Genomic DNA, 72,089 nt, shown 5'->3' with positions numbered 1-72,089 from the left:
TTACTTCCAGGCCATGATACCCTTGTGTTTAGGTCACATGAGCTGACTGGTGCGTCTCCTTGCACCATGGTCGATCCTAAGGATCATATCCAGGATCAGGGACATGACAAGTCTCCCCCACTTAGAATGGATTCGTCCTCGAATCCAGTGGTGCTTACATCCCATATAATGACAAAGGTTCCAACTGAACTCTTTGCATCATCATCCTTGTTCATTTTCACTGATCACCTTTTTGATCAATGTATGAACAAGTCTCCCCCACTTGGATGGAACTCACCTGATTCCGAACCAAGTGGTCTTCTCTTTTACCATAACAGACTTGTGTCACTGAACTCAACTTTCCAAGTTGCAGTCTAGTATACACCAAGTCAATTATTCTCTGAGCCTAGTCCATGACTAGATCATTTTCAGTCCTTATGAACTTACTGCATACTCGAGTCTTAGTAGATTTACCCAATCTCCAAGACACTCGATGTATCAGTCAAGTCTTTAAAGAACTCGATCACATTCTGGTCCTGTCCACTCCGGGACTCCACCATTTCATTCCAACCATAGGTCAATCTCCGACTTGGTTGTTCTGCGACCCTCGTCCCTCACTGGACTTAGTCGACCTCATCTCAGCCATCTAGGCTGGTGCCATACGATACGGACTTTTGGACATTGGGACCGTTCCCGGTTCTAGTTCGATCATGCTCGGGTCAGCCCCTGCAAGAGGCACACCCTGCAGCGCCCGAAACACATCCTTGAACTCTTGAACCAACCGAATCCTCGTCCGGGCTACCACCCCCTACAACCTCCTTAGTGTTAATGGTCGCCAACCAGGCCTCATGACCACCTCTCAGCATATTTTCCACCTGGACCGCTGAGATCACTAAGCATCCAGAGGTTGGTCGGATCCTTGGAATCTGATCGGGGGTCCACACCCACTCTCAAACTGCACCATTCCCCGGTGACAGTCTAAGGTGGCCCGATTCTTTCCAAGACCAATCCATCCCTAAGATCACTTTATGATTCTTAAGGCTAAACACAATCAGATCCACGGGCATCGCCCTTCCTCGGATCATCACTGGGATGTCCCTAACAAGGCCTAGTGAATGCATCCTTTGGCCTCCGGCCGCACTCACTATCCCGGGATCATCCCCTATACAATACAAGCAACCCCTTTCCGATCATATCTGGACTCACAAACGGTGTGTAGCTCCAGTATCGAAAGGTATGTTGTTTCCACACCACTGATCATTAAGTACCTAGATGAGTAAGACATCGGTTTGATCACACATTTGGAAAATGTCCCATACCATTCTCCAAAGTGTCACACTTCTGTGAATGTCCCATACCATTCACAAGAGTGTTTATAATATACCTCAATCCCCATCACACTAAGCCACTTAAGATCGTATACCCAATCCATTCAAATTGATCTAAGGAATCATACCTTGGCTTATACTGAGTCCCAGCTGATCCATCTGATCCCAAGCCACTCGTATACTAGCCATGTAGCATATCCCTTAAACCAACTTGAACCTCGCAAATGCTCACTTGTTTTGAACGGCCACCAAGGATAACACTTACCCCCAAAGAGTGCTGCACGTTTCTTTCAACCTAAGCCACTCTCAGGTTCATGTTATTTCCCTGGTCCAGTCGTCCATCAAAGATCTTGCATTGCATCGATCCGTCCAACCCGTCTATTATTTCCAGATAACTAGATCAACCAACCTTCTGTTTCAGGATCTTGCCCTTGGGGAGTGCATCTTGGCCAAGTCGGTTCACCTTGGAACTTTCCCGTTCCCAAGCATGATACCCTATCTTGCCTCAGCTCCCTCTTGGCTCACCTAGTAAGGTTCCATGGTCATCTCAGTTTCCAAAAATAATTTTTGGTTTGGAACATACTACCTTTGAGCAGTGAGTTTAGCTGAAGTTACAACCCAATCAGAACCTCCACTCATCTGCCTCAAAAGATCCATACTACCTGAGAAATACTTAGTTCTCATCTGAGCTATATGCTCCAGCACCCTCAGGTAGTCCACTAACCAAGCTGTCCTAGCTGGTGGATCAATCTAGACCACCTCAGCTACTGGCCCAGCTTGATCATTAGCTGTCGAAACAGCTGCCCAATCAACCGGTTAGTCCTCTCACTGTTTGCAACAATTGATTGGATCAGCCCGGTTCACATCACAAGAGGATTCAACTTCCCCCTTCCAGCTGCAGCTCAGCTCTCCCCCACTAGAACCTCAGTAGGGTTGAGCTGACTTACAGTCAATCCAGCTTCATTGTTAACTTCCTCTAGCTGAGTTAACAATAAAACTGGTGGATTAATCACATCAGCATCTACTTGTCCGGATGCATGGGTGAACAACCACAACCCAACGATCTTAGAATCAAGCATGCTCTGATACCAACTTGTAAGACCCGAACCCGGCCGGCTAGGCCGCGGCCGATGGCTCACGTCGCTCGATCCATACCTGACCGAACCACTCATTTTTTCGATCTTTATCTGTACTTTCGCCTAAGGGCGAAGTCTATCTTAGACCTTAGCTTAAGACTACCTTAGTCATTCCCTAGCTTAGATCCTTTCAACTTATGCACAGCGGAATATTCTCTACTTAACCATTGGTCTAAAACCAATCTAACACTGGTCAGATCGAATCACCTTAGCCATGGTCAGTATAAACAACTACTACCAGCTCCAAGGTTGATCCTGAACCTAATCCAGGTCATACAATAACTGAGGTTCCGTTCCCCTAACCATTCTATCTAGATCTATGCAATTTTGCTAGATCATACCTTTGCCACATCCACGGAGCTTGATAGCTCTTTGTCTCAGCTGCCTTAGCTGTCTAGCTAGCTCATTCAGCTAGCTGAACTGAACCACTTCACTTGAGGTTCCCAACTCTCTTCCAGCTGATCGAGCTGCGAGGTAGCTATGCCTAGCTCCCCATCCACTCGTCCAACTCCTCATTATACCTGTATAAACTCTCCCCTTAGGTACTTAGTCATTCAACCAACCATCCCCACAAACCAAGTACCTTTGGAAGTCTTCAGCTGCAAAATCAACCTCAAGCAAACATGCTCCAAAAACTAATTAAAATTCATGATAAATCATGATAATTCATAACTAAGAGAATGGTCAAGTCAGATTTCTCAGAACTGGCCTCGATCATACTGATCTCGCCCATGAACAGCCCATATGGACATAACTGACCACCTCTAAATCAATGAGATAAAACTAATCTCTCACCGTGATAATTCATGATAAATACCCATTAAGAGATATTTGAAGTCGGATCCTAACAATTCCCTCAGGAACTATCAGATCTCCACTTACCTGCCCAACCAAGGCCATGGAGAGATTTCTCTGAACCGGCCACTCCATGGTTCAGTACCTCCACGTCTGATCATCATAGAATAAGATTAACAATGCCCACCAGTTCCTGAGTCAATCAACCAACCACCCCACATGACTCAGAACTGATGAGTCTTCACACATACCTAACGCCATGGAACCATGTCCCAATGAACCTGGTCAGTCTTGCTCTTCTTCATGGCTCTCAGCCAATCCTGTACCAACCCAAGGTTGATACCTATCATACCATATGATTCCATTACCTCATTGCCACGGCCTGAAGCCATTGGTAATGCAAAACCATAGATCAGGTTCACTCATGAACCACCATGAATCACTAGTTGTTGTATAGCATCTAATTACCATCCCATATGGATGAATTAGTTCAACTATGATCCGCCCCTTTCTCCAGGGTCCTGTATCCCTACAATACATCACAATATATGGTCTCCAAGGGCGTGCCATACTTGGCCTCATATGCACCTCAAGAGACACCAACATAAACCACAAAGTAATCATAAGTACATGTTACCTTAGACTTGATCTTACTAGATCTTGTGCTTCCTGTATCATGTCTGGCCATGCTCCTCCATTGCACGCCTCTATCAAGTCTTATCATACACTTCCAGTATTGATAAGAACCAATCATGGGTCGCACCCATCATCCATTCCATGGAACTTCCATGAAAACAGTTTCTGCACTGCATCCACCTTCAAGGCTGTACATGCCTTTGGGAGTGGAGTCCGGCCTTCTCCATTCAATTCTGACCATTTGCGTGTGTCCCTAAGACACAGAGGAAGCCTAGGGTGTGTTCATCCATGATCCAACACCACCCAAGGGTCGTGCATCACTTCCCACTTCAATGCCCATGAAACTGCCTTTCTACACACCACTGCTTTCAAGGCTGCTCTTGGACTTTGAGAGTGAATCCGGTCATCTCCCTTCTTCCCTGGCTATTTGGATGTGTAGTAAGGATGTAGAGGAAGCCTATGGCGTGGCAAACCACAATCAAAACACACCAGAGGGTCGTTCTCAACTCCCCTCTTGATTGCCATCAAAACTGCCTCTTTGCTGCCTTCAAGCCTCTCTTGGTCTTGGATTGTGTAATCCGACCATCTCTCTGTTTTTCTCTATTTTTCTTTGTGTTTCAGGAAGAAGAATGAAGTCCTGGCGTGCCTGCAAAGGCACGGACTTGCCTTCCTTATATAGAAGAAGGGGTGGTTACTTCTTAACCATTGCATCCCTTCATTAACATTTCTGGCCATTGATTTAATCAATGGTCCAGATCACACCTGTTCGCCTAGGGCAGTTACCAGACGTCCTTGACAGCAATAACTACCTCTAGACACGTCACACACAAGCCTAGGCTGGTTGCCCAAGCCCCTGGTTCAACCACAAGTGCCCACCGGCTCACCGGCACACCCGGGTGGTCCACATGGTCCGACCACTGTCCGGACCTGGCCCAACTGCCCAAGACTTGAACACTCAGTCTAGCTGAGTTGAGCTGATCCCCAGCTGACCCAGCTGAGTGAGCTAGTTCATCCAGCTCAGGGAGCTGACACACTCTTCAGTGAGCTACACTGAGCTGCACTACACTTCATCTAGCTGGTCGAGCTTGCTCACTGCATCTCCCAGCTGCCATACACTTTGTACAGCTCCTTTATACTTGTCTCCTTCTTGGTTTAGCTATATCTTAGCTTCCTGATGCCCTTAACCTTACTTCCAGGCCATGATACCCTTGTGTTTAGGTCACATGAGCTGACTGGTGCGTCTCCTTGCACCATGGTCGATCCTAAGGATCATATCCAGGATCAGGGACATGACACTATCAACCAATCAATCTCAACTATAAACTAATCAAACTGTTACTCAGTTTAGACCTGGCCTCCTGCCATGATCCAACCTCCAAGTAACAGGAACCTGCATGAAAACAGCTTAGGAAAACAATTGACTATAACTCACAGTTTTCGGTTGACCGTGGCCTCGACCCCAAACCCGACTTCAGCGATCCGAACCCTTTCTCCCTAACCTTCACAAGTAGACCCACGTCTGGACTGATCTTCACTTAAGCAGAGCTTCTGTAGTAGCTGACTCAAATCGCGCAGAGTAACTTTTCTCGATAACTCTCAAAAACTGCCGAAAAAGACTCAAAAATGATCGAACTCGAACTTTCTCTCTCTAGCTTTCTCTCTCACGTTTTTCTCTGAGTTTAAACTTGTCTGAATATTTTGAAATGGCTGAGGGTCGTGGGGTATATATAGGTTGCAGCAACCAATCACAAACAGGCCGTGTGGCAGCCCGTGTGTCGCTTCGCATGCCTCCGGACGCATGCGTCGCGGCACCTCGTGCTCCACATGTCTGATGGCACGACCATAGCTTCCTGCAGGGTGACACCACACCTTCCATGTGTCTGATCCACGTTCTGACCTCATCCAGATTGACACTCAGCGCACACATGTCGCTCAGCATGCTCCGATTGCAGGTATCGCGGCACCTCGTGCTTCTGGGTGTCACTCAGCATGCTGTACTCTCCTGGGCTTCAACACCTCCTGCTTCCCTTGCCACATACCATGCCAGGCAGGTTACATCACGTCCTTATCACTCAGATAAGGCCACCTCGAGCTTCTCGGTCAATTCGACCGGTTTCGATCTTTTCGGTGAATTTTCGTCCCGCGATGATTCCCGAATATTTTTCTATGCCCGTTCTGATGCGCTGAATATTTTTAAAATACTCCATAATAATTCTGACCTTGATGGAAAATATTTCCCGAGTCTCCGGCTTCCTCGAAAAATTTCGATAATACCGAAATCAGTGGTCGATTTCGGGTTTTCCCGTCATGCTTCGATCCCGTCCTGCTTACTTCCCGTCCTGCTTAATTCCCGTCCTGCCTCAATATGTCTCCAGAGTGATAATTTATCGATACGAAGATTTCCCGGGAAAACTTAGTGGTTAAGAAACGTCGGCTTCAAAAACGTCGTGCTTCTAAAACGTCGTGCTTCCAAAAATGTTATGCTCCCAAAACATCCATCTGATCAATCTAAGAAACTTCTATCAATGGTAGAGCAGCTTATCTGTCTCATGTCTTCTCCCACGATCAATTCTTCACCACTTGTACTTCAGAACTTGCCGATCAATCCTTATCGCCCGCGGCTCGACCTCAAAACAGATGCTCGACCAATCTTCTACTTTCTCTGAACCATGTTAAGTTTGAAATGATCAAAACTTAACATTCTTCAACATTCTTTGATTCCCAAAAGCTTGAACTCAAACTCCAATCTTTATTATAATTTTTTTTTTTTTTACACGGGTTTCTACATTCTCCCCCCCTTAATAGAATTCGTCCTCGAATTCTAAGGATGTGAGGGGCCTCCTTCCTCCATCACAACATCCTCTCGGAAAAACTCCGGGTGATCAGCCTTGAATCTTGCTTCATCTTCCCAAGTGACATGAATCCTGTTTTGTCTTCCCCAGAATACTTGTACTTGGGCAATCTCACGATTCTTCAGCTTTCGAATACGCCTTTCTCCAAGTCGGATTGGTCCTTCTGGGTATGTAAGGTTCGTCCTTAGCTCTTCAATTCTCTCGGGTTCAACAGCACTTGGATCCCGTATATGTTTCCGAAGCATGGAAACATGGAACATCGGATATAGATGCATATCCTCTGGTAGATCCAATCGGTAAGCTACCTCACCAACTTTCCCGATGATCTTGTATGGACCAATGAATCTGACTGCGAGCTTCCCGACCTTACCAAATCTGTCCTTCCCTTTCTGTGCTGTAACCTTCAAGTAGACCCAATCTCCTATCTCAAAAATTACCTCTCTTCTTGACTGGTCAGCGTACTTCTTCTGACGGTCTTGAGCCTTCTTCATGTTGGTTTGAATCGTCTCCAGCTTAACCATAGTCTCTTGTACGATAGGCGATCCAAACATTCTTCTTTCTCCCACTTCCGTCCAACACAAAGGTGTTTTGCAAGGCCTTCCATACAGCGCTTCATAAGGTGACATTCCTATGCTCGCATGGTGACTGTTGTTGTACGAGAACTCAACCAACGGTAAATGCTTCTCCCAATTTTCTGCCCAATCGAGAATACACATCCGGAGCATGTCCTCGATGGTTCGAATGGTTCTCTCCGTTTGGCCGTCTGTTTCTGGGTGGAACGCCGTGCTTCTGAACAGTTTAGTTCCCAAGGCTTCTTGTAATGCCTCCCACAATGCTGCCGTGAACCTAGGGTCACGATCTGAGACGATGTCTGAAGGTACACCATGTAGCTTCACAATTTGGTCGATGTACAGCTCGGCCAATACTTCCACTTTATCCGTATCCCGCATAGGTAACAGGTGTGTAACCTTGGTTAACCTATCCACAAACACCCAGATTGAGTTGTTCGATCTACCTAGAGCAGTAGGTAATCCAGTGATGAAATCCATGGAAATAGAATCCCATTTCCATTGAGGTATCGGAAGACTCTGTAGCAATCCTCCTGGAACTTGATGCTCGACTTTCACTTGTTGACAAGTTTCACACTGAGCAACCCATTGTGCTACTGATCTCTTCATTCCCGGCCAATGATAGTATCTTCTTACATCTCGGTACATCTTCGAACTTCCAGGATGGATACTAAGTAAGGAATGGTGTGCCATTCTTAGTATCTCATCTCTCAGCCCTTGCCCTTTTGGAACCGTGATCCTTCCATTAATAAGCAAGGTTCCATCTTCCGCCAAGTAATATCCAGCACTATTTGGTCCGGCTTGCCTTCTGAGTTCTTCAGCAATCTTCTGTAATTTCTCATCTCTAAGTTGCTCCTCTCGAATCTTCTGAATAAAGCTGGCCTGGTTCAATGCTTGTACTCCCAATGGTTCACTTGTCTGACCTTCCAAAGCAACCAACTTCACTTGCTTCAGCTCTTGATTCAACAGCTCCACTTCCTTCTCCATATCAGCATCCAACTTTCTTCGACTTAAGGCATCCGCAACAACATTTGCTTTACCAGGATGGTAGTAAATTTTTAAGTCGTAGTCGGCCACAAACTCCATCCATCTACGTTGGCGCAGGTTGAGATCTGGCTGAGTGAAAAGGTATTTAAGACTTTGATGGTCTGTGTATACCTCCACTTCTTCTCCGTACAAGTACGATCTCCAAATTCGCAAAGCGAATACCACAGCCGCCAACTCCAAGTCATGGGTAGTGTAGTTATCTTCATGCTTCCGTAGTTGTCGTGAGGCATATGCAATGACTCTCCCATTTTGCATTAGCACACAACCTAACCCAACTCGTGAAGCATCCGTGTATACCGTGTAAGGTTTACCTTGCTCAGGCAAAGCTAACACAGGTGCGGTCGTGAGAGCTTCCTTCAACTTCTTGAATGCCTTCTCGGTTTCGTCCACCCATAGGAATGGAACTGCTTTACCGGTCAGTTTAGTTAAGGGCTTTGCAATGGCACCGCTGTAACACCCCCGAACCGTTCTAGGTATAGGTCGAACCACCGGCCAACAATCAAACAAGAACATGACCGACGGCTGACTTTCTACCAAGGTCCGGGAGCGCTACAAGACGGTTAGGAACGATCCAGCCATGATCACAAAGAGTGCAATTCGTGACTTGGCCAGTTCGCCCACTAACACGTCCCGTCAGATTAAAGCCTAAGGCTTTTCAACCCGTACCCCAATCTGACGTTGTGTTAGCTTGGACAAAGCTAATATCAGATACAACAAGTCATTTGCATAAAACATCGATTTATTTATTTTATATCATACTGGGTTCACAACACACAAAATATTATACACGTGGTGGCATGCCATCGAGCAAAAGATACACACTTATAGTCTGAAAACGTTGCAAGCAAAAAGAGATGCAAAATCTACACCAGCCGGCCTAACTTCCCGCTTCCTCTATCAACACTACTGGTCACCTGAAAACAACAACGAGTGAGGGATGAGTAATCTAGCATTACTCAGTGAGTTACAATCCCCAACTAACAAATACAACCCCTCGCTATCCCACCCCAAACAATCTAAAGCGAGAGGTTCACCTAATAGCACAACCTAAAGAGAATAACGATAATACTATACGCATATCAAAAATATCAGAAATCCGCAGCAGAAATAATACGAGTAAAATATCGATACTATAAGATAGTCGATAAAACTTAACCAGGGTTTACCAATCCCTTTACACTATATAATATATATCTAACTCGGGCCCCGGTGACGTTAGGTTCCTCCTTCACTATCGGCAATATCCTATCTTCCTACCACAAAGGCTAGAAGAAGGAACTTTCAACCGACCGCGGCCCACAGTCATTCGGGTCACCGCGCGACAGCCCACAGTCCTTCGGGTCACTGCCACGTTACACCGTCGTGTAACACTCAGCCATAGGCCATGACCCCGTCTCTCTGAGTCTTCCCGATCCAGCGAATAAGGGGTTTCCTTAAACCCGCTAAATACGAGGTCTGAAGGAACACTAACTCACCCCTAATACGCCTAGCAATGTGGGTTACACAATGCTGTCGGCCAATACATAAACAATACATAACCCGGTAATATAACCGAGGTTCCAAGCAATAATCACAACAACCACAATCAAACACATTCCAGAATATAGCATAAAGACTAATTCTAGAATATCTAACAAACCACAACCTAGCGATATCATCTAAGCATTCAGCAATCGCTAACTAACCGATCAACCTAACCATTAGCATGCTACTATACTTCTCAAGCAATAACTAAGCATGCTATCAACCAATCAATCTCAACTATAAACTAATCAAACTGTTACTCAGTTTAGACCTGGCCTCCTGCCATGATCCAACCTCCAAGTAACAGGAACCTGCATGAAAACAGCTTAGGAAAACAATTGACTATAACTCACAGTTTTCGGTTGACCGTGGCCTCGACCCCAAACCCGACTTCAGCGATCCGAACCCTTTCTCCCTAACCTTCACAAGTAGACCCACGTCTGGACTGATCTTCACTTAAGCAGAGCTTCTGTAGTAGCTGACTCAAATCGCGCAGAGTAACTTTTCTCGATAACTCTCAAAAACTGCCGAAAAAGACTCAAAAATGATCGAACTCGAACTTTCTCTCTCTAGCTTTCTCTCTCACGTTTTTCTCTGAGTTTAAACTTGTCTGAATATTTTGAAATGGCTGAGGGTCGTGGGGTATATATAGGTTGCAGCAACCAATCACAAACAGGCCGTGTGGCAGCCCGTGTGTCGCTTCGCATGCCTCCGGACGCATGCGTCGCGGCACCTCGTGCTCCACATGTCTGATGGCACGACCATAGCTTCCTGCAGGGTGACACCACACCTTCCATGTGTCTGATCCACGTTCTGACCTCATCCAGATTGACACTCAGCGCACACATGTCGCTCAGCATGCTCCGATCGCAGGTATCGCGGCACCTCGTGCTTCTGGGTGTCACTCAGCATGCTGTACTCTCCTGGGCTTCAACACCTCCTGCTTCCCTTGCCACATACCATGCCAGGCAGGTTACATCACGTCCTTATCACTCAGATAAGGCCACCTCGAGCTTCTCGGTCAATTCGACCGGTTTCGATCTTTTCGGTGAATTTTCGTCCCGCGATGATTCCCGAATATTTTTCTATGCCCGTTCTGATGCGCTGAATATTTTTAAAATACTCCATAATAATTCTGACCTTGATGGAAAATATTTCCCGAGTCTCCGGCTTCCTCGAAAAATTTCGATAATACCGAAATCAGGGTTTTTGGTCGATTTCGGGTTTTCCCGTCATGCTTCGATCCCGTCCTGCTTACTTCCCGTCCTGCTTAATTCCCGTCCTGCCTCAATATGTCTCCAGAGTGATAATTTATCGATACGAAGATTTCCCGGGAAAACTTAGTGGTTAAGAAACGTCGGCTTCAAAAACGTCGTGCTTCTAAAACGTCGTGCTTCCAAAAATGTTATGCTCCCAAAACATCCATCTGATCAATCTAAGAAACTTCTATCAATGGTAGAGCAGCTTATCTGTCTCATGTCTTCTCCCACGATCAATTCTTCACCACTTGTACTTCAGAACTTGCCGATCAATCCTTATCGCCCGCGGCTCGACCTCAAAACAGATGCTCGACCAATCTTCTACTTTCTCTGAACCATGTTAAGTTTGAAATGATCAAAACTTAACATTCTTCAACATTCTTTGATTCCCAAAAGCTTGACCTCAAACTCCAATCTTTATTATAATTTTTTTTTTTTTTTTTACACGGGTTTCTACAGTAGATCTTAAAAATAATTGATAAATTTTATGAAAAATATTTTGTTGAGGGAAAAATTGATATCATGTAATTATAAACATTTGTAAATGATATAAATTAGTAAAATTGAATTGTTTTCAGCATAGATGAGTGAATGTAGTGAGTCATAGTATTATTTGGTTTAGGGTTTGGTAACATATTTTTTAGTAATGTATTTTTTTAGGGTTAGATTTTGGAAGCTTAACATTTTTTTGAAAAATTAATTTTGACATATATGTGTTTAGTTCTATGTGTACTAGGTGTTTTCCTGCACCATGTGCAGTAAAAGAATTTTAAAATATTTTAATAGATAAATATAAATTATATTTATTTTTTTATTAATATTATAAATTTTCTTTTTTCTTATCAATATTTTAATATAAATTTGATTTAACTGAACATTAAAATTAAGATAAAAACAATGTTGTTTATTTTGAATTATATTTAATAATGTGCATGTATATAGTTAAAATTATAATCTTAGGTAGTTTTTTCTATCTATTTATTTTAATTAAATATATTAAATAAATATGTAAAATTGCATAATTGGCAAAAATTAAAATTAAACAATATTTATGAAATCTGTAGATATATATAAGAATCTAATGATTTTATGATTTAATTTGATTTTATGATTTAATTTTTGTAATTTTCTAAAAATATGTAATATATTTTTGAATTTTTTAATTTAAATGATATTTCGAAATTTGAAATGCCATAATTGAATATATTTATTTTAATGATGATTTATGAGTTATTACCGTATTTTAAAAAAAAATCCAAAAATATAAATCGACAATAAATGTAATATATGAGTTATTACCATATTTTATAAAGTTTACCAAAAATATAAATTAACATTAAATATAATTGTCCATGTCATATTAATCTATAAGACATGTCATCAATTTTAGTAGCCATGTCACAATTATTAATCTATGTGTTTTACTGCACAATGTGTAGTGATGAATTTTTTAAAATTTAAGTTTTATATTTTAAATTGTAATTTATTAATATTATATATTTTATTATTTTGACCAATAATTAATATAAATATCATTAATTAAGCATAAAATTAAGAGAAAATATTTTTTTTTAATTATATTTAAGAATATATATGTATATATATAAAGTTAAAATCTTAGATTAAAAATTATTTATTTCATTTTGTTAAATGTATTAAATCAACTTGTACAAAATTACTATCATATAAAATTGTATAGTTATCAAAAATTAAAACTAAATAATATTTATATAATTTGTAGATATCTAAAAGAAACTAATGATAATATTACGATTTATTTTTTTTTTTAATTCAGAAAATTTAGAAAATTTGAGATAGTAAAATTTTTATAATTATAAAAGTAAAATTTCATATTTGAATATATTTATTTTAGTGATTATTTATGAGTTATTACCATATTCTACAAAGTTTACCAAAAATATAAATTAATATTAAATGTAATATATGAGTTATTGCTGTATTCTAAAAAGATTTCCAAAAATATATACAGCATTAAATGTAATTGTCCATGTCATATTTAATCATATGACATGCCATCAAATAATTACAAAACATTTTAAAATAACATAACACTATATATTTTAACTAGGTAGATATATTATATTTTATTATTATTAAAATTATTTGTTTTCTTAATATTAATTTTGCTTTTAAATTTTATCTTTTTGTGGTTGTGGAATTTAATATAACCATAATCAAAATATCAAAGAGAATCTGAATTCTCATTTTTACGAAATTTTTAAAAAAATTCTTTTTAAACCTTTAATAATCTAAAGCATAAAATTATTTAGAATTTATATAATATTTTAATTATTTTAATTAGTTACTTATGTATGTATCTTCATATTACTCTTCGTTTCATTTTCTAATTATTTGTTTTAAAACAAAAGTCAACGATAAATATTATGAAAATACATGCACATTTAAACGATAAATAAAATTAATGTTATTTTACTTAATTAAAATATAATTATTGTTCAGTTTAAATTTGAAAGAATATATGTAACTCAATATACTCACAACATGAGTAACTCGACCAATCCAACTTATATCTAAAATTATATATTTAACTACACTAAAAATTCATAATTTATAATAATTATTTATTTTGTAAATTATAGGATGACTCAAAAAATATTTACAAATGAAAATAAAATATTAACTAACTGTTGCAATTTAGTTCTTTTGAAAAAATTATATATATGCATGATATTGTAGAATATTATCCTTATATTAATTTATGTAACTTGGAATCAGACACTTTAGTTTATTTTTTACTTCATTCTAAGCATAATATATCTTAAGTTATACATAATTTTCCTCAAATATATTTACATATCTAAGACAAAAAATCAATGTAAATGAAAATAAGAAAAATTAATCATAATTTTAATATATTTAAAATAAAAAATTATAGTTAAATTTAGAGAAATATATGAAATCCAGCATACCTAACAATCAAATTCAACCGTAAGTTATAATTCTCGCTGCAATAAAATATTCAGATGCCTAACAATAATCAAATTCCAACTCTCGTTGCAAACTCAATGAATCAAACAAGCAATAAACTAGATTTGATATTGTTCAGCTAAAGTGCTAGACCAACTCTCGCTGGGAGAATTCTAATTCAACATGACCAAATTGTTTTGAATTTAAACGAACTAAATTGTTATGAATGAAATTACATTTTGAGTTAATTTTAAAACATAATTTTATTAATATAAATTTTTCTATTTTCATACCCACACGATAAATAAATCAACTGTAAAAACCAAAATTGACTATATAACATATCTAAAGTCATATGTGTAATTAAACTAATACAATATTATTAGTATAAGTTATGCATACAAATTATAAAGTTTAAATTTCAAGTAAATAAAAACTAATTATTATAGTATATTTACTTTATAATATTTTATATCCATGCCTGAGCACGGAAAAATCACCTAGTATTAAAAAATTAAAATAAAATTTTAAAAATATTTTCAAAAAGCATCTTCGAATTCAAAAAGAAATTTTGAACAAAAAACAATTTGGAAACAAAAATCCGAAAGTTTTATAAGAATTTTAGAACTTGAAAAGATATAATTCGAAATTATAAAAAGTAATATTTTTCATTTATTTTGTTTTATTTATTTATATTTGTATATCTATAAAGAAAGAGGTAGGAGAATTTTTTTGTCTTTTTAATCTTTTCCTTAGTGAATGCTCTTTGTATGACGAAAAAAAAAATACAATTTGATATAATTGTCTTTTTTATTTATCAAGTGAGATTAGGTTGTTTTGAAAACCCTAATCGATAGACATTGAGAGCTGTATAATAAACGAATCAAGGATTCTTCAATTCCGAAAGGTCACAAGGCAAAGCTGAAGAAGATCTTGACTGTCTGAAAGTCAATCATCTCTTTCTGGTTTGATATTCAATCGAAGCTATATATATTTACTAATATACAAAGCGTTTGTGTTTTCCTCACAGGCTTGCTAGTTCTATAGATGTCTTGTAAAGTAAGAAACAAGAAGAAGCAACAGCTCGAACCTCCGGTGTCGCTGATTACATCACTTCCAGATGAAGTCATCTTGGATATCCTGGCACGTGTACCGAGATGCTATTATCCGGATATCTCCCTAGTTTCCAAGAGTTTCGGGAGATTGATTGCGTCGCCTGAGATATTCACGAGAAGATCCTTGCTAGGCTGCACGGAACACTGTCTCTATGTTGTCCTCTATAACCTGGACACCAATGAAAAGCATTTGTATATTCTCCGCCGTAAAGCCAACAATAATCGTTTGGTCATTATCCAATCGTTTCCTTTGAAGTGTTTATATGCAAAGTACGTGGCAGTGGGTCCAAAGATATATGTATTTTGCGAACTCAATTCCTTCAGCCTAGACTGCAGATCTCACACAGTGCAGTCCATTTCTGATATTCGTAATCCTATGTCCATGGATAATGGCGTGGCTGATTTCATTGATGGAAAGATTTACGTAATAGGAGAATGCCTTTGTGATGACGAGGCGAGTGGGAAAGGAAAAGGGTGGAGGATGGGAGTTAAGGTGTACGATACAGAAACTCAAATGTGGGAGCCTGAGATAGCAAAGCCAAAAATTAAGCCAGGCACTATGCTTGTTGATGATGTGGTGATGGAGGATAAGATTTACATGAGACAGTATAATAAAACCTTTGTTTATGAACCGAAGGAAAATAAATGGGAATTTGACGAGATGCTGAATTCGAAGAAATGGGTTGGTGCGTGTGTAACTGATGATGGGTTGTACTATTACAATAATTGCGAGAAGAAGCTAAGAGTGTATAATCCAAAGCAGAAGTCTTGGAAAGTGGTGAAGGGTTTGGAAGAACTGTTGCCTCTGACTGCCCATTCACGGCTGTCCATCAATACGGTGAGTTACGGTGGTAAATTGGCTCTGTTCTTTCAGAAATATCATAACGCCCAAAAGAACTCACCAAGTATTTGGTGCGCGGAGATTGCTTTGGAAAGACGCCAAGAAGAAATTTGGGGTAAGGTTCAGTGGTGTGATGTTGTGCTTGATAATGAGAAATTTACTATTGTGAAATGTTTAGCTGTTATGGTTTGATGCTCTGTTAAGTTTTGATGCTAAAACTATCATTCATATAAGAATGAATATTATTGAGATATGGTGTTTGCATAAACTTTTTAGTTTTACTTTTCTTTCTTTTTCTATTACATATATGCTACTAAATTGATTTACACATGTATTACTTCAAATCATTAAGTTACAAATCTCAACAATTTATATCACTAAGTAGTGCATGTTAAATATCAGAAGCTCGGGAAGGTATGCTATCATCATAATTTAGCTGCATCATGTCGCATGGTGACACAGCCTCGGAATCACACTTTAGCTTATCTCACAAGAAATCAAAATCTATGGATTAAATGGATTGAAGATCGCCACTTAAAAGATTTGAAAGGATTTGAGATAAGATCATGAATCAGAGCTTAAGTAAATATCACACAAAGACAGAGTTTCCACACTTGTATCCTAAGAAAGAATCTCACATGACTTGAATAAACAAAGAAAAGCATAAAAGCTTTCAAGAGAAAAATCTCGGTTTCTATTCAATAATCAAGTCTGATTTTACAATGAGTTGCAATGAGCTTTATATAGCTCGTGTACAAGACTATTAGAGTCAAAAAAATAAATAAAAGGAGGATTTTAAGCATAAGTCACATTTAAAAAAAAGGAATAAATTGGCTGGTCAAAAAACTAATTTTAAAGGAGTGAAATCAGCTTATTATGGAGAGTGTTGACCACGCCCTTAGTAGCTGATAAGTAGGCTTAATAGGTGGCCTGTTTTTGAGGAAATCCAGATGACTAAAACGAACCATAGTGTTGATACCGTCTAGGTTCATCCGAGTCCAAATATGGTAAGTTTTGTCTCCCTTGTATTTTGAAGCACTTTGAATAGTTTAAACCTTCTAGAAGCTTCATTTTCCTCTAGACTTTCTTGGATGTAAGCTGATCTTGAATGAGCTTTGACCTTCATGAGCAGTGGATTTGATGCCACATCATACCTTCTTCCTTAAATCTGTTTTGTCCTCAAAACTTGTTCATGCGACATAGTAGTGTCCCTTGAATGTTCTGGACCTCTTGTGAGATTTTTCATCTCATCCCAAGTTGATTCCCGAAAATACCCACAATGGATTTTTTTCTGCAGTATATTGGCTCCACCAGTGTTAAGCTTGGTTGGTAGCTTGGGAGACGTACCTCATAAACAACAAAGATTTTTTTCAAATTAAAAAATTGGTGATGATCTAAATGACTTTGCTCCATCTGTTGCGAACTTATCTTTCAGTAGACCTTTTTGATTAGATTTTTCCCAAGTACCTACAGTTAAACGGAGGTGTATCTTGGCTCTGAAGGCTCTTGACAAAGTGTGAAACTTGTGGTGATGGTTTTGTTCAAAACATCTCCATTCGGCCATTGATAGAGAATACATAACGCATTGCAAACCAAGTTATAAAAATTACATTTATTACATTCAGAATGAGAATCCATGTCATGACAACTTTAAGATATACTAGATTTTGACCCGCACACCCGTGCGGGTGTTCATTTTCATTTAGATTCAACATCTTTCTATATTTTTGGTAAAATATATTTTAAATAGTTTATTGATATATATATTTGTGTAATATAATTTCTTGTTTATAATACGTTTATTCATTTGTTTCTAGTAATGAATTGCATAAGTCGTTTTTATATATTTTTACAGGATTTTTAGTTTTCCTTATTTTTGTATAATTATTCATATTTACTTTCTTTAGAACGACATTTTCACAAATACTAAAATATGAATTTTCATTAAAAACAAAAGATTATTTTACCTTTTCTTTATAAATCTATAAATATAAATAATTATTTAAATAAAAATTATATAGTTATCGAATTATATGTTTTCAAATTCAAACTTTTTATAATAATAATTTTCAAACTTTATTTTTCGAATTTCTGTTTAAAATTATTTTAATTTTTTTATTTATGAGTTTTAAGTATTGATTTATTTATTAAAATCATAAACCTCACACTACAAAATTTAATCCTCAAATCTAAACAATAAGTGTAGATTAGTTAATCTAAGGATCATTACTGTATATTTGTCTTTTTAAAATTAAAGGTAAATATGGTTAAATTAAAAATGAAAAGCGGTACCAAATGTAGTAGTTTAAACAATTTCTCATATTTTTATTGAATTATATATTCTTTGGACTAATATTTATATAAAATATATATGCAGCATAATAAAATAATTTTATGTTTAATATATATTTTAAAATTATAAATTATTTACATGTGATTTACCATTTTACTTATTAGTACTTTATAATGAGTCATATCCTAGAATACCATAAATATATTTTATTGTACAATATTCACGATCCTCTTAATTTAAATCATATATCTTATGAAAATTAAATAAAAGAGCTAAACATCCTAAATATAAATTTCAGATCTTGATAATTTATTAAAAATATTTGTCATAACCATAGAATATTCTTTCTGTTAGTTTTCTTATCATGATTAACATCTGAATAAATGGGTATATCGTAAAAGGGAATGGAAATCTTTGAGTTATATATTTTTATTTTCCATATATATGATACTATATGCAAATTGAATATTCGGGTGATATATTGTGGTTAACCTGGCAGCTGGTAGTAGGTAGGGGATGACCTTAAGAATATTTCGTGGAGCTACAAATATATTATGTGCAATACAGTTTGTAAAATAAAACTCCATTATTTATCATATGCAAGCCCGTATTTTCTATAACTAAACACAAAACTGGAACCAAATTTCAAAATGGGATGTAAACAAAGTCAGATTTATAACGTGCATTTTGTCATGGTAGATGTACTAATTGTTATACGGAAATGATTATTTTTCATTGAGTTGGGCTGGTAAGATTTGACTGGTAAAAAACGTGAAAGCCTTATAATTATTTAATAAAATAGTATTTTAATTGTCAATGACATGAAATAGTAAATAGTGAGGAAAATTTAGGGCTATTTTCTATTTGTACTTTTCCTTTAATAAATTAGATATTTACTATTTTTATTATTTTAATTCTACTGATGTGAAAAATAAAATAATAAATTTAATTATATGTAGTCCTTTTTATTTAATTGTTTTATTTTATTTAAACTTCGATAGAATTAAATTAAATTTTCTAAGAATAGCATTTTATTTATAGGATAGTGACTATTTATGTAAGTATTTATATTATCCCCTAATTTTATAAGTATACATTTAAATATATATACATATATAAATTTTGTTGACAAAAAATACATATACAAATTTTGTTGACAAAAAATACATATATAAATTTTAATAATTATTTTTTGTTTTTAGTTAAAACTTGTTAAATTGGTAAAAACCAATATGTTAATTTACTTAATAAACCAATATGTTAATTTACTTAATAAACCAATAAATTTAATAAAATTCCAAAAAATTAAATATCAACTAAATAATTATTTGATTGGTACTGTTTTAGTTTTATATATGTAGGGCACACTTACAAATAATGTTTACTTTATATATATATATATATATATTTATTTATTTATACCATTTTTAGAAACATAAATAAAATATAATTATTACTATATTTCAAAAATATTTACAAAAAAATAAATTTTGTAAAGAAAATTTACAATGATGGTTGATTTAAAAGTTATTAGGTATTACTTTATTTAAAAAAAATCTTGGAAAAAATATTTATTTAGGAAATTATACATGTCATAATTAAGTGATGTCATGTCGTACTTTTTCAAATTCATATCATTTTTTTTTAGTGAAAATGAATGTGATGGTGACACATATCCAAATGAATTCTCGAATAATGTCTGAAGGATTAGTGGTTGAGATATATAAAATTAGCGGGTTGACATTAATAATAGTTGTTTTAAAACATAAAGATTCGGTTGTGAACATATTGCTAACATGACTTTTTCTCTTGTTTTTTCCTTATTTTCTTATATTTTCGTTATTTTTCCTTATTTTTTTCTTATAAAATGTAATGAATAAAAAACTAAAACTTTTCTTACTATACAATAAAAATAGTCAAAAATATAAGTAAAGTAGCAAGGTAATACTGTTGTAGGAAGATTGGAAGCCTTCAGAAACACCATAGATTTTGTGTTTGAAACTTTGTTCCTCAATAACTAACTACAAGCGAATCAGATCATCTCTCCCATAGCTTCCAGCATTTCTATCCAATTGAATGCTCTCTCTGCATTATGCTCCTTGCTTCTCTCACTACTATCATCTTCATCCTTAACACTTACAAAACAGCAGCAGTCAAAAACATCAGCAAAACTCCACAGCCACTTGATACTGCTTTGATTATCTTAGCATCCCTGTTTGGAGAATCAGAACCTCCTTCTTTGTGACAAAACAAAATACAAGTGAGCTATACTGAACCAAAATTTAGATTAAGGGAGAGTGTGTTTATACATACCAGGGGAGTAGATGTACATGTAAGGCTTGAAGTAGTACTTAAGTCTTTTGGTTGCATGTAAACCTCATTTGCTTGATTCTTGGTTTGTCCCATTTGAAAGGTTGTGCCACTAGATAGTAAAGTTGTTCTATAGGCTAAAAGATCTTGCATCACATGTAAAAGGTATTAACCTTTAAAAATGGATTAGATCCTCAAGGAAATCAATGTTTCTCCAAAAGAAAAAGACAGAGTTGGTTATTTATAAGGGGGTGTTAGTGGGAATGTGATTTGTAGTGATTATTAGAGTTTTCAAATTTAGTGTTATTGGTATATAAATTCTTACATTCTCATTAAAATCTAGTGTTATTGGTTTGATGATTCTATAATTCTTTACAAAATCATTTTTTTATTCAAAAAGTTTAGATTTTAACAAGTTTTAAAAACCGGATCGGACCGGCCGAGCCGAGCCGGTTCGGTTTAAAACCCGGATTTGATAAAAACCAGTAAAACCGACTGAAACCCGGTAAAACTGGTGACTCAGTTTAATTTTAAAACCCGGTTCTTAAAAATTAACATATAATTAAGTGTTTTTAATCATTATTAGCTAAAATTTAATATTTTATAATTAGTGTTCAACTATCACTATTTAATTGATTTTTTATTTTTCTAAGAAAAAATGTGAAAAATATATTTTTGACTCTCATATACTATTTTTATTTTACCATATTCTTAAAATTTGAAATGTTAGTTGTAAAAATAAAAAAATATGATTGTTTTAGCTGTAAATCATTTGTTTTATTTTATTTTTAGTTTACATAGTAATCAGATTTATGTTTGTTGTTTATTTTGAGTTAATAAAAAAAGAATAGAGAAAGTATTATACGTAGAAGTAAAGTTTATATAGTATAAATATATAACTATATACATTTTTATATAAATAAAAAACCCAGTTCGACCGGTTGAAGTCGGTGTCCGGTCCGGTTTTCAAAACATTGGATTTTAATGATTCTACAAATCTATTAAAGTAACTGTTATTGGGAGTTGTACTCTCAATTTTGTAACTCACAAAATAAGACTTTGAGAATACTACATGTTTCCCTTGGATTCTTAAAATCATTACATTATTTACTTTCATAGATTTTCACAATATACAAAATTCTCTACAACTCTTTCTTAATTTAACAAATCTTATAACTTTTCAAATCAACAAACTCTATAAAAATTCAAGTCCCACTAATACTCCCTTATACTGGCACAAAAGTTCCATTTGAAAACGGTTATAGCCAAATTGGTTTGCTAAAACTTACTTGAGCATATACTGTTCTTGCAGGTAAAGCTAGGGCCGGGAAAAAAATCCGAACCCGATCCGAAAAAGTAGCACCGAACCCGAACCGAAATTGATTAAATATCCGAACGGGTTCAAAATTTCGGTATTTAAAGAACCGAAACCGAACCCGATCCGAACCGAAATATTTTGGGTACCCGAATGTATCCGAAATCAATTTATATACTTAAATATATACATTATTTTTATATATAATGTATATTAAAAATATTAAAAATATATAAGATATCTTTAAGTTTTCCAAAATACTCGGAAAATATATGCAAATAGTCAAAAGTAAATGTTTAAAATAGCTAAAGTATACTGAAAACACCAAAATAGTTAAATATCTATTGATTCTTTATCTAAATATTCAAAGAAAACCAATTTATATGTTAAATTAAGGTATTTTGACATATATGTTATGAAAATTTATATGTAATATATTATCTTTCTTATAGATTTTGAAAATTTAAAGTATATAATGAATTTTGAAAATTTAAAAACATTTTAAATGGGTTATCCGAACCCGAACCGAACCCGCAAAGATCTGAACCGAACCCGAACCGAAATTTAGAAATATCCGAATGGGGCTGAAATCTTTGACCCCGAAAATCCGAAACCCGAATGGATTGAACCGAAATCCGAATGGGTATCCGAACGCCCAGCCCTAGGTAAAGCTTTCTTTATTTGGTCTTCCATTTTCCTAAGCACATTTTGATATGTTGCAATGAGGAAAGGACAATCCAGGCCTGAAGTAGAGTCTAACATGAGGCTTATGGATGTAGTAGCTAAGAAGCACATGATATATGGTGTTTTTACACAATGTATGTATGTTTTCTAAACTGTTTTCGAGTCTTTATCAAGTCTTTTTAGTACTTTTTCGAGTTATTTCATGTCTAGAATAAGTTGGAAGGCTCTTGGAGGGACACATGATAAAAAGAATGCAAATTGAAGTTTTCCTGCAAAGCAACCAGACATAGCAGCAGGGTGGATGATCATGAACGCAGCAGGTCTACCAAGATTTTAAAGAAACTTCTAATATTTCGAGATTTTACCTAGGGATTTCCTTTCTTCTCCTAGGCTGCCACAGACCTACAAAAGTATTTTTTTAGTATTTTTCAAAATAAAACAAAAACAGAGAAACAGAGTACACCCACTCCAAAAAGGACAGCCTCAACAATGAGAGATGATCATCATCCAACTTATCACGGATAAGTGTCTGATTGGGTGGCAAGTCTTCTACAGATGTCATGTCCGCCATGTACTTCCTCACCGCTCCACTGTTCAACAGGTGGTGCACCAACTTGCTCGGCTATCCAGTTGAAGCAATCTTCATAAATGTAATGGCATAAGACTTGTCACACATTATTAGGAATATAATAATATGATTATATCCAAGTTGAGTGTTAGCAAGGGTTTGTTGGAGTCATCGGCATCGCTATGCTCATCACCAAACCTGAAAGTTGTAACTATTATCATCTGAGATCATAGGAAGTCAGGTATTGATCTCTCTGTTGCACACATCTTTTTCATATATAATTCAAACCCAAAACAAAGTCTTCGTATTTCAAAAGATATAGGGGAACTTTGAGACAAAGAAACAGAGCAGGAAACAGAACGAGAAACAGAGCACGAAACAGGTGAGTCCATAAGAGAACCAAAGTCCCAGCTTCTGGAGAAGAACAGAGCACCATTTGGAGAAGGAAATTAAACTAAGGTGCATGTTATTAAAGATCCAAACAAAATCTTTGAACCCTTAGGTACATGAGCTCCGGGAACCTCCTGGGGTTCATTAAGGTTTCTCTTACCTCAAAAGAAGAGGTTTCAAACAATTTTTTTCTTTTGTCTCATATTACACATTGCTTCCACTGCCCAAAGCATGGCTTGAAGGTTTGCCTCTCTGTTTGAAGAGAAAGCCCGACGGCTGTGATGAAGTGTGCAACCCTGATCATCTCTTGTAATCCAGCTAGCTTCACTTAAGGAACCGGCATTGTCCCAAGTGTTGATGTAAAGATGTCCGCTCTGAAGTAGTCGCTGACGTAGTTGCTGAAACAGACGTCGTAGTGAGTGGTGAAGACCATGTGGAGTCGAGATGCTGAGCTAGAGTCGTGTAGACTTGGAGAGCAAGGGAGTATCTTGAAGAAAAGGCAAAGAGGAATAAACTTGGGGAGCAAGTTTATGACTTAAAGGAAGAGGAATAAGTGCATTCTAAGAAAAGGAATGTTGCACTTATTGATATGTAAGATGTCCATATTGTGGTTCCTTGGAGACTAGGGTTTCGGGAACGTGGAGAACTATATAAGATAGCTATGGGTCGTCTGTAGAGAGACAGAGACACAGATGCTGATCTTATAGAAAGAGAGAAGCGCTTGGAAGTGTTCTGGGTCGTGCTGAAGCAGGGGCTGAAGTACTTGACGGTGGAGAGACATAAGCGGGTAGCTTAGGAATTGTTCAGTGGCGTGTGTTAGGGTGTAACACTAGACGTGTAAAGCTGATTAAGCAGAACTTGTAATAGGGTTTACAAGGCGATTCTAATAAAGCTATTGGTGTGTGCTTGTGTATTTTGTCTCTCTGATTTACTTTCTGCAGTACTATTGTTTGTGTCGTCTTTGCACTTACAAGTGGTATCAGAGCGGGTCACCTAAGTTACTGGTGTGATCCTAGAGGTGAAGATGGACACAATTATTTCTGTGCAGAAGGCAATCGTGTTGAAGGCGGACCAGTATGGTCATTGGAAGGCTCGCATGAAGCAGTTGATTCGAGGAATCAATGAAGATGCGTGGACAGCTGTGGAGACTGGTTGGGAGGAGCCTACCATAGTCACAGCAGATGGGAAGAAGCCTAAGCCAAAGGTGGGTTGGTCAGAGGCAGAGCGCAATGCATCAAAGTTTAATGCAAAGGCGCTTTCGACGATTTTCGGAGCTGTTGAAGTAGAGCAGTTCCAACTGATTCAGGGGAGTACTTCAGCTAAAGAGGCGTGGGAGATCCTGCTGAATTCGTTTGAAGGAGATGACAGTGTCAAGAGGACACGTCTGGATCATCTTGGGTCGCAGTTTGAGAATCTGAAGTGGTCATATGCGGATACGGTGGCGAGCTTCAGTGCCAAACTCAGTGCTATGGCGCATGAAGCATGTGTACTTGGAAAAAATTACAAGGAGAAGAAGCTGGTGAAGAAGTTGCTATGCTGTCTTCCAGCAAGGTTTGAAGCTCAGAAGGCGGTCCTAAATATGACTGCAAACACGGATGAGCTCAAGTTTGACAAGGTTGTGGGTATGCTGAAGGCGGAAGAGATGGAGACAGGCAGTGGCTCGGTGTCTACATCAGGAGGTACGCCAGGGAGTATAGCCCTTGTAGTTGACAAGGAAGCAGAGAAAATTCAGGAGCTTGAAGATGCCGTGGGCATGTTGGCTAGGAATTTTGGCAAGAGGATGAATTTCTCAGGTGGAAGAAATCAGGTTGGTCGCCAGAGAGGTGATCGTGACAGTAGCAGAAGAAGAGAAGGTCTCAAGTGCTACGAGTGTGAAGGAGTTGGTCATATAAGGGCTAACTGTCCGTTGGTACAACGAAGAGAGCTTAAGTGCTCTGAGTGTAGAGGTGTTGGACACACACGGCGTGAATGTCCAAACTCAAGGAAGGGTAAAGGTAGTCCATTGTAGTTGTCTGATGATTCAGAGTCTGAAGAAGATGGAAAGGTGAATCTTGTTGCATTTGGTGCACGCAATGAGGGATCTAGTGAATCCTCTGGTTCAGATCTCAGCACAGATGATGAGGAGTATCACGTGCTGCTTAACAAGTGGTTGAGGGTCAATGATCAGAATCTGAGATTGGAGGATATGGCTCAGAAGCAGAACGAGCTACTTGAAGAACTTCGTGAATAACTTGCGGCTGTGAATGAGAAGAATGAGTCTCTTGAGCAGAAGGTGAGCGAGTTGAAGGAAGTTGTTACTGGGGAACAAGAGAGAGCAAGGATGCTGGAACGTGACTTGGCTGAAAATCACAAACAGATCAGGATGCTCAACAGTGGATCCAAAGAGTTGGATAAGATACTTTCGATGGGACAACCAGCCAAGGTGAACTGGGGTCTGGGATATCGAGGAGTTGAGGGTACTAAGGAAGTACAGAAGGGGCTGTCACACTTTGTGCGTGGGAGCACATCAAATGGTGGAGCCATTGAGACTTGTCAGGAAGTGCGTCGGGACGTACAACAAGGAGTGCGGCAAGAAGTACTACAGCGTGGAGCTGTGAGTAACAAGCCGAAAGTAGTACATCAGTGCAGCAACATGAAGGTCAGACAGGGGGTTCTGAAGCATGGATGTGCAGCTTGTACGAAGAAGGAGGTTGATCGGTGCATCAACAACTGTGTCAGGCCAAAGAAGAAGCAACATCGGATGTGCTGCTGGTTCTGTGGGAAGGTTGGACACAAGAAGGTGGAGTGTTTTGCTCGTGAGAAGAGAAGAAACATGACCAAGAGGGTGAACAAGACGTTCACTAAACCCAAGAGGGTTGAAGAGGTGTCTGTAGCCAAGAGTGGCTTACTTGATGAGATCAAGGAGAAGACATCAGAAGAAGGATGCAGCTCTGGTAGGAGTGATCTTGAGGAAGATGAAGAAGCATCAAGTCTGGAGGTAGGACACGGAGTTGTCCATAGCACAAAGGGGAAGGAGATCGAAGTGCATCAGGAAGTGATGCGAGAGGATCTTCAGGAAGGTGATAGCGAAATCACTCCAAGACAATAGCAACGAGTGCAGAGGGCACTCGGGGTGGTTGAGAAGAGGCTCATGGTCAAGGAGACGACGCATGAAGGAAGCCTGGTCCTCAGCAGAAGTGGGTCGAGAGGTAGCTCGATAGGTGCGTCAGATCGTGATGCAGTACTGGTAATCTATTCCGCTGCAGCAGAGGATGTATCATGATTACGCATGGAGTAGCTGATGTCTGTAAGGCCTGACATCTAAGCATCTGTTTTAGCTTAGTATGCAATCAAGCAGGGGGAGAATGGTGAAGTTCTGGTACAAGGAGTGCATATCTCATGGGGGAGAAGAGCATAGTGATGGACGTCCTGAAGTAGATGATGCTTGTCTCATGGGGGAGAAAAGCATGGTGTGGTGCACATCTCGTGGGGGAGAAGAGTGTGAGGGATTAAACTCACCTCCTGATTTTAGGTCAGGTTATAGTTTAGGAAAGGATTAGGGAAAGATAATCGTGGGCTTAATCCCGTAATAACTTGTTGAATGAACTTCGATTTGTATTGATAATGTGGTAAAAGAATGGTTACAAAAGATGTTTCTTTTGATGATTACAAAGATAACAAAATGTTTAAGAGATGATGTGAATAATCATGAAAGTGAATAAGGGTTGAATGAATTCCGTCCTTAGTCCTCGACCTTCTCTTTAAGTAGCCTTGGACTTCCTTTGATTGTCTTCAACTGATCTCCGAGATCCTCTCCGTTTATTGAGGAATCCGCAATAGCTTCCCCTTTGACCGGGTCTTGTGCTCCTTCTATTGTGATATGAGCTTCCTCTTCATCGAGACCTCTTCGAAGATTGCCTTTAGCTTCCAGCCTCCAGCTCCGTAGTAAACCTTAGCTCAGGTCGCCGATACGCGTTGGGCTTTATCTCAACCCAATGCTCGTTTTGGTTCTATCGTTAGCTAATGGGCCATATATGGGCCCAACAGTTGCCTCCAGCTCTCGACATTAGGTTTTGTTATTTTCGGGAGCTAGACCTAGCCGGCCAGCCTAGATTTTCTTGTTGAGATCATGATTACTAGCTATCTCAACCATATGTATTCTTATCTAATCGAACGGCTATAGATTTTTTCGATTAAATCGACGGCTCAGATTAAAGGGAGTTTGAAATGTGGTTTCCGATTTTCGAGACCTGATGGGATATAAAGCTGCGAGTATTAATTGCATGTCTCTCCACTTCCTCCACGCCTCCGACGGTTTCCAAGGTAACTTCTCCCCCTTCCTTTGTTTTACCGCATGTTTTTTTCTTTTTTTTTTATATCTCCGTTTCTAGATCGAATTTGATCTTCATCCTTAAGCTCTCTAGAGAACCCATTCTTGTTCATCTCAACTCGATTCTTCCCTTTTCACCTCCCTTCTCTTTCCCCTTTACTTATCATGAGTAAGAAAGAAGGTTCCGGCGAAATTCAAATTTCTACTTCCGGTGCTCGTCTTATGAAGGTTAAACAAGAAACCGGAGAGAAGATGAAGGACGCCAAGAAGAAGAAAGTTAAAGATTCGATCGGGGCAAGAGTCAAAAGGATGAAGAAGAAAAGTGGCAAGGGTGCCTCCTCTGGACCCCACTTTCCGTCGCTCTTAAAGAGTCAAGACGTCGCCAACCTTATTGTTCAAGCCCACGGCAGGAGTGACCTAGCTAGGGCCTGTACCGAAGACGAAACCCCCGAAAGCGTTCCGGAGGGTTGGTTATGTGTTCATGAGAAGTATATCGCTAAGTGCCACCTTAGGTTCCCTCTCCCCACCCTCTTGCTAGATCTCCTAGATCACTACCAACTGGCCCTTCCCCAACTTTGTCCCTCGGTTATCCGAGTGATAAACGGATTCATCACTAGGGCCAAGGAGGAAGGAGTTATCGTGGGGTTGACCGAGCTGATGAGTCTCTTTTCGATAAAGGAGAGTACTTCCAAGGATGGTGGAAGCGGTACCTACTACCTCCCCGGTCGTCCAGGGCTAGGCGTCTTCAAGTTTACGGCCAGCGATGATGACTGGCGGAAGAAGTATTTTTATGTCAAGATTGACCCTTCGACGGTTCCTGTAGGCCGAGACCTCAGGACCTCTTAGTCTGACATCTCTGGTTAGGATTTAAGGGACATTTGCATATTTATTTTACATATCGTGATGTGCTAATTGCTTATGATTCCTTTGCAGAGATTGACGATCCTATCAAGTTGTCCGGTAAACTTACCAGAGCTCTCCATAGGAAGCTGCAGCACAGCCCCAATAACTGGGCAGCTTATACTACCACGAGAGTCGGATCGGCCAGGTTCCCTGATCGATATAATTCATCTTTTCCTGACTCAGTAACGGTTGCTGGTTTAGAAGGTAACCTTCCATTATTGATTTCTGGTTTTTACTGTTTGAATTTGTCTTATGAGATTAACGTTTCTCTTTATGATTCAGTTTCTGAAGGTGATTCGGTATTCGAAGTCTCGTCTGGAGCAAGTACTTCCGAGAAGACTCAGTCATAGAAGATGCCTATTCAGCCCTCCTTCCGTTCCAGGGGTAGATCGACCAAGGCTGCCAGCTCCTCTAGAGGAAGCGACAAGAACCAAGGAGGATCCTTCCTTGACTCCGTGAAGGAAGTCCTTGACGAGGGAGGCTCTGCTCCTGCTAAAGGTGTTGGTTCTTCGGAGCCCAGAGTTCAGGAAGTTGGTCTTCCCTCCGAGGTTCCAATGACGGAAGCTGATCCTCAAATGGCGAGGGATCCCTCAGAATTTGAGCTTCCGAGGAGCAAGAGGTCCCGGACAGAACAAGTTGACAGACCCTCGAGGTCTTCCTCCTCCTCTTCCAGGGGGGAACCGTTGGCTGGAACTTTGCTCATTCGAAGCCTGAGTCAGTCTTAGATGATTCATGGGGTTTGGCTACGTTAATGAGGCATATGAAGAGAACTGGATGTGCTCTTCCCTCGATCGCCAACCTCTCCAACAAAGAGGAGTACATTGACATTGCCCATCACATGGGTTAGGTATGAATTTTATTTCATTTTTTTAGCTTAATCCTTTTCGGATGATGTTCACTAAATCATTGTTTTTGTAGCTGGCTGGGGCTATCAACAGGGCTCAATTCAAGTTCGAGGACGCTGTGCACAATGTCCCCAGTGCTGAGGAATTAGCTCAGGTCACTGATCTAGTCAAGGCTACCAAGGCTGAGCTCAATCAGACTCGGGCTCTGATCTCGAAACTTCAAGCTAAGGTCAAGAGACTTGGCTCCAAATCTGATGCTCAGCAAGGGACGATCGAGAGCCAGTTGATTGACCTCCAGGTGAAGAATAAGAAGATTGGGGAGTTGGATGCTGCTCGGAAGATAGCCGAGTACCAAGTCAAAGAGCTGATTGCTTCATCCCAGAGCAGCCAAAAAAACAAAGAAGCTGAGGTCAGGCTAGCCGTCCGGAGAGGAAAAAGGGAGGTAGCTGATGCTTACAACAAAGTTCTGGTTGCTGTCAAGGAGAAGTTCTCCAAGAAGAAGGATGAAGTCGATCTCCTGGTTCATGCTCAAGAGATTCAAGCCAACACTGAGCTCCTGAAAGACATGCTGGATGGCGAGATTAAGAGTGCTGAAGACGAGTATGCTCGCTTGGTGGCTATGATGCCAGAGGCTGTTGCGGCGTACGAGAAGGCTCAGGTCTCAGACTTCTCGATCAGCAAGCTCCCTCTTCCTCGACTTTCTGAGAGCTCAGGTACTTTTGAGGTTAATATGTTTAATCTGGCGTTTTCCGGAGAATATGGTTCTAACTTGGGTTCTGATCTAGCCCCAGTCGAAGCGGCTCCGGAAGGTGTCGACCAGGAAGCTGGAGTGGAGGTCCTTGCCAAGGAAGGTGATCCTATCGAGGAGGATAAAGATGCTGAAGTTGGTCATGGAACCGAGGATGTTTAAGAGCTGATGCTCTTTATGTTTCAAGACATTCGCCCAGAGGGCTTTTATTTCTTTTATTTCTAAGACTTATAGCCTGAGGAGGCTTTTAAACCTTTGTTTACGTTAAGGTCTTTTTGAACCTTTGTTGGCCTGAGGAGGCCTTTAAACCTTTTATCTATCAAAACTTAGTTTTCAGTTTTGTTTCAAGTCTTTCGATTTGACTTAGTCATTTTTTTTATGAACTCAAATTTGATTAAGAGTTTTGATAGGGAATGTGCTTCGGTTACTAATTAAGAGGTTTAGTGAATCCTCTGAATTAAATCTCTGATTTCATGATAAGTCTTGGAGACCTGGATCGTTTTTGGCCCCTCAAGAGGGGTTCCTGAAGTATCGAGATTAGTTCAAGGTTTTTAGGAACCTGAGTTTAACTCGGGTACCTTAGGTGGGGGTTCATGGGAACCTGAATTCGTGTGTGGGATTTTAAGACCCATTGAAGTTTGCTTAGGATTTTAAGACCTTTCGAAATTTGATAAGGGTTTTAAGACCTTTGTATTTTGTTGAGGATTTCGAGATTCTAGGTTTAGGTCCGAGGTGACCTGACCTCGTTCGAAGGATTTTAAGACCTTGATGGTTTCTAAGGATTTTAAGACCTTAGGTTGAGGTCGATAGAGACCTGACTTTGTTTGAAGGATTTTAAGACCTTGGTAGTTTCTAAGGATTTTAAGACCTTAGGTTTAGGCTTATCAAGCTTGGTTTCGTTTGAAGGATTTTAAGACCTTAGGTTTAGGTTCATGGAGATCTGAGCTGATCCGAAGGGTTTTAGGACCCTAGGTCCGTGTTTGTAGGGACCTGTGTTGTTACAGAATTGAGACATCGAGGATAATTGCTTTATTGATAATTGGATACATGGTATCATAATAATCATACAATTGCTGTATTATAATGATCATACACTTGCTGTATTATAATGATCATACACTTGCTGCTTGAGTTATGTGATTTTAATCAGACACATGCCCCCTTTGGCTGTGGTGAACAAAGTGTTGAAATGAGGTTGGGGCTGCACTCATGACGGAGTTGCCTACGTAGTCAGTCAAGGGATCAAGCCTAACGTAGTTCGGGAATTTTAGGTACCTAATGATAATATCTCTTAAGATTCGTGGCGTTCCACGATCTGATTTCAGGTACCCCGGTTCGCACCTTTTGGAGCTTGTAAACGCCAGGTCGTACCACATGGATGATCTGATAGGGACCTTCCCAGTTGGTTCCTAACTTTCCAGCATCTGGTTCCTTGGTTCCTTCGAAAACTTTCCTAAGTACTAGGTCACCTACAGCGAACTGTCGGGGCCTGACTTTGGAGTTGTACTGTCGTGCCATTGCTTGCTGATAGTTTTGAATGCGAATCAGAGCTCGGTCCCGTCTTTCCTCGATTAGATCGAGGCTGTCCGTTAGGAGCTGATCATTAGCTGCGGGATCGGATGTACAGAGTTCCCGGCGGAGGCTACCAGCAATGGTTTCAGCTGGGACGACAGCTTCCATCCCGTAGGCTAAGGAGAAAAGGGTTTCTTCTGTAGCCTTTCGTGGGGTGGTTCGACATGCCCAAAGTACTTCAGGTAGGTTTTTTGACCAGAGTTCCTTCTGGGTTCCGAGGCATTTCTTGAGGTTTGCTAATACTGATTTATTAGCAGCCTCCGCCTGGCCATTTCCTTGAGGTCGTCGAGTTGTTGAGAAGGTCAGGCGAATATTCCATTTGTCACAAAATATTTTGAAGTCGTTGGATATGAACTGTCCTCCATTTTCGGTTACGATTTCATATGGGATGCCGTGTCTACACACGATTTCTTTCCACACGAATCGTTCGACCTCGACTCTGGTTACCTGTTGGAAAGTTTCAGCCTCTATCCATTTCGTGAAGTAGTCTTTTAGGACTAAGAGGAAGCGTAGCTTCTTCTTTCCACTTCCTGACGCTACTAGTGGTCCTACGATGTCCATGGACCACCTCATAAATGGGTAAGGGGCGGATATGTTAGATAGCTTCTCCGCAGGTTGGTGTATAATCGGTGCATGCCTCTGGCACTTGTCGCATGAAGAGGAGTAGACCTCACAGTCTGCAATAATGGTAGGCCAGAAATAGCCCTGCCTTTTGATTCTGATGGCCAGAGCTCTCCCTCCAGAGTGGTTCCCGCAGGAGCCGTCGTGCATTTCCTTCATGAGTCTCATAGCAACGAGGCCATGGACACATTTTAGGTAAGGTCCGGAAACGCTTCGTTTGTGGAGGACAGACTCGATTATGCAGTATCTCGCGCTTAATGCTTTGAGCTTCCGAGCCTCCCATTTATTGGGTGGAGTCTTTTCTTCCAGGATGTATTGCACGATTGATATTCTCCAATTCTCTCTCCCTACAACTTTGTTGTGAAGAGACGAGGGAGGTTCCTGTTCGGGACCTGGTGTCGTGGTGCCCCCGGAGGTGTTCGTAGGATTAGGCTCCAGGGAGTCTAGATTTCGATGAATACCTCCAATTTCTTCATTATTCTCCGGGGTCTGGATGGTGCCCCCAGATGAATTTTTGAGAGCTGAACGGCTTCTGGTTTTAACTCTGCAGACGAGTGGCTCTGAGTTGGTGCCCCCGGAGGTATTCGTGAGATTAGGCTCCAAGGAGTCTGAATTTCGGGGAATATCTTCCGTGTTTTGGATTGTGTTCCCGGAGGTATGCTTTTTAGAGCTACGTATTTTGGCTTTTGGGAACCAGAATGTTGTGAGAACTTGGGTAGCTACCGTTTGAGGACGGGTACCTTTGGGTTGCTCTTTTAGCTTGTTGTCTATCTCAGCTTTAGTAGCTATGTCGATGCTTGGTTTTTCGATTCCTTCTACGGGTATGATCCGTTTTACGAGGGGGTCCGATGTGGAGGCTAAAGCAGCCAACGCATCTGCTGAGGAGTTCTCTCCTCGTGGGATCCTTGTTAGCTCGAATTTGTCGAACTGCCTAGTGAGGTTCTGGACGACTTCGAGATATGCCCCATTCTTTCGTCCCTCGTTTCATATTCTCCGTGAATCTGGCTAGCTACTAGCTGTGAATCACTATAAGCGTTTAGCTCTCGAATTCCGAGGCTTAGGGCGAGTTTCAACCCTGCGATTAGTGCTTCATATTCAGCTTCGTTGTTTGAGGCGCTGAATCCGAGCCTATATGACTGCTCGATGGTTTCTCCTGCTGAAGAAGTCAGCCTTAGACCGACACCGGAGCCCTGTTTTGATGAGGCTCCGTCGACATACAGACTCCACTTTGGAGATTCCATTTCGGAGTCTAATTGCTCGGATGCTAGCTCAATGACAAAGTCGGCAAGGACCTGAGCCTTCGCTGCTGCTCGAGGTCTATACTCAATGTCGTATTCACTGAGCTCTATGGCCCATTTAGCCAATCGCCCTGACTGGCTAGGGCTGTGCAATATCATTCGTAATGGTTGTGAGGTCATTACGATGATTGAGTGCGATTGGAAGTAAGGTCGTAATTTGTTCGTTTTGTTCTTCTCGTACTAGGACACCGCTAACTGCAGCAGTTGATACGGCAAGGTACATGTACAATGGCTCTTCGGTGGTTCAGATAGGTAAGTTTTCAATTGTTTGAAGGCTTCCTCACATTTCTCGTCCCATAAGAAATTATTTCTTAGAAGTTTGTAGAACGGGAGGCACTTATCGGTGGACTTGGATATGAATCGATTTAATGCTGCGATTCGTCCAGTCAATCTCTGTACCCTCTGGTTGTCTTAGATGACGACATTTCTAGGAAGGTTGCTATCTGCTGCGGGTTGGCTTCAATGCCTCTTTCGGTTACGAGATAGCCTAGGAACTCGCCTGAGGGTACCCCGAAGGTACATTTAGTGGGATTGAGCTTCATATCGTATTTGTTGAGGATATCGAAGCATTCCCTTAAGTGGGAGATATGGTCTTCTCCAGCTGAGGATTTGACTAGCATATCGTCGATATAGACCTCCATAGTTTTTCCGAGTTGCCCAGCGAACATCTTGTTTACTAGCCTCTGATAGGTAGCTCATGCGTTCTTTAATCCGAATGGCATAACCTTGTAACAATAGGTTCCTCGTTCGGTTATGAATGCAGTTTTCTCCTGGTCTTCAGGATCCATCATGATTTGGTTGTATCCTGAGAAGGCATCCATGAAGGATAGGAGTCGATGGCCAGCTGTTGCTTCAACCAGGCGGTCGATGTGAGGTAACGAGAAGCTGTCTTTAGGACAAGCCTTGTTTATGTCGGTGAAATCTACACAGATTCTCCATTTCCCGTTTTTCTTCTTTACAACTACCGGGTTAGCTAACCAGTCAGGGTAGTGTACCTCTCGAATGGACCCAGCTTTCGTAAGTCGGTCAACCTCGTCGTTAACAGCTTGGGCCTTTTCGAGGCCTAGCTTGCGACACTTTTGTTTGATCGGTTTGAAAGTGGGGTCTACTTTTAGTTTATGGGTGGTGACGTTCGGATCTATGCCTTTCATGTCATTGGTGGACCATGCAAAGGTTTTGACATTGCTTTTCAGGAAGTCGATGAGCTCTTTTTTTGTCTCAAGAGGTAGCTCAGATCCGATGCTCACCTGTCTTTCAGGATTTGAGTCGTCAATGCAAACTTTTTCGGTGAGGTTCTTAGGGGGACCTCGAGTATTTTGTTGCATTTCGCGACCCTCATGGATCTGTAATTGCTATTGGGGGACTTTTTGAGGATTTTGAATCCTCCCAAGTAGCAGATCCTGGATATATTCTGGCTACCGTGTACGGTAGTTATTCCTTCAGATGTTGGGAATTTCACACATTGATGATAAGTCGAGGCTACTGCCTTCATTTTGTGGATCCAAGGTCTTCCCAATATCGCATGGAACGGGGAAGGTCTGTCGATGACTACTAAGTTGGTCATTTTCATTACTCTGCCAGCTATGATTGGGAGCTTGATAGTCCCCAATGAAGTAGCTGTCTCTCCGGAGAAGCCTACGAGATTAGCTTTTTGGCCGATAATTTCGTAGTCGTCTATTTCCATCCCTTTTAGGGTGTTGTAGAAAATAAGGTCAACAGAGCTTCCTGTGTCTATCATAAGTTTAGGGACCTCGTATCCTGCGATGTTCAGGGTGACGATCAGCGCGTCATCGTGAGGTCTGTCAAGGTTTGAGGTCTCGCTTTCCCAGAAAGAAATCTTGGTATTGGACTCGAGGTTAGGAGGCTTAGGTCCAGTGTTAGACACAGCCTTCCGTACGTGATTCTTAATGGAGTTGACGGAGTCTTGACATATATCTGATCCTCCAAGGATACAGTCCACCCTCGAGTCGGGGCTCGATTGAGGGGACGGTTTGCTCAAGAGAGCTTCGACTTGTAAACTTTTTCCTTGTGGGAATTTTCCATGGATCATATCGACTCTTTTCTTGGGAGCTGGAGGTGGCGAATCGGTCTCCTTCTCAGGTGACCTCTCGCGCTTTGGAGAAGTGTCTCTAGGACCTCTTTTCTGATAAGATGGTGGCTTTTTAAGGTCCACTCCCTTTATTTCTCCGGCTGCGAATTTAGCTGCCAGTTGTCGTTGGAGGTCCCAACATTCCTCCGTTGAGTGCCTTTCTCGATCATGATAAGAGCAATGTTTGTTTTTATCAAAGCCTTTTGACCTGGGAGTTTTGTTTGCTGCGGCGACAGGTTTCTCTTCCTTGTCTTCCTCAATTGCATAGGAATGTTCTCCCTGAGTTTGGTTGTTTCGGAGGTTCCCCCTTTTATGAGGTCCCTTTGCCTCAGAGGATTCACCTTTCGAGTGATTCTGGGGTTTCTTGTGGAGTTTATCCAGTGCAGCTGTCTCCTCCTCCAAAGTAATGTATCTGGTGGCTTTATGAAGAGCATCATCGATAGTTGGAGGAGTATTGAGTGTTAGCTCCGACCAGAACTTCGATTTATAGAACAGACCTCTCCTAAGAGCCTCGATGGCGACTAGGTCGTTGGGATTCGAGAGCTTAGTTCTTACTGCCCTGAATTTCTCGATGTAGACTCGTAGTGAGTCCCCCATTCCTTGTCTGACCTTCCAAAGGTCGGCCTCAGAGGCTTGCTTCAGGATATGGGTCGAGTACTGCTTCATGAAGGCACCAGTTAACTGATCGAAACTATCTATCGAGGCTGGTTCGAGACCAGAGAACCACTCAAGGGCTGTTCCGACCAAGTTTTCGGCGAATGTCCTGCAGTAACCTGCTTCACATTCTTCCTGTGTAAAATGGGCTTTCACGATAGCCAACCGGAAAGCTCTCAAATAGCCCTTTGGGTCAGAGGTCCCATCATACTCGGGAATTCTGATTTTTTGGGTATCTCTTATGTAGGAGCTGGCAATTCTGTCAGTGAATGGAGTTCCACGGGTTTCTTCGATCAAGCTATCGATTTCGAGAGCTGAGCTCGTAGCTTTATGGACTTGAGCTCCCAATTTTTGGAGAGCTGCGTGTGTTCGTTCCATATATCTACGGATAGCTTCAGGTCCCTCTAAGGGAAGGACATTTGGGTCGTTATTAGGTACCCGACGGGCAGGTTCCTGACGGAATCGTGTTGGCTCATCCTCCCATGTAGTTGGTGGGCTAAGTCGCTCACCAGCTCTTGGGTTATCGGAGTCTACCCTTTGATACCCGTCCCCATTTGGGGTTGAGCTTCTGGTTTGATAAACCGAAGCTGATGTTCTGCCCCCGGATGGGAAGGATACTCCTACTCCAGACCTAAAATCAGGCGGCGGAGGAGGTAAGCGAGTGCTCCGGTCAGCGACCTGACTGGGTGTGGAACTGGTTGTCGCTACGTTACTTCCCATAGCACTGGTGATAGGTGGGTTAAACACGGGAGCTGTCCCAGTATGAGGTGTCTGGAAAGCAGATCCACGTCCTTCCGGAGCAGTGCTATCAGGAGAAAAGTCTAAACGTCCTCGGGGGAATGAGGGATCGGTCAATCGATCTCGGAAGGTGACCCCGGGAGCTTGACGTTGCGGTGGTTGGGTTGTTGTGTTTAGAGATCTAGTTATCTCTTCGAATCGTTGCTGACGAACAGCTAGCTGATGCATCGTACGCTCACTTTCCTGAGCTTTATCTACTAATTGCATCATCATCTGACGAATCTCAGAGAGCTGAGCCTCCGTTTGATTCGGAGTGGCTTGCTGCTGAGGATTCTCGGTGACCGGAAGCCCAGGGGCGGTTCCACTTGATGATCTCGGGTTAGTAGCTCCGGTTGCAGTCTGGCTCGTTCGAGCGCTAGCCGGAGGCTGTTGCCCGGATCGGTGGTCGCCGTGTCGAGGCTCCGTGGTCACGAGACTAGAGCCTCCATCGTTCGGTGAGCCATCGCTCTGAATCGGGAGGTTAAGGTCAGACGGATTTGTTGTCTGATCGGTAGGATTCATCCTCAAGTTAGGGTAAGGGATTCGATTGTTTCTTCCCCACAGACGGCGCCAATTGTGAGGGATTAAACTCACCTCCTGATTTTAGGTCAGGTTATAGTTTAGGAAAGGATTAGGGAAAGATAATCGTGGGCTGAATCCCGTAATAACTTGTTGAATGAACTTCGATTTGTATTGATAATGTGGTAAAAGAATGGTTACAAAAGATGTTTCTTTTGATGATTACAAAGATAACAAAATGTTTAAGAGATGATGTGAATAATCATGAAAGTGAATAAGGGTTGAATGAATTTCGTCCTTAGTCCTCGACCTTCTCTTTAAGTAGCCTTGGACTTCCTTTGATTGTCTTCAACTGATCTCCGAGATCCTCTCTGTTTATTGAGGAATCCGCAACAGCTTCCCCTTTGACCGGGTCCTGTGCTCCTTCTGTTGTGATATGAGCTTCCTCTTCATCGAGACCTCTTCGAAGATTGCCTTTAGCTTCCAGCCTCCGGCTCCGTAGTAAACCTTAGCTCAGGTCGCCGATACGCGTTGGGCTTTATCTCAACCCAATGCTCGTTTTGGTTCTATCGTTAGCTAATGGGCCATATTTGCGCCCAACAAAGAGCACATTAAGCGTGGAAGTTTCCAGGTAGGGAACGTGGTTGTTGAACCAGAAGAAGGTTGTGCTTGATCGGCACACAAAACTAAAAGGGGGAGATTGTTGATGTAAAGATGTCCGCCCTGAAGTAGTCGCTGACGTAGTTGCTGAAGCAGACGTCGTAGTGAGTGGTGAAGACCATGTGGAGTCGAGATGCTGAGCTGGAGTCGTGTAGACTTGGAGAGCAAGGGAGTATCTTGAAGAAAAGGCAAAGAGGAATAAACTTGGGGAGCAAGTTTATGACTTAAAGGAAGAGGAATAAGTGCATTCCAAGAAAAGGAAAGTTGCACTTATTGATATGGAAGATGTCCATATTGTGGTTCCTTGGAGACTAGGGTTTCGGGAACGTGGAGAACTATATAAGATAGCTATGGGTCGTCTGTAGAGAGACAGAGACACAGAGGCTGATCTTATAGAAAGAGAGAAGCGCTTGGAAGTGTTCTGGGTCGTGCTGAAGAAGGGGCTGAAGTACTTGACGGTAGAGAGACATAAGCGGATAGCTTAGGAATTGTTTAGTGGCGTCTGTTAGGGTGTAACACTAGACGTGTAAAGCTGATTAAGCAGAACTTGTAATAGGGTTTACAAGGCGATTCTAATAAAGCTATTGGTGTGTGCTTGTGTATTTTGTCTCTCTGATTTACCTTCTACAGTACTATTGTTTGTGTCGTTTTTGCACTTACACCAAGCAATCCCAATATTACATTTAGTGAAGCCCATAGATGGTTCTTCCCCATGAATCGTGAAGAGAAGCAATAACCCTTGAGTCGCCTCTTGCTTCTTCAAAAGACTTGGAGACAATCAAAGATGGGGAAGATCTGCTCTTGTCAAATGAAAGAGCATTCCGAGTTTTCCACAAATTCCTTATAACCCAAGGGGAACGCTTTGAGTTTACCTTGTTCCAACATCGGTTTCTTATGCCAGCTTCTTAGTACTGTTAGATAGTTTGCTCTCTTCTTCCTGTTTTGTGACATTTAAATAGGCTCACATTATACTTCATTGTGTGTATAAAGGCTGGTTTAGCTCTTGGGAATCTCAGGTCAATGAAAGATCTGTATGATTTCAAGACTTTGTCAGTGTGTTGTTTCTCATTGGATCGATCTCCATATTCCATGCACTGGTAAAGAGAAATAGACCATATGAACGAAGACTGAAGAATCAGAAATAGTAATATAGACAGTGTTGAGCAACAGCTTCAAGGTGTTTATGAGCTCGAGCTAAAGAAGAAGATCGCTTCCTAAACATCACGGACCTTATACAACCACTAACCTTGGCTGTGATTATCACTTTGACGTGGATTCGAAATGTGTTCTCTGTAGTTTCTCATTTCCTTTGTCGTAAGTGTTTTTGTCTATAGCTAACTTACTGAATCTTGATTCCAAGATTCGCTTTGTATATTGCATCTTGATCAGAGATCCGACTCTGCAGCCTATTGGCTTATCTAGTAGATTATGTGATTGCTTGAAGACATTCTATGACCTATAGATGAATAATTATCTTAGGGGCTGTTTGTTTCACCATTTGTCATTTCCATTCAGATGATTCATTTATATGATCTATCTAGATGATCCATTCAGATTTTTGTACATGTTTGTTTGTTCATCTAGATATCTCATCTAGATGAATCATCTAAATGAATCATATGTTTGTTTCTTTATTTTTATTTTCATTCAAATGAGTTTATTAAACAAATTACCAAAATATTCTTGTGTTAGTTTAATCATATGGTTATAATTATTTTTAACTATATTACATTTAATTATTTAGTTTAATATATTTACATTAGAATTATTTCAAAAATTAACAAATTTTTTTTGTGGTTTGGGCGGGAAAACAAGATTTTTCGGTTTTAAAGGACAAACACATTTTTTGATTTTGGTGTAAAAATACAAATTTTTGATTTTAGCGGAAAACACGTTTTTGCGGTAACGATATTTTTCAGTTTGGCGGGAAAACGAGATTTTTCGGTTTTAATGGAAAAATAAGATTATGTTTAGGGTTTATAATTTATGAATTATATTAAGGGCATAATAGACATTATACCATTTTGAATGAACCATCTCCATTCAAATGATCCAAATTGGTTCATTTGAATGGACTTTAAAATTAAGCCTAGATTTCCAAAAGTCATCCGAATGATCCATTTGAATGAGTTGCACGTTTAGTGTCTAAACAAACAAAACTATCATCTTCATCCAAATGGCTCATCTAGATGAAGAAACAAACATGCCCTTATTCTCTGGACTGAAGACTGAGTACATAGCAAAGAAGAAGACGAGGGATTATACACAAACTTGAAACTAAAGCTGGGAATTTGATTCATTATCCGCGGTTCCCGCCCCGTTTGACCCGCCGCGGGGCGGGTGCGGGTCGAGTGATTTGAAATAAATTGTTCGCGGGTGCGGGTGCGGGTCGAGTGATTTTAACACGGGGCGGGTGCGGGTCGACCGAATTTAAACTGCGGGTACCCGTCAACCCGCAAAATTAAAAAAAAAATTTATTTTTAAAATATGATTTTTTAATAAAAATTATGTTTTTTTATAAAAAAAATAATAAAAAGTACGAATATTTTTAAAAATTTAATTAAAATATATTATTTATATTGTTTTTTAAAAAATATTAATAAAATAATTATTTTTATTATTTTTTATATTACCCGCGGGTCCCGCAGGTTACCCGCTAATTTATGCGGGTCGGGACAGGTCTTACATTTTTTAGATACGGGTCAAGCGGGTCAAATTTTTGAATTGCAAAAATGAGTCGATCCGCAGCAGGGCGGGGCGGGTCGGGTTGGGGCGGGTCGACCCGCGAACCCAGCACTACTTGAAACTAACATTCAAGAATCATTTTGTGTTAAGATGCTATATTTCTCGATATGGACTGACAATTAGAGAAACAAGCTCATCTCATGCAAAACAGTTATGTGCTTATGAACTTTCAAGGCCTTTAGCAACTGATAATGGTATTAAAAAGTAGTCACAAATTAAATTGAAATGCCCACATAAAAAATAACATCTTACACCACAGTGACTAAATGATATCAGCAAAATAATGTTTTTTTTTTCAAGATGTGTTTTAATCCATTTTCATTGTTTAGACAACAATCCATAACCATTTTCTTAGTTTCATAATGCAAATACTTAAGTTTTTCTTTATTGAAACTTCATGAAGGCAGAGAATAATGAAGCAAAAAAAATCCATACTAAAAACAAAATTTAGAAAGTTGCACATTCTCATCTACAATAAAGTAAAATAACAAAACCAAAACACAAGAGAGCTGGAAGATTCAGTTTTTTTCCTTTTAGGGGTCCTCATTTCTCAAATTCCAAAACATATATTAGTTTGGTTTGTCAACAGGCTCAGCAGTGCTAGTTTCCTCAACCCCAAAAGCATCAGCTATATTGAAGTTCAAGTTCTTCATCATGGTTCTGCTCCTTCCAACTCCATCTCCTTTCTTCATCATAGCAGTAAACTCTGAGAAATCAATCCTCCCATCCTACACAAAACCAAACCAAACATCGTTTTTGCATCAGCTTTAAAGACACAAACTCACTAATAAACAAGACAACATCATGAAGACTTTGTTCTTACATTGTCAAGATCAATCTCCTTGATCATGTCATCAAGAGGAGTGTCACAGAGACCAAACTCAGTGCAGGCTTGTTGAAGCTCATCAATGGTTATGTAACCACTACCGTCTTTATCAAAGTATGAAAAGGCAACGACCAGATTCTCCTCTCTCTCCATCTTGTTCATATGTAGTGTCGCTGCTAGAAATTCACCATAGTCTATCGTCCCACTGTTATCTATATCCGCCTGCCAAACACACCAGTTCATGCCTCGTGAGAACCTATTACAACATCTTTTGAGTGGTGACATTATAAGAGAGAGCTTACCGCATCCATAAGAGACTTGATTTCCGACTCCATTAGTTCAGATCCGACTCTCTTCAGACCAGCTTTAAGCTCCTCAAAGGTGATTGTTCCACTATTGTCTGTATCTATCATCTTGAAGAGTTCCTTAAGACCACCAATTTCTTCCTCCGACAGTCTCTCAGCGATTACCTAACCAATGTGAGATTGGAATATTAAAGAAAGAGCAAAAAAAAAATGAACTACTTTCTTAGTTTTTACCCGCAAGGCCATTTTCTTAATCTTGTTCATTTGTGAGAACTGCTTTAGTCGTGACAAGACTGCTGGATCAAGAGGCTTGTCTGGTGCAGCCTGCTCATCAACGATCCACGGGTGACCTAATAAATCATCATTAGTGTAAAAAAATCAATTCTCACACCTTATAGGAGGAACCAACAAACGAAACACAATCATTACAAATAGCTTAGCTTACACAATGCTTCATGAGCAGAGATGCGTTTCTTGGGGCTCCTGTCAAGCATTTTGTAAATCAAATCTTTGGCACCTTCGGAGATAGTCGGCCACGGGTCAGATTTGAAATCTAACTTCCCTTGCAAAATCTGTCTAAAGATTCCTGACTCAGTTTCTGCAAAGCAAATGAGAACATAAGAGGCATAAATCACACAAGTAATGTAGCAACGAAAGTACTGCCTTTTAATTAACTTACCTGCCCAGAAAGGAGGAACACCACTTAGTAAGATGTAGAGGATAACACCAGCACTCCACACATCTATCTCTGGTCCATAACATTTTTTAAGAACCTCAGGTGCAACGTAATACGGACTTCCCACTACATCATACAGATACTGCCCTGAACAGCAAAACAACACAATCATAGTCTCTCGTTAGGCAGTGAAATAGGGTCTAAAGGCATTGCTGCATAAGCAAATGTTACACATTTTAATTAATGAATGGGATTCAATTATTATCTCAACTAAAAGTCAAAAGTAAATAAATGTTTCCTAAGCAATAATGCTCAAGCAGTAAAGTTGAATTGACCCATTCAACAAAGATCCGATCTTTATCAACTTTTCTGGATCGAGAACCCAAATAAGCACATGTTTCACATCTGAAATGATGAAAGCTTTTTTTTTGCTACAATGGATTCACATAATCTTAGCTAAGTTTCAAAAAGATTTGTTCAAAGAAAACAAGATTGCTAATCAAGAAGCAATCAATGAACAAACCAATACAAACCCATCAAGCAAAACCAGATAGCAAATCAAGAAACCATTTTTGGATCAAGAAACGAAAAAGGACATATCATGAAAAGTGCATCAAGAAGCAATCAATCAATCAATCAAGAAACAATTAAGCATAACCAGATTATAACCAAGAAAGCAAATCAAGAAACCATTTTTTGGATCAAGAAACAAACAATACATCAAGAAGCAATCAATCAATCAAGAAACCATTATAAGAAACAAACCTGGCTTGTAGAAGACAGACAAACCAAAATCGGTAGCCTTAAGCTTAGCATCATCACGAGGACTATCAAACAAGAAATTCTCAGGCTTGAGATCTCTATGCATCACACCAAGCGAATGACACGCCTCCACGACGCCAAGAATCGTCTTAATCAGCTTAGCAGCCTCCCGCTCGCTGAAATGCCCTTTGGACACGATCCGATCAAAGAGCTCTCCGCCTTCGCAGACCTCCATGACAATGTGGACGAAGACGGAGTCCTCGTACGTCCCCTTGATCCGGACCACGTTGGGGTGCTCGGAGAGATGGTGCATGATCTGAATCTCGCGCCAGACATCCTCGTAGTCCTCGCGGCAAACGAGCTTGCGCTTGGGGATGGATTTGCAGGCGTAGTTGGCGGATGAGGACTTCTCCGTGCAGAGGTAGGTCGTGCCGAATTGGCCTTGGCCTAGCTTTTTGCCGAGGAGGTAGTGGTCTCGTAGTCTTGGTGTTTCGTATGGGAGGACGCTGCTTGATGGTCGTCTAGAGCTTGGTTTGTTCTCCATTTTTCTTTTTTTTTTTTAATTAATTGATTTTTGAGAGATGGATGAAGGAGAGGAAAGGAAGACGATGACTTTGTTTTTGTTTTTAAGAGTGGAAGAGGAGAGGAGGGAGACACCACCCTTCATTCTTCTCCATGTGCTGACTCGTCTTTATGCAATTATTATATTATTATCCCCGTGACCATTCACATTTTACATTTGGGTTGGGACTGGGGAGGGGTAGGGACGGGCCATTTATGCAACTATTTACTACTATTAATAGCTAAAGAGATGTGAAGACAATTGTAACCATATTTGATATTAATCTTTATATATAAGGGGGGGTGTATTCAACTGAGAGTTTCAGGTGATTTGTATTAAAATGACAAATCTACTGTTATTCAAACATGAATTTTAAAAACTCATTTAAAATCCACTGTTATTGAACTTGACATTTCGTAAAGTACTCTAAAATTCACTGTTATTGAAAATATTTTAAGTTGTGGAATTTTAAAGTTTTGAGGTGATTTTAGGGTGTTTGGGTGGAGTTTCTTAGTTAAAAAAAATAAAACTCAAATCCCATTGTTTTAGGTGATATTCTAGAGTAGTTTAACAAAAATCACCTAAATCTCTGCAACTTATTAAAATCATCTAAAACTCCATTAAAAATCAAATCACATCAAATACTAAATTGAATACATCCCCCTAAAAGAAGTTTTTCATCTCTCCTGGGGTGTCCACGTAAGCATCCACGTCATTAATTCGAACGCTGACGGGACGACACGTCACCTCCAGACGAAACCCTGCGTTTCATTAAACTGATTGTCGTAGTGGGTTTCTGTGTTTTGTGCATCATCTATTACATATTGTCATGGGCTTTATGTTTGTTTTGCCTGATGGGCTCAAAATTTGTCACTCTCCTCTCCTGTAACCTAGCTGCACGACTTTTTTTTTCTCTTCATCTTTGGGGCGGCGACGCATGACGTCTGAGCTCCCTCTCCATGACTGAAACGTCTGGCGTTGAAACTTCGCCATTACTTCAATTGATTCCATCGCCCATTACGATGTATTCAATGCGTCTGTCATTTTTCCTAGACGGTGTGTAATCTGTTGATATAAATATGTGATTTCCCATCTCGAATTCATCATCTCTATCTCTTTTGCTAAACAGAATCGTGTTGTTATGGCTAATATAAGAGTTTTTTTCCCTGACTTGAGGTCTGGCCGGTGCTCTTCCGGGATGATGTACTCCCTCTCCGGTCGCCTTTCCGAAAACACAGGCTCTGGGCTTATAACGTGAAAATTCATGACTGCCATGTTTATTAAAACAGTAACGTTTTCTAAACAGCAAAGACTCTAAACATTCAAACATGGTAATCAGTTATTTAAGGAGCATAGAATATAAACATAGCACCGGGATCTATTGACACATATTTGCCACACATGGTTGCCGGTTCCATCTACAGTCTGACCAATTTTTATGGATCCTATAGCAAGAAAACATTCCGGGTTGCTGAACCAGACGTGACCATCACGGTCTCATGGAACTCTGTTCTCTTCCCTATCAAGGACAGTTCGGTTCAGATTCCTGCAGACCGGTTCCGGTTCTATGGATATGCTGAGTTTGAAGCGGCCTGTGACCTGAAGATGGATCTTCATGGTAAGCTCTTTTTGTAATTTATGGTTGTATATGTTTGATTCTTGCGGTCTTGGTTGTATAATATATAGGCTATTAACTATGTTTTCTCCTCTTGCAGATTTTGTTGGCCACATGAAGCTGGTGAATGGCAAGCCTCTGAGTGAAGGTATGGTGCTTGATGAGGCCGAGATAGCTTCTACGCGACGTATCTTGCTTCACGTTCAAACCCATGGGTACGTTATTATCATAATTTTTTAACACCAATTTATGGTTGCAGTATTTTATACAAACGTTTATAGTCAAACCAATTTAGTTATCTCTAGACAAAACCTTAAGCAATAAAAATATAAGCTTGACTTTCTAATGTGCTGTATAATGACAAAATAAGATAGTATAAGTTATACAAGCAATTATAATAAAATTCGTTTACAAGTTGACTATAAAAATTGCGTATAAGTATAACTGTATAAGCTTGACTTTCTAATGTGTGAATTCTATTCGTCATGTCCCAAATTGTTTTTATACAAATTTTGTTCATAAATTTTTATCATAATTTTTTTCCAATCATAACTATTCTACGTGGGTTCCTCTATGTTGCAGTGGTCCTGTGATGAAGCTCTGCCTATGGGACAAGGCTGCTATGGATTTCTGCCTGAAGTTCAAAGCGCATGGAAACACTCCGAGTGTTATTTTGGTGACTACTCTAAACCCAAAGCGACTTGGAGATAACAATTATCAGAAATTTTCTTTTGAAATATAGATGTTAGTAGGATCCCTGACAAACGTAGTTGAGTCACATTAGGGGTTGAGAATGATTTTTCACTTTTTTCCAAATTATTGAGACTTGGCTTTTTCTGGTTATGCTCCAGGCGCTTTTACTCTCAGCTCCCTATATCCTTCTCGTGTGTTTTTTGACCGGGATGTTCAACCAACCAGAGATTATCTGATTTGGTATGTATTTCTTTGTCAAATATTCATTTTAAAAACTTTGTCTTACTTAGTTATTTGTCTACTATCTTTGACAGGTTGAGTTCAAACATGGATGTTGCTACCACGGTCAATGCCGATATTGTCAGCAAGGCTGAGAAAGCTACTATTGAGGAACTATTCTCATACATGAAGCAGGGAGAAGCAAAGGTACAGCATCTCATACTTTAAACACATACTAGGTTGAAACCTGCGCGGGGTGAGAACTAAAAATAAGAAAATATAGTTACATTTTACATTAAAATCTAAGCTTTAGTTTATATGCGATTGACAAAAAACAATTTTACATGTTCATTTAGATTTTAATGTAATAGTCCTACAATTTGGTATTTTGCAATTACTGATTTATAATTATGTGCTAAACAAATACTAATTTTTAATTTGTAACATGAATTATAATGAAATATAATTTAAAATATAATAGTGCATTACATATTTTAATATTAGTCAAACTATACATGTCATATACTAAACCTAGAAAGATGAAATTTTAGAACTAAAATGATCGTGGGCCCAATGTAATTTTTGAACCTGATGGGCTTCATATCATTCACCTGGAATAAGCGATGGGCTTCATAAAGAAAGTGGGGAGGTCGATAGGGTCTCACCGTGCTATCCTGGAGAAATCACGATTCTCACATATCTCGGTTAAAAAAATAGGGATTAGGGTTCTCAAAGTTCTTCAATCGAGAGAGCATAAATATTCACTGTACTCTCAACGATTACTCCAGGTTAATAATATTCTTCTTTGTTTGTCTTCTTTTGTTTCAATTCTTATTTTGATTCTCTTTGGTTTGGTTTTCTGTTGCTACCATACTACTTACAATAAATAAACAGATTTTCATTAATCGTTTAATTTCTTTACAGATCTGATAATACAGTTAGAAATATTCTCACCACTATAAGAGTTTGAGAAGAGAATACAGTTAACTAATAACAGAGGTGGAAAAACGAAGAAATGCGCGGATTGAAATACTAAAACAGAGGTTATATATAAACTTGTACCTAAATTTCAATCTTCTTGGTAACTATATTAATAAGGGGTTTTCCACTATTGCTGTGATATAAATTTCCTACAGATTGAATTACACAACGCTTTAGGTGGTATCAGCCACAACGATCTATGTGCTTGACGGTTCTGCATCGCAGCATACTTATTGGTGGTCAGTCATTCTTACAGGTACTAATGAAACTCAAAAACGAATCACATGTACTTCACTCATCAGCGCATGGTAATATAGTTAGCTGTAGAAGAAAAGGTAGGGACCATACTAAGTATGAGTTTGTGATAGAACTCACTATTAAAAAATTATAAATACCCTTATTATAATGATAATTAAACGACTAAAAGAGCAAACAATAAGATTGAGTAAACGGTGAATCTTGTTTTCACACATCTTTACTGGTGAAAAAAACTTAACTCAAGGAAATAGTAAATGATAAGATAAAGTAAAAATGTTTGATAGAAAAAAACAATAAACTGGTGAAAGTAGTAGATAAATTGTAATAAAAAGAAATAAACAGTTGAAAAAGCTCGAAGATGTCTTCAGAAAGCTGTGTTTGGAATCCTGATAAGAAAAAATGAAATTAAGAAGAAAATAAATTTAAATTGATTTGATAAGTTTCAAAATAAATAGATAATTTAAAATATATGGTCATTACCTCTTCACTCAAAAGTAGTACTGAAATAAATTATAAATGCACAGAGAACATTGTAATTAGATTTCGTTTAATGTAGCATTCAGAATTTCTTCTTCCCCCGCGTAACACCTTCATCAACCGTGTGTTAACAACTGGCTAACCAATTATTTCTTAACGGAACCATGAATCTTGTCCCCCTATATAAACAAAAAAAATCATTAAACTCAACTTAGTAAATATATAACATGTTAATACATATAGAACAATAGACACATAAAATGAAGCTTACAGTTGAATCGACCAAGACCATTTCGATACTTTCTCCACCAGCAATGAGTATTGTTTCCAAAGGCGAATAACCTTAACCCTAATCCTAAGAATGGAAATTTTTGGCTTCAAATCGGAAATCATATGAAAACCTGCCATTGTAAATGCTAAGAAATGAGCCCGAGTGTTTACAGATGATAGTTACTTAGAATGCATGTTTGATGTAGGTGTAGAATATATAGTACAACCGTAGATGTTTAGTAATGAATGAATATTATACGATAGTCAATTAGGTGAATCTTGGGTTTCACTATAGAAAGTGAAAATAATTGATCCGATCACATAACCCTAATTATGGCAAGATGTTATAAATAATTGTAGTCAATGTTTTCATTTATAAACATTGCTTGATTGACACATAATGATTTAATTCATATATAATTTCGGGATAACCATTAGATTAGAATATAGAAAGTTTTTAAATAACTTGCCCAATCATAAGGGGTCCATATCACACAAATATATACATAATAATGTAACATAATAAACTCCGAGTGTAAATAGAATTAAATTCGAAACTATATTAGTTCTTCATTTGTTTAAATGAAATTATAAATTAATGATTTAACTATGAGTGTGTGAATTGGTGTGTACACCTGCAAGTAAATATTAGATTATGATAGGCAAAATCTGTCATATCGATGACTGATCTTTTAACAAAATATATAGAAAGTGAAAATAATGCAGTAAATTTCGTATGCAAATCATTGAAAAACGAATCATCTTAGTTCTTAATTCACTCACTATTTAATATTTGACTTGGTTTAGTTTCTATATGCAAAACAAATTTGCAAAATCTTCGTAAAGATAATTTCAAAAAATGGAAAGTGGAAAGGAAATCGATTAATCAAATTCGATTTCGAAAAAAAAAGATCATAATTCACTCTCTATTTAATATGAGTCATAATTTGATTGCCATATGAGTAATAATTCGATTTCCATTGCCAAAAAAAGAAGCTCTTTCCACTCTCTATTTAATATGCGTCATAATTCGGTTTCCATATGCAAAAGGAAATTATGTCATCTTCTTAAAGATCATTACAAATATAGAAAGTGGAAATGAATGCAAAGATCACGTGGACAATAGACTCAAATCACGAAATTGACTTCTTTCCTTTTATACATATGCGGACATGAAACTATGTATCATTTTCATACGAATATGCATGTCTGTCCAATGGCAATAGCCGTAATATCTTAAGGTGAGTAAGCCTTCTTTCATAAAAGGTCTGAGAAAGAACCTCGTACCGACACGTCGTCAAAATGGCAATCTCGAAAATATGTTACTCTTTAAAGGTTATTCTCTTTTTTTTCTTCCATTTTAATACTAAGGGGATATCGTGATGGCATTTGTTGGTTATGCTATCTAAATTACAATACTTCAGGTTGCTTGGTTTGAGTGCACCGCAACCATTGATGGTGTTATGCCATCATCTGCATGGTATTATATAGCATGCGGTGAGTGTAAGACTAAGGCAACCAAGGGGCCCACCACACTTACGTGTAAAGAATGTGGAAAAGCTGAAGTCACCGGTGTTGTCCAGTAAGAGTTAAAAGTTTTCTGTTTCACTTATATATTTGTCTTCCTGTATTGATACTCTGTTTCCATAGGTACCTTACCAAGCTCTCTGTGTATGACAACACTGACCACGCCACCTTTGTGCTTCTCGGTGATGCTGGCCGTGAGTTGACTGGGAGGAAAGCCTCGGAATTTGTTGAGAGCTACTTTGAGGTAATCACGAACCTCTCCATCATGTAGTTTCTAATGTGTTCTCAAGTGTTTAAATTTATTGTAGGCCAACGAAAGCTTGGTCGATGATTACGTAGTGCCGGTGCCAGAAGCTCTCCTTGCCACCATTGGGCAAACTCACAAGTTCAGTGTGAAGATTTCCAATCACAATCTCACCGGCAAGACCAGAGCTTTGACTGTCACAAAGGTACACCCTCCTGAAGCTCCAGCACCAGAAGTAGGCATCGGAGAAGATGTGATTGTCCCTGCTGCTGATGGAACTTTGGTGTTGGGTAATGATGAGAATGGTTCTCCTACTGGGAATGTAGAAGCTGCTGAAGAAAGGGTGAAAAGGGGTTCTGGTACGGCTGAGACAGGAGAAGCTAAGCGTGCCAAATGTGGCTAATAGGTTTGAAGTATTAGTTTGGTTTGACTAAAACACTATGCTTTCTCACATTTTGCATTCAGACTTTGCCTTGGTGGCTAATAATTGTGAGGTTCAGGTTTTGGTTTATTAAAAGACTCTGCTTTTTATATTTTACTTTTGCAGTTTGTCTTTGCATTATTTTAGCTGTTTTGGTAATAATTTGTTTTCATACATATGCTTCACCAATGCTTTTTCATTTCACTTTTGCAGTTTGTCTTTGCATTGTTTTAGCTGTCTTGGTAATAAATTCTTTTTTCATACTTATGCTACACTGATTTCTTAGGTTATCTGTGATAGTATAGAGTTTTAAGAATGAGGAAATTAGTCGTTGTTTGATAGTATAGAGTTTTATCTCATGAAAACTCCAATTATAGTATAGAGTTTTATTCCAACAGAAAGTCACTATGATTATTTCAAGTGTTTTTACTCACTTATAAATGTATAGATACGACAAATACCAGTTACTTGATCTTAAAGATATTGCTATAATTTCTTTTTCTTTTGAAAAAGCTATAACAATATCTATCAAAAACAAAGAAAGTTTTATCTTTTAAACGTCCCAGTAATAGGTTTATGCAAAATAATTGTGAAAACATATAGCATTTAAAAAAACCAAAGCCATAATCTACAAAATTTAATTATAGCAAGTACGCATTTTTAACTTTTGACATATTGTTTCATATCTATTTAAATAAAGTTAACTAACTAAATTATAATCCATCGTAGGTTATTTCTTTACGATGGACAACATGAAATTCTCTATTTTTCAGAATACTTTAACTCTATCTTAAAATATTTACGTTATTATGAGCAACTATTTCATTTTTTTACATGCACTTAATATCTACCATAGTTCAACTATTTGAGTGCAATAGAATAAGCAGAAATCAAACAAAACACAAAACTTATGATCTTGAACTAAACAATTTCAACACTTATCCGCGCGTAGCGCGGAGATTGAATCTACTTGGAATTAACATTATAAAATCTTCATTATCTAGAGAAACAGAAACAAAAGAGGTTCTAAACTCTTTGACCATCTTCTTATGTTAGTGCTCGATAAAACTATACACTAAAACTAGATTTCATATTTTTGTAATTTTTTAAAAAATCTGTGGGTTAACCCCTTCTAAAATATTGAGTTCTCGGTAAATGCTCTATATACTGAAGTTTATACTCTTCACTTTAGTTTAAAAATTTCAAACCACATTCCACATTTGAATTAATATATTTTAAACTATCTTTCATAGTATATTGGAATCATTCTTATATTTTTAATATTTAGTTTACTATATTAATATACTACGTTGATTAGTGGAATTAGCATTATAAAATCTTCATTATCTAGAGAAATGGAGACAACAGGGGTTCAAAACTCTTTGACCATCATCGTATGTCTGTGCTCGATCAAACTATACACTGAAACAAGATTTTCATATTTTTGAATTTTTTTTCAAAATCCATGGGTTAACCCCTTCTAAAATAATGAGTTTTCGATAAATATTCTATATACTGAAGTTTATACTCTTCGCTTTAGTTTAAAAATTTCAAGCCACATTCTACATTTGAATTAATTTATTGGAAACTATCTTTCATGGTATATAGGAATCATTCTAAATTTTTAATATTTAGGTTGGTAAAATTTCATATACTGCCTAGACTATTGGAATTAACATTATAAAATCTTCATTATCTAGAGAAACATAAACAAAAGAGGTTTTAAACTCTTTGACCATCATAGTATGTTAGTGCTCGATGAAACTATACACTAAAACAAGATTTTCATATTTTTGATTTTTTTCCAAAATCCGTGGGTTAACCCCTTCTAAAATAATGAGTTTTCGGTAAATGTTTTATATACTGAAGTTTATACTCTTCGTTTTAACTTCAAAATTTCAAACCACATTCTACATTTGAATTAATTTCTTGGAAACTATATTTAATGGTATATAGGAATCATTCTTATTTTTTAATATTTAGTTTACTAAAATTTAATATACTACCTAGATTAGTTGAATTAGCATTATAAAATCTTCATTATCTAGAGAAACGGAGACAACATGGGTTCTAAACTTTTTGACCATCATCGTATGTCCGTGCTTGATGAAACCATACACTAAAACCAGATTTTCATATTTTTGAATTTTTTTCAAAAATCTATGGGTTAACCTCTTTTAAAATAATGAGTTTTCGGTAAATGCTCTATATACTGAAGTTAATACTCTTCACTTTAGTTTAAAAATTTCAAACCACATTCTACATTTGAATTAATGTATTCTAAAATATCTTTCATGGTATATAGGAATCATTCTTATTTTTTAATATTTAGTTTACTAAAATTTAATATACTGCATAGATTAGTGGAACTAACATTATAAAATCTTCTTTATCTAATGAAACGGAGACAACAGAGGTTCTAAACTCTTTGATCATCATCATATGTTAGAGCTCGATGAAACTATATACTAAAATAAGATTTTCACATTTTTGAAAATTTTCCAAAATCCGTGGGTTAACCCCTTCTAAAATAATTAGTTTTCAGTAAATGCTCTATATACTGAAGTTTATACTCTTCGCTTTTGTTTAAAAATTTCAAACCACATTCAACATTTGAATGAATGTATTTTAAACTATCTTTCATGGTATGTAGGAATAATTCTTATTTTTAATATTTAGTTTACTAAAATTTAATATACTGCATAGAGTAGTGGAATTAGCATTATAAAATCTTCATTATCCAGAGAAACGGAGACAACAGAGGTTCTAAACTCTTTGACCATCATCGTATGTTAGTGCTCGATGAAACTATAGACCAAAACAAGATTTTCATATTTTTGAAATTTTCCAAAATCTGTGGGTTAACCCCTTTCTAAAATGATGAGTTTTCGGTAAATGCTCTATATACTGAAGTTTATACTCTTTGCTTTAGTTTAAAAAATTCAAACCACATTATACATTTGAATTAATGTATTCTACAATATCTTTTATGGTATATATGAATCATTTTTAATTTTTAATATTTAGTTTACTAAAATTTAATATACTGCATAAATTAGTGTAATTAGCATTATAAAATCTTCTTTATCTAGAGAAACGGAGACAACAGAGGTTCTAAACTCTTTGACCATCATCGTATGTTAGTGCTAGATGAAACTATACACTAAACCAAGATTTTCATATTTTTGAAAATTTTCCAAAATCCGTGGGTTAACCCATTCTAAAATAATGATTTTTCGGTAAATGCTCTATATACTGAAGTTTATACTCTTCGCTTTTGTTTAAAAATTTCAAATTATATTCTACATTAGAACTAATGTATTCTAAACTATCTTTCATGGTATATAGGAATCATTCTAATTTTTTAATATTCAGTTTACTAAAATTTTATATACTGCTGAGATTAGTGGAATTAGCATTATAAAATCTTCATTATCTAGAGAAATGGAGAGAACAGAGGTTCTAAACTCTTTGACCATCATCGTATATTAGTGCTCGATGAAACTATACACTAAAACAAGATTTTTATATTTTTGAAATATTTCCAAAATCCGTGGGTTAACACCTTCTAAAATAATGAGTGTTCGGTAAATGTTCTATATACTGAAGTTTATACTTTTCGCTTTAATTTGAAAATTTCAAACCACATTCTACATTTGAATTAATTTCTTGGAAACTATCTTTCATGGTATATAGGAATCATTATTATTTTTTAGTATTTAGTTTACTAAAGTTTAATATACTACCTAAATTAGTTGAATTAGCATTATAAAATTTTCATTATCTAGAGAAACGGAGACAACAGGGGTTCTAAACTTTTTGACCATCCTCGTATGTCTGTGCTCGATGAAACTATACACTAAAATAAGATTTTCATATTTTTGAAATTTTTCCAAAATCCGTGGGTTAACCCCCTTCTAAAATAATGAGTTTTCGGTAAATGCTCTATATACCGAAGTTTACACTCTTCGCTTTTGGTTAAAAATTTCAAACCACATTCTACATTTGAATTAATGTATTTCAAAATATATTTCTTGGTATATAGGAATCATTCTTATTTTTTAATATTTAGTTTACTAATTTAATATACTACTTAGATTAGTGGAATTAGCATTATAAAATCTACATTATCTAGAGAAACGGAGACAACAGGGGTTCTAAACTCTTTAACCATCATCGTATGTCTGTGCTCGATGAAACTATACACTAAATCAAGATTTTCATATTTTTGAATTTTTTTTCAAAAATCCGTGGGTTAAACCCTTCTAAGATAATGAGTTTTCGGTAAATGCTTAATATACCGAAGTTTACACTCTTCGCTTTTGGTTAAAAAATTTAAAACCACATTCTACATTTGAATTAATGTATTCTAAACTATCTTTCATGGTATAAAGGAATCATTATTACTTTTTAATATTTAGTTTCCTTAAATTTAATATACTACTTAGATTAGTGGAATTAGCATTATAAAATCTTCATTATCTAGAGAAACGGAGACAACAGAGGTTCTAAACTCGTTGTTAAAATTTCTTATAATGCATAGATTAGTGGAATTGGCATTATTAAAAATCTTCATTATCTAGAGAAATAGAGTCAACAAAAGTTCTAAACTCTTTGACCATCATCGTATGTGAGTGCTCTATGAAACTATACACTAAAACAAGATTTTCATATTTTTGAAATTTTTCAAAAATCCGTAGGTTAACCCCCTTCTAAAATAACGAGTTTTTGGTAAATACTCTATATACTGAAGTTTATACTCTTCACTTTAGTTTAAAATTTTCAAACTACATTCTACCTTTGAATTAATGTATTTTAAACTATATTTCCTGGTATATAGGAATTATTCTTTTTTTTTAATATTTGTTTTACTAAAATTTAATATACTACCTAGATTAGTGGAATTAGCATTATAAAATCTTCATTATCTAGAGAAACGGAGAAAACAGGGGTTCTAAACTCTTTGACCATCACCGTATGTCTGTGCTCGATGAAACTATACACTAAATTAAATTTTTCATATTTTTGAAAAATTTCCAAAATCCGTGGGTTAACCCCTTCTAAAATATTGAGTTTTCGGTAAATGCTCTATATACTAAAGTTTATACTCTTCACTTTAGTATAAAATTTCAAACCACATTCTACATTTGAACTAATGTATTCTAAACTATCTTTCATGGTATATAGGAATCATTCTATTTTTTAATATTTAGTTTTGTAAAATTTCATACACTGCCCAGAATAGTGGAATTAGAATTATTAAATCTCTATTATCTAGAGAAGCGGAGACAACAAAGGTTCTAAACCTCTTTGACCATCATCTTATGTCAGTGCTCTAAGAAACTATACACTAAAACAAGATTTTCATATTTTTGAAAATTTTCCAAAATCCGTGGGTTAACCCCTTCTAAAGTAATGAGTTTTCGGTAAATGCTCTATATACTGAAGTTTATACTCTTCACTTTAGCTTAAAAAATTCAAACCACATTCTCCATTTTAATTAATGTATTCTAAACTATCTTTCATGAAATATAGGAATCATTCTAATTTTTTAATATTTAGTTTGTTAAAATTTCTTATAATGCATAGATTAGTGGAATTGGCATTATTAAAAATCTTCATTATCTAGAGAAATAGAGTCAACAAAAGTTCTAAACTCTTTGACCATCATCGTATGTGAGTGCTCTATGAAAATATACACTAAAACAAGATTTTCATATTTTTGAAATTTTTCCAAAATCCGTTGGTTAACCCTTCTAAAATAATGAGTTTTCGGTAAATGCTCGATATACTGAAGTTTATACTCTTCACTTTAGTTTAAAATTTTCAAACCACATTCTTATTTTGAATTAAAGTATTCTAAACTATCTTTCATGGTATATAGGAATCATTTCAATTCTTTAATATTTATTTTGGTAAAATTTCATATACTGCCTAGAATATTGGAATTAGAATTGTAAAATCTTTATTATCTTTAGAAACGGAGACAACAAAATTTATAAACCTCTTTGACCATCATCTTATGTCAGTGCTCTAAGAAACTATACACTAAAACAAGATTTTCATACTTTTGAAATTTTTCCAAAATCCGTGGGTTAACCCCCCTTCAAAAATAATGAGTTTTCGGTAAATGCACTACTACGAAGATGGTCAGGCAGAGGATGAGGGAAGTAATTTAATATGGAAAACACGAACTCAATTCTTTCCAGATATTACTTGTTTTACTGATATCAAATATCATATGATAATTTGTTATTATATCCAGTTAATCATTCGTCTTAATTGCTGTTATTTAAATTAATTACTCGGTTATAGTTAGCTTATTAGTTACTCTTAGTTTAATTGCAGAACAGAGCAACCAAGAAGATAACAATGGGCAGTAGATGCGATTGTTCGGCACTTAAGCGAACGTCTGTAAGATTCTGTAATGAAGAGGAAGTTGTGAACTCGGATGATGAAGGTGTATGTACTATTTGGAAAGAACGACCTGGGAATGGAAGAAATTGCAACTCTATGTATAATATATATCCCAGTTTGAGGGTTGTGGTTGGTGTAGCTAAAGATTCCCGAGTTTGTCCAATAAATAATAACAACTTCCGCTGGTGTGTAATAAAATGTTGTAATAGTAAATGTTGTGGTATAACTCTATCTCGTTATAAATTTATGGGAGTATTAATGTTTCAATAATTCTAATTAAATTATGGGTGGGTAAACTGGTGTCATTATAGTCGACATTAATTTATAAGAGACCCTAAACATAGTTAATTCCGCATAATATAACCGCTACACAAATATGAATCCGGATGATGTACATGTAGATCGGATATTTTAACTTGTTTTCAAAAAATTGCCGCTTACATGATTTATAGTGTCGCCTATATATAGATGGAATGGTAGAAATCTCATATGATATTTGATATCAGTACCAACATTGAAATTACAATTACCTTTTCAAATTATAATTGGATACCTAATATGCAAGTATAAATATTGTATTAGTATCACTACTGTATCCTTAAACATAAATACGAAGGTATACCGCCTTGATTAAATGAGGTTTATGAGGCAAAAAATTGCAATTGATATCACTGAACTTTGGGTTACCAATCTAATAGCATTAGTATTTTATACATGGTTCATGAAACACCACGTGGTGTACAACTTTGACATGGCCGATATTTTTTTTTTTAAACATCACTTGGCAAAGCAAAATGTCATGATAATGACATTATCAATATAATATTACTGAGTTGTTAAATCATGTCAGGCAAACGTAATGATGATATCCTACTCTTAGATTTCTAGCCTGCCGCATTAAATGGGAAGATATTGTTTAGATTCTCGATTTAACCTCCACTTGTAGGTCACAACCGGTTTGATCGCCAAGAATGTTGCTTTATATAGAGGTTTCCATACTTGTCTTTTTACATCACTACCTAACTCTAGAATCACCGGATATGATCTGAGCAGACAGAAAAATACCTGAGTTGACTGGGAGTGTGATAGTGTTCAAGATTCTAAAAGGTGATTTTTTCATCTTCTACTGCCCAAAAAATAGCTTTAAAAAAATTGTAAAAGGAGCAGAAGATACGTTAATTGTGCTGACTGTTTTCATTCTAGAATTAGTATACAGTTATTTTTGATTTAGTATACAGTTGTATCGTCCTAACTAATATCCTTGGAAACTTTGACATTGTATAGATGCCTCGAATGGTTCTTCTGGTAAAGGGACAGTGGGTGAAATCGCATGAAGGATGGAGGTTTGCGGAAGATCCTAACTTCGAACCCCGTCATATAATAGTAGGGAACAGCGACCAGGTTGAAGCAGTTAAAGACCTAGTTAGGTCTGTTTTTACTATACGAAGACATACCCCTATGGTCATTACCTTCCAGCTCCCACAATGGATGGTGGAGCACGAAGGCGATTCGTGGCCTCCACACAACATCCGCACCAATGCAGACTTTGATATGCTGATGAGCGTCCATGAATGGAATGTGGATCCCAAACTTTGCGTGATTATTGGGGCAGAAGATGTTGCTACATACCAGTTTAGGTGCAGAACACCCTTTACTATCGGATCTCGAGCTTTCCTTGCCGATGGAGGCAATGAGGACCAACACATGGCGAGCGTTTTGGGTAACCTCTATGAAACATGCATATTGTCAAAAGTTAAATTTTAGACGATGTGTGTAACAATAACCACAATATTTAATGCAGATATGGTAAGGGGAAATGAGCTAACGTGTAGTGAGAATGTAATGACCGAAATCTTCGAGGAAGAGAAAATGGTTTTACTTTAACGCTTCTCACTTGAGATAGGTAAAGCCAAAAACAGTTTGAACCTGAATTTAGGAACACCTTTGGAGACAGATGATCATATTGTTCCTACTATTCAAAACCACCAAATGCAGTCACAAGGTCAAGCGGTACGGTCTGCACCAACTCCAGAGTTTAACTCACAAGTTTGGGGGCGTCATCTCATGATACATACTACTTCTATGTTTGGTATATATGTTATAGAATATTATGTGTTTCTTATGTATACGACGTGTTTGACTTTCTTTTTTTGGTGTTCTTAAACAGTTTCTTTTTGTTTGGCAACTGCAGGTTATCAATCCTTCCCTCTCGGTGTATCCATGAGGCCGTCTCTTCCTCCGAATTTGTACGACCGACAGCACTATACTCCGAACTGGGGAAACTTGGAACTAATCCCAGGGTATTGGGAGAACATGATGTCTTCTGCTTATTCTGTTCAGCTGCAGAGAATTTATGGTGTACCCGGTTCAGAAAACGTTGGTTACCAACACAGTGACCTCAACATTGGAAACAGATGTGTTCCGCATGCGCCTGGATTAGACATCCCAATTGAAGTGTCATCAACAGCTTCCTCAACAGAATTGAACAACTTAGTGAATATAGGAGCTGACATCAACAATTCCACATTGCAAAACGAGAGAGGTGCAGTATGTCGTGAAATAGGTTTGATAACTCGAAATCAATTTCAATGAATTATCTAGTCGCAAAATAATATCTACGTCCGACTAAACCTTAGAACTAATACATATTTTCTTCCAATTTATGTAGGAGAGTGTTCTAATCGGATGTTGTCACACGCTCCACTCGTTGAAGATGTGAAGATAGAAGCGGGTCATCCACAGAATGCTGAAGATGTTGATGGTAATACGGGTCGCAGATCTCAAGCTTGAGCAATCTCACCATATCTTGCCTTACTCCTATGTCTCATTTTGTTTAATAGCAAGGAGTCCTAAGTCGAAACAATGTGTACTATTTTGGGTATCTTCAGAGATGTATGGTATGGGGAGGAAGTTTGTTATCTTAGTATCGTGCCCCTTTAAGATCAGCTGGTGGGTTTTGTATGAAATGATCGAAGCTGGTGCTGTATAAATATTGCAATTTCAGTTATTATAATGTAGACAATATATCCGGTTACGTATATATATATCCAGATAAACCATAAAGATTTAAGATTTACGAAGCGATAAAAAAGGATTCAAACCATCAATATAGAGACCTACAACGGTAATTGCTTCATATCGTTGATAACATGGAGGTTATTAATCATAAATTCACCTAATATTAACCAAGTAACCATTCACCTTTAAGCGATAATACATGAAATATTAAAGTTTGGAATATGGAACTAAGTTACCGAACCTTTTGACTTAACAACAATCATTTCATAGTCAAACATAAATAAAACATAGATAAAATAACCATAATGCTGAATGCAAGTTTGGAAGTACTTAGCAACATTTCAGTAACAGGAATCATAGCCAGACATTGAAATAGTAAAAAAAGGTGCTCTACAACTTCTGATGAAACTCATAAACCATAACCGCCGCCCTTTGCGCTTCCACGGGAATGATTGACGTAGTGATGCTCTTACAAGCGTCGGAACCAAACATGGCATGTGACTGAATCAACAGAGCAGCAGTCAACGCTGCATCTGCAGGATTACTGATAAGCGGAATTCGCTTTACTCTCTCAACAAGCAATCGGTTCCCAGCTGGCTGTACCACATTCCCCAAATGTTTCAGAAGATAAGGCAACATCTCAGAGATGGGTAGAAGCTCTTTAAGCAATGCACTGTCCATCGTCAGTACGGGGTTGCAATAGAAAACGAATATCTTGGAAGAAGACACATCCACACATAGCCCTACCCAATGACCACGGTTAACGTTGACTGGCATGTAGAAGCGTGTCACCGTGGAGACGTCAGAGTAACCTTTTCTAACACAATCCACCATAGCCTTTGTGAAAACATATCCATCCTTGGGATTTGCTTTTTAAAACTTTGGATAATTCCTTGCAAGCAGGCCATGAACCCGACTATCAAGAAAGACAGGAGTATTCTCGCTGCGACCCAGACAGAGATTGTTGAAGTTGGTTGACACAACCTTTGTTAGTATGTCAACAACCTGAAAAAAAATAAAGACAAATTAATAAAATGGAAAACAAGTTTATTTAACATCCGACCTGAAAATGTAAGTGCTACATACTATGTCTGGGAGGAGGCGTTCTCTTTCTCCGATATCAACAATGTCTTTCCCGGTAACAGATAAGCCACACACATTGATGACATTGAAACGAAATAGCAGGTAGACAAAAACCGGATTAGGAGGAGTACATGATTTGCAGGCTAGATAAGTATTAATAAATAAAACTCTGTATGTAATACGGAAATAAGAAGAACACACCAGTCTTTCTTTAGAAGAAACTTCAAGCGGAGATACTTGTCACATACGACGGAGGAGTCATAATATGTGCTCCAAAACATAGGCCCTTCCCGTGCACGGTTTAGAAGGGAGGTGCCACACTGGTAATCAGTGATAAGCTGTGTAGGAACCTTCTTGAGGTGTTTGCTTTTACGGCAACTGAAGCTGTCCTCATTTTCACAAACATCTGGTTCCTTCTCTTGTACAACCAAATTATTATGATTCTCTCCCATCGCGTCGTCCTCTTGTACAAGCAGATTATTATGATTCTCTCCCATCGCGTCGTCCTCTTGTACATGCAGATTATTATGATTCTCTCCCATCGCGTCGTCCTCTTGTACAGGCAGATTATTATGATTCTCTCCCATCTGGTCGTCTTCCTCATCCTGGACCGTCGTGCCAATTTCCTGAGTTAGGCCAAGTGAGAAAGAAGGATTCTCAGGTTCGACAGATACGTTGACAGCCTATGCACATTTAAAATATTTTAGTATACGAAAACAACATGAAAACAGAAACGATAAATGTAATGCGTTACATATCTGTCATACATTTTCATCAGATCCTTCGTGTGTCTGGCTGTGGGCAGAGACGGAAGAAGTGAAAACATTTTGAGGTTGTGATACATCACCTGTTGGCTCGTTGGCCCCCTCCCTCGGAGATTCTGAAACTGACCCATGTAACCAATTGCAAAAAGATTTCAGGTGGCAACAAAAGTTCTTAAAAAATAACCGGTTTACATATACTCATCACCTGATGGAATGATCTCAAAACCGGAACTCTAAGATGAAATGAAGCCAACATACTAAGAAATAGTCAACAAAGTAGGCCTTATTTCGTTTCCAAGTGGCTTACATTGACTGACAAACGTTTGGCAGAGCTAGATTTTGTAGCCTGGACATTCCCATTTTCGGAATCGTTGTTACTTTTTTCTCCATTTGGAACGGATGATACGGGAGAACCCTCACGACGAGACTGTGCCTCAGAACCCTACACATAAATGACGAGAGAACCCAGATTAATGTAAATTAAACTAACAATTCGAATAAAACTGCTCATATAGTAACATATAACCGGTAAACTTATTCTCATAACCGGCTGGATTACATCAAAACCGGAAATCTAAGTTGAAATGAAACCAAACTACTAGTAACTGTTTACAAATTCGCTTATTACGTTTACAAATGGCTTACATTGACTGACAAACGTTTGGCAGAGCTAGGTTTTGTAGTATGACCACTCACATGTTCGGTTACCTTGTTACTCTTTTCTCCATTTGGAACTGATGACACGTGAGAGCCCTCACGACGAGACTGTGCCTCAGAACCCTACACATAAACGAGAAGAGAAGCCAGATTAATGTATATTAAACTAACCATTCTAAAAACTTAATCATACACAGATTAATAGTTGAAAGCATAGTAATGGTTCTTACACTGCATTTATTTCCCGACTCAGGGGCGTTGAGTAATGACTGATATTTTCCATCACGTTCTCTATAATGTTGTCATTTTCATTGCCCCGCCGAGGGGTTGTGTTTTCAGGTACAAATCCGGTACTCAATCCACCAGGCTGGGGTGTGGGTTGTTGCCTATGGCTTTCCATCTGAGTACTAATGCTAGGGAAGAAAGAAAGTATTTCAGTTTTGAACGCTGATAACATCTCCTCTACGGTAGCAACAACAGACGCCTTGTAAGCAAGAGCATTCGAAGAAGCATCAATCGCTGATGCAACCGCAGCAGCCACCGTCCCCTCCATCCTCTCAATCTCTGGTCTGATGATGGATTGGACAACAAAAGTTATATTTGGCGAAGTTATATTTGGCTCCTCCACGACGGGTGTAGCTCCTGCTTTTGGTTTCTGACGCTGTTGTTTACGTTTCCCTCCTTCCTTAGCCTTCTCCCGCATCTTCTCTACATCCGCTTTAGTGACACCCCCTTTAAACATATCCTTCGGGATGTCTTGATTGGCCATAATACGCCTTACCAATTTTTCAACTTTCACGTCAGGAACATCGTCCGGCCTAATACACAAACTCTCGTCAACAGCGTTTGCAGGATCTACATGAAGGATGCAACTAACCAAAGCATGTAGAACAAAAAATAAACCGGATATAAAGACACATACGATTATGGACTTCACAAGCATTAATTTATTTAACATTACAACTTCCATACCTCAGACTTCCTATCAACTTCCCGTGCATGAGCAGGGCTCAGAGTCTGTTTCTTCCTGCTAGACTGCAAACCGTCACCATCTTCTTCATCAGTATCTGACTCGGAGGATGAACAGGTTTCTTGCACAACTTCCGTCAAAGCAGGAACTGCCTCAACAATAACCAGATGCAGCGCAAGAGCGAATCCCTTCATTGCTATAGTATTTTGAGAAAGAGAAAGCTCATCTCTTTTTTTGATACTCGTCATCAACAGATCGAAGGCAAGTCTCCCCCACGGATATGCGAAGAATTCATCCATATCTACCAGCAACTCTGCATGTTCCTTCAACATCTTCATTCTGAGATTAGTAGATAGCAACACCGAAGAGACAATCGCAAGACATGCGATTTTAATCCGGATATCTCGGTCGGTGACAATTTTTTTCTGGAGCATCTTCACGGCTCTAGCGACGGTGACCTCTTCCACGCTTCCAAATAATTCTGGCCAATAGGGTTTCTCCTTGATGTTTTTCTTCTTCTTCGGCCTACTCTTCTTAGGAATCTCGCCGCATGGAAGCCCCATCACTATGGCAAACTCCCGGAGAGAAAATCTGATAGGTTTAGACGCGAATCTAAACCAAGCTTCGTGTTTCTTTTCGACCTTAAGTTGCCTAGACAAAAGATATCTCGCAAATCTGCCTGAAAACGCTGGTTTCTCGGCGATGTCGACCAACTTTCCGAAAGGTGTTTTCCGGAGATACTGTATCTCGTCTTCATCTAACACCTCGAGAATAGTATTTAACGCACGCGACGACTGATATGTTAAAACCCTAACCCCAACAGGTTCCTCACCCTCAGCAAACATCAGATCCGGAAATGGTCCTGTAATTTCTTCCTCGGGGTCATCGGGAAAATCGACCAATCGAGAAGAAACCATGGCGATTGGAAGTGAAAGAAGTTCTGGAGAGTGACGAGAGAAAACGAAAAGTATTTTCTTATACAGGAAATAGTTAATGTTTAAAATAATATTTGGCAAATATAATATATTTGAGTCAGAAACTTCACCGACTTCTCCCGGTTTTCCCACGCCTATATTAATACCCCTATACTTCTCAGATTCGCACAAAATAGGGATACCATTGGTATTATGAATTTGTACACAGTGCTTTAGTCAGTTAGCAAATAAAATCATCAGCTGTGTATATAGAGTGCAAAAACCCATATCTAAACAATATAACATATATTTTAAAATATTAGCTATATTTAGCTTTTGAATAACCAAATATCTGTGTTACAAAAAAAAAACAAATATCTAAACCAACCTATCCAAAATGGTTGAATTACCTAAATATATTTTATCCATAATATTTAATATTATACGAGTTATTCAAAATTATCAGAAAAACTGCAACATCGTTGGATCCATAATATTTCGGAATTAGCCAGTTCCCAGTTTTTTTTATCCGAAACCGAACCAAAAAGTGAAATTACCGAATTGATACCAAACGACTTCTAAATCTCTAGAATTGAAACTAAAATACTAAAACTAAACACTAAGGCCTAATCAGGAGTTTATAGAAGACTAGGGTCGACTCGCCCTACGGGCGGGATGTATATTTAATAATAATTAAAACAGTTATAGTCTATATTTATATTTTACATATATTTCTTTTATATAAAAATATACATATTAGTTAGATTTATACATGCTATTGTAATAGCGGACTAAAAAATACAAACATTTTGTTCAGTTTAAAATAATATTACTTTTCACTATTTTTTTTTTTTATTTTATAAAAAATCATATGATTTATCTTACCATTTAAAAGATTGTCATGTAATTGTTTTACCTTTAAAAAAGTTGGTTCTACCTTTATTTTGATAATAAGCATAGTGAAATTTCTATAACACACCAATCAATACTATTAATTCTTCAACATGTCCAATTGATATTTAGTTGTGTCCAATTTAAAAAAAACTGATTTTTATATAACTGTATCTAATTAATAGATGTTATGTCCGTATTATTTAAACCAACCATAACTTTTACTTTTATTCCTATATTGTAGGATCCACTACTCCTATCTTAACTAATCAAAATCCACGTTTATATAATACATTTGACCATGTAAAAAATATAAGACATGTTGGACTATAAACTGTAACATATTTCGCCAAAAAAAAAATGTTAAACTACAATACAACATGTAATATACTTTACAAAGAACTAGATTATGACCCACGCTTTAAAAGCGCGGAATAGTTTACTATGAAAATTTTCTTTAACAAACATACAATATTTTGTTAATTTGTAATTTTTCTATATCTCAAATATTTTCCATTTAAATAATTGATTTTAAATTTGAACTGGACCCACGGTCGAACTGGCAAATCTTGTGATTCTATATATAATTCAGTTTGAATTTTATGAAATATTCATTATTTAAAAATCCGATAAAACACTAAAAAAATCGCTGAAATCTGAGGATATCCGGTTGAACAGATGACCCGATATGAAACAAATTACTATAATAGTTGTGTTCATATGAATATAATTAAATGAAAATTAAATTAGTATACCAGTTATCTTTATTTAAAAAAAAATAAAAATTGAAATGGGGTATAATTAACCTTTGTGATTTGTCTCACATTGATTATTGCTTATTTTAATGTGTTACTATAAAAATGATCAACTATTTTTGTTTAATTTATTTTGTGTTATGATAATCATTTGATAAAAATATTCTTAAATGTTAAAATAAAATGCTTATTTAATATATGAGTTTTGTTAAATATTTATTTGAATTTTTTATATTTTGTTAAAAACAAAAACACATTTTATAAAAACAATTGTTTTGACTACGATGAGTAGCGATATTTTTTTAATAAAACTACAATTAGTTGTTAAAATATAAAAGATTTGTTTAGAATACGACTTTTGTGGTAACCAATTTTGAAATGATGATATTTACAACAAAACTATAAATAATAACTCCCATATCAAATTTTAAAATTTGCCAATCGAGTTAAGTATTTATTATTTTAATGGTCCTAGTTATTATAAAAAATGATTTTAAACATTTTATGATGTCAATAAAGATCATAATTATATGTTTACAAATGGACCATTGACTATTTCACATGCAATTTTTTTTTGGCAAGTTTAAAATTGATATAATAATGTGGTCGTATTGGAAACTTTACAAATGATAATGTTATCATATGTAGAAATGTAATATCAATTTGATTAATTTAATATTTGTTACGTTTCCATGAAATGTCAAAACAATATAAAAGAGGATATACCAGAAATGTGTAATATTTTTCATAACCATATCCATAAAAATAGACTAAACTTTATTTTGTTGGGTAATATTTCACAAATACGGGTATACATGCATATAGAAAAGATGAAACGTCATAACCAATATCTACAAAAAAAAAGATAAAATCAAAATTTCCAGAAAAACATAATTGTGGAGATGAAAAAGAAGATGTAATATGTGTAATTTACTAATGTGTGGGCAATATCTCTTCTTATTTTTATCTATATAATCGATTGGCATTTATTGTTTGGTTACACATCAAGATTAACTACAATGAAATGTTTAGGCTTATATATAGGGAATCTATAGATTTTGTTGCCTACAATAGGAATGTGGTTGGTTTTAAAATATCTTGTTTCCGATTGGTTTAAAATGGCTAGCGAATTTATTTCAAAAATAATTAAAAAAGTAATGGCATTCCATTATAAATAACTATAAAAATTAAGGGCAAAATCCTATGAGTGATTATACTTTAATAATATAGATGTGACCATATATGATACGTTCCTTATAGTTCATCCATATGTGCAATTAAAAAAGTCCAGTATTATTTAATTTCTTAATGGGTTTTAATAAACTTATCTAGATCAAATATGTTTGATATATATATTTTAAATGGTTATTGATCTGTCTTTAAAAGGATGGATAAATTTTTTGTTCTATCTTTTTTTTTTAGAAATTTAATTTTATATTTGTGTTTTAATCATATTTGTATTTTCTTTGTATAATATTATTTTAATGATTAATAAAGAGCTTTAATAATTGTATTAAAATAGTTGGACTACACATAAATCAGTACGTTATGTTGTTGTTTTAATAGAATAGCTATGCACTGATTTAAATACTTAATGATTTTAAGAATATTTCAGAGACCCAAATAACTAATATATTTGATTTTGTAATTTTAATTTCAATATTAATATTATTATAAGTATACTTATAACTAATATAAATTTATATGTTTGTATACTTATTCGGTTTTTGATGCGGGTCAGATTTGATATTAGTTTTTCGGATATAGCACTTTATAACTCATTCGAAAATATAAGACATGTCTACTTAGATCCACAATCCTGATTTTCGGGTCAATTTCGAACCATTTTGTGGGTACAAATATTTTTTACTAATTACGTTAATAACTCAAAATGTTAATAAATGCAAGAAAAACGTAGCTTTAGTTTGTTCATATTTGATTACATATTTTAAATTTCTATCAAATAGAGTGCATATCATCAGTAATCAAAATTATTTCCATAAGAAACTTATGTTTACAATAATTTTACAAATATCTTTGTAACATTTAAATGTAGATACACAAGAAAAAAATTAAAATTTATATCAAATAAATTTATTAATTATCCACCTCTTACATTGGGTCAAAATTTACAAAACTCACTTCTAATTGCATGACGAATTATTATGTGTAATAATAATATTATATATTTTATATATATGAAATTAAATCATGAAAATTTAGTGAAAATATAATTTTATCTATTTAATTACAATTTTATTAGTAAAAAAATTATACTATACTTTGTTATTTTTTTAAAATTGCTGTTTATGAATGAAATACAAAATTAATGTGTGAAATGGCTATGACACAAGTGTATAGTTATGCAACATCAAAAATTCAATAAAATTCTCAAAACCTCTTACTAATAATTTTTAAAATATTATACACAAACATATAAATTAGATTTCTTTAACATATAAGAAAAAAATACAGAAAAAGTTAAAAAGAAACAGACGTACAGACATATGATTACAAAAAACAAGTGTATGCCGGGTCAATTTTTAAATTGCTATTATTTTATAAAATAGATTCTGATTAAGATTTATTTACAAATATGATTACAAATAAAAATATAAATATGAAAATCAAAATTTTTTAAAAAATTAAAACAATAAATATACCAGCCCTTAGAATCTAATCAGAGTACTATTACTTTTGGATCATGTCCCATTGATATTAGTTGAGTCTAACTTAAAAAAACAAAAACCTATATATAAAATAACTCCTAATATGCCAACTGCTGGTACTTATATAACTATTTATTAGCGTAACTTTGGTATTCTACAATCTCTCCTTTGCTTCCTCTAATATCAGACCCATTACTTTTTTTGGTAAAAAGAAATCTATTATTTCATTTGATGTAAGATAAAATGCATGTATATGTTATTGTGATAATAAAGAATATGATCATTATTAATCACTAAAAAATTCTCTAATCTATTATTTAAAATATCTAAAATATACTAGATTTTAAATTTTGCTCGACAGATTATGGCAATGTTTATTTCTAAGTTGTAAATAGAACTAGGAGTTTTTCTGGGCCATACACATAACTAATAACTTTAAATATAAATTTTTTTAATTTAAAAAGAAAATTTGGTTTATATTTTGAACATTACTATTTTTATATTTTAAAGGTACATCTCCAGCAACTAAAGAAAGAGCTAGAACTGCAATGTACCTAAACGAAAACATGCATGTTATACTATAATTCTTTAAGTTTACAACATATTTCCATATATATGTCTTATTAGGTTCCTATATGATATAAAAGCTCCAAAATATAGCATAATGAAAATGGTTCCGAATGTTATGAATTTGATACCAATGACATCATTGATACTATACAGGAAACGGTTTACACTGAGTACAGTATAAAAAAGCACACTTGTTTTTATTTTTGTCAAGAAAATACAACTTATAAAATGTGTGACAGGGTTAGGTGTATAATAATAACTAGATTTTGATTTGTCGTCTGTGCAAATATATTTTTCAAAAATATGTTACTATTTATTTTTTATGTTACTATTATATATCATTTTTTTTGATTGAATATCAAATTTATTGATCGAAATTGAGACTGAATTTACAAAGGGGACTTTACTGATCTAATGTGTAAAGAATAAAAGAATGAGAGCTTCTAAACTGCAGTAATAGTAAACCATCTTCTGAGCAAGCCTTCTAGTTTGTGATTCCCCCTGTACTTCAAAGATGAAATACGGTTCTTCACCATTTTCCCTATGTTCTTTGTGATCAGTGTTACTGACATGTTGGCACCACCATGTCTCCTTGAGTTTCTTTCCCTCCACAGCATGTAGATAGATGTCTGAAACACTAACCGGATGAGGACAGTGTCGAGCTTGTTCCTGTTTGGCCGCATTATCGAAGTGACTGTATCAGCCCAGTCCGGCGTAATTGCTGCTCCAAGCAATCGTTCTGCTACATTCATCCAAACCGTGAAAGTATACGGGCAAGCAGAGAATAAATGATCTCTACTTTCATCCTTTTCTCCACAGTAAACACAAACCTGCTCAACTCCCCAGCTTCGCATCCTTATCCCAGTAGATAATCTATCTTTAAACGCTAGCCAGACCATAAAAGATTGACGAGGGATCGCTTGAGGGAACCACACTATTCGATGCCATGGGAGTACGGCTTTCTCAACTCTCAGGTATTCCCAGGTTTTAGACGCTGAGAACACTGGTTTAAAATCATCCTGGCCGTGTCTCCATAGAACTATATCCGGTCCCAAAGTAGCTACCGGTCGAGCTGTCACTGCAAGTTTGTCGCATAGATGGGGGTATCTCCTGTGGGCACATCTCCGAAGATTCCACCCATCCTCGCTAGCTACTTCTGCAAGAGTAGCAGACCTTTGAACCCCAAGATAGCGCAGGCCTAGCTCCCCTGTTACATCTATCAGCTTACCCATCTCCAACCAGTTGTCAAACCAGAAATAGACAGTTTCTCCATTTCGTACCTCATAGCGGATGCACTCAAAGGCGATAGGACGAAGCTTTAGTAACTTATGCCATACCCAGGATCCCTTCTTATCATTAGCATCCCAGGATCCCTTCTTATCATTAGCATCCCAATAGCTTTAATAAGGGACGCCATACCCAGGATCCCTTATTATATATCATATACTATGTGTCATCATACAATTAACCGGTTTTTATACGTACCATCATACAAGTAATCACATAATTAATAATATTTTATATGTACCATCATATAAATAATTGTATATATTATATTTTTAAAATTTAACAAGAAATATAAAAACCATAATTTAAGTTAATGTTTGATATTGGGCTTTGTATTGTATTTTTCTAATGTATACTGAAAATATTTTTTATAATGGTTATTGAAAAATATTTTAGTAAAAATCAAATTTTGAATATATATATATATAATCAATTGTTGATATATATCATTTTTAAATTATTATTTTGATTTGATATATGCATATAAAGTTTAATTTTTATGATTATTTTAGACAAATGTCGGAAGCGGAAGCGGGTACGTGGAAACGAAGCGTATGGAAACTTAAAAGCGAAATTTTAAAAAAAATCGGAAGTGTGTACGTGTTGGAATCGTATATCCATATATATATATATATATATGCATTAAAATATAAGAACTTTTAAATAATTTAGGACTAAAAACCATATGATTTAAGTTTAAAACAAATAATTTATTAATCTATAATAATTTTGAAATGATTTCATAGTAAAACTACAAAAATACGCATAAATTAAGTTTAAAATAAATTATTATATTAATTATTTTTAAAACTTGATAAATTTATTGACATAATATATTTGCATATGTGTTATATCTTTAATAGAAACTTCAATGCGTAAAAATAATGTATAGTATTAATATTTGTATATTTCTATTCTCTTTAATTAA

At 37.0% G+C, this 72,089-nt stretch overlaps 5 protein-coding genes and 1 long non-coding RNA gene across 7 annotated transcripts; 3 read left to right on the top strand and 3 right to left on the bottom strand.

Annotated features, from left to right (window-relative positions):
* The first annotated feature begins 15,121 nt into the window (after positions 1–15,121).
* LOC108845002 (F-box/kelch-repeat protein At4g38940-like) lies at positions 15,122–16,222 on the top strand. The gene has a single exon (XM_018618277.1). It carries the CDS (start codon positions 15,122–15,124, stop codon positions 16,220–16,222), a length of 1,101 nt encoding a protein of 366 aa, XP_018473779.1.
* A 25,519-nt stretch (positions 16,223–41,741) lies between these two features.
* Positions 41,742–44,578, bottom strand: LOC108847858 (calcium-dependent protein kinase 11). Its single transcript, XM_018621218.2, has 7 exons — positions 43,903–44,578; positions 43,141–43,284; positions 42,907–43,059; positions 42,696–42,811; positions 42,459–42,626; positions 42,154–42,378; positions 41,742–42,058 (listed from the first exon to the last, which is right to left on the bottom strand). Exons 1-7 carry the CDS (start codon positions 44,441–44,443, stop codon positions 41,900–41,902), a joined length of 1,506 nt encoding a protein of 501 aa, XP_018476720.1. The 5' UTR covers positions 44,444–44,578; the 3' UTR covers positions 41,742–41,899.
* A 1,278-nt stretch (positions 44,579–45,856) lies between these two features.
* Positions 45,857–46,818, top strand: LOC108846947 (uncharacterized). The gene is made up of 3 exons (XM_057006213.1): positions 45,857–46,079; positions 46,177–46,291; positions 46,659–46,818. The coding sequence occupies exons 1-3, from the start codon at positions 45,863–45,865 to the stop codon at positions 46,816–46,818; spliced, it is 492 nt and encodes a 163-aa protein (XP_056862193.1). The 5' UTR covers positions 45,857–45,862.
* An 11,781-nt stretch (positions 46,819–58,599) lies between these two features.
* On the top strand, positions 58,600–60,607 carry LOC108846482 (uncharacterized). Of its 2 annotated transcripts, none has more exons than XM_057004899.1 (5): positions 58,600–58,690; positions 58,868–59,303; positions 59,385–59,672; positions 59,775–60,125; positions 60,252–60,607. In XM_057004899.1, exons 3-5 carry the CDS (start codon positions 59,573–59,575, stop codon positions 60,371–60,373), a joined length of 573 nt encoding a protein of 190 aa, XP_056860879.1. In that variant the 5' UTR covers positions 58,600–58,690; positions 58,868–59,303; positions 59,385–59,572; the 3' UTR covers positions 60,374–60,607. The 2 variants fall into 2 exon arrangements, with proteins under 2 accessions (XP_056860879.1, XP_018475210.1); XM_018619708.2 differs by having other exon boundaries at positions 59,775–60,146.
* A 224-nt stretch (positions 60,608–60,831) lies between these two features.
* On the bottom strand, positions 60,832–63,982 carry LOC108846128 (uncharacterized). The gene is made up of 6 exons (XR_008943283.1): positions 63,336–63,982; positions 63,094–63,228; positions 62,756–62,890; positions 62,452–62,570; positions 61,688–62,367; positions 60,832–61,606 (listed from the first exon to the last, which is right to left on the bottom strand). It is a non-coding gene; the product is annotated as an uncharacterized LOC108846128 (long non-coding RNA).
* A 6,335-nt stretch (positions 63,983–70,317) lies between these two features.
* LOC108845004 (uncharacterized) lies at positions 70,318–71,106 on the bottom strand. The gene has a single exon (XM_018618279.1). The coding sequence runs from the start codon at positions 71,104–71,106 to the stop codon at positions 70,318–70,320; it is 789 nt and encodes a 262-aa protein (XP_018473781.1).
* Positions 71,107–72,089: the final 983 nt, after the last annotated feature.

This window comes from Raphanus sativus, chromosome 3 (assembly GCF_000801105.2).
Source record: "Raphanus sativus cultivar WK10039 chromosome 3, ASM80110v3, whole genome shotgun sequence".
Classification (NCBI taxonomy): Eukaryota; Viridiplantae; Streptophyta; class Magnoliopsida; order Brassicales; family Brassicaceae; genus Raphanus; species Raphanus sativus.
This window is presented reverse-complemented; position numbering and strand designations above follow the sequence as displayed.

Coding starts and splice junctions, on each gene's coding strand:
- LOC108845002 (XM_018618277.1), top strand. CDS start 15,122: ATGTCTTGTAAAGTAAGAAACAAGAAGAAGCAACAGCTCGAACCTCCG.
- LOC108847858 (XM_018621218.2), bottom strand. CDS start 44,443: ATGGAGAACAAACCAAGCTCTAGACGACCATCAAGCAGCGTCCTCCCA. Junction 43,060..43,140: donor TGTTCCTCCTTTCTGGGCAG/GTAAGTTAATTA, acceptor TTTGCTTTGCAG/AAACTGAGTCAGGAATCTTT. Junction 42,627..42,695: donor TTAAGAAAATGGCCTTGCGG/GTAAAAACTAAG, acceptor CACATTGGTTAG/GTAATCGCTGAGAGACTGTC.
- LOC108846947 (XM_057006213.1), top strand. CDS start 45,863: ATGGTTGCCGGTTCCATCTACAGTCTGACCAATTTTTATGGATCCTAT. Junction 46,080..46,176: donor CCTGAAGATGGATCTTCATG/GTAAGCTCTTTT, acceptor CTCCTCTTGCAG/ATTTTGTTGGCCACATGAAG. Junction 46,292..46,658: donor CTTCACGTTCAAACCCATGG/GTACGTTATTAT, acceptor TCTATGTTGCAG/TGGTCCTGTGATGAAGCTCT.
- LOC108846482 (XM_018619708.2), top strand. CDS start 59,573: ATGCAGTCACAAGGTCAAGCGGTACGGTCTGCACCAACTCCAGAGTTT. Junction 59,673..59,774: donor ACATACTACTTCTATGTTTG/GTATATATGTTA, acceptor TGGCAACTGCAG/GTTATCAATCCTTCCCTCTC. Junction 60,147..60,251: donor TGCAGTATGTCGTGAAATAG/GTTTGATAACTC, acceptor CAATTTATGTAG/GAGAGTGTTCTAATCGGATG.
- LOC108845004 (XM_018618279.1), bottom strand. CDS start 71,106: ATGGGTAAGCTGATAGATGTAACAGGGGAGCTAGGCCTGCGCTATCTT.